The sequence below is a fragment of the Rhinatrema bivittatum genome, chromosome 1 (genome assembly GCF_901001135.1).
Source record: "Rhinatrema bivittatum chromosome 1, aRhiBiv1.1, whole genome shotgun sequence".
NCBI classification, from domain to species: Eukaryota; Metazoa; Chordata; class Amphibia; order Gymnophiona; family Rhinatrematidae; genus Rhinatrema; species Rhinatrema bivittatum.
Window position 1 is genome coordinate 202,681,492 of NC_042615.1, and position 72,089 is coordinate 202,753,580.

The following is a 72,089-nucleotide window of genomic DNA, read 5'->3' on the forward strand; positions in this document are numbered from 1 at the left end:
CTAATTACTTATATTTAGCTAAGTTAGACAAGCCATAGAGCAGGTCTAAACATAGCTGGTTATAACTTATACAGCTAAGCAGAGATATATATGCATATAATCAGCGGTTTAGCTGTGCCATGCTGCTGAATATATCTAGATGAATAAGTTATATCCAGTTAAATAATTCAAATGGCCAGCTTTGAATATGGGACCCAGCATGTTTCCAAGATTAATACTCAGCTAACAGAAAAATCAGAGAAGACATTCTCACTTGAAAAAAAATTTAAATCAGATCAATTTTTTTGTTGCCAAAAAAACTAAACAGACTTCCTGAATTGAGGGAATCACTAGGAAAAATTCCCTAGCAGACCAAAGGAAACTTGACAGAACAAAAGGTAACACTGTTTCCCTTAGATAACATGGACAGAAGATCATGCACTGCTTTAGAAACTACACATATGACTTTTAATTTGTATTTGAAAAGACATAGGAAGCCAGAGGAGAGCCTTCAGAAATAGGGACAGGGGCAATTTTATCATTAGGCAAGGTGAGATGGCCACCTCAGGTAGCAACATTTGGGGGCAACCACAAGTGCCCGTTAAAACTCCTCTGTGGTGGCCACCTCATCTTGCATCCAGAAGCAAAACGCCCATGGGAATCCAATACCGTGAGGGCAGAAAGAAGACACTAGTGGCGGCAATGATAACATGCCTGTGGGGATCCCAGGCCCTATAGGCAGGAAGAAAGTGACACTGCCAAATGATTTGGCATCCTCCACCTCATGGGCAGACAGAAGACACTAGCATCAATAGTGAAATACTGCAAAGTCCGCATCCTCTGGTTGATACCTGCTTCCTATTTCCCACTGAAGGATTCTGGGCTCAAAGCTCTGGAAAAACTCAGGAAAAATCCTCACAGTTCATTCTATATTAGTCGTTGAATAACTTCCAGTGTGTTTACAATGTTCTGTCAACTCTCAAAGCAACACATGTTAATAACCTCAAATTATTTGGGACTCTGGCCATTTTGCACAGGAACACCAGGCTGCCACTATGGTCCTTTGAGGCTGTATCAATTTTGCCTCTCTTAGGAATGGTCTTCCTGTGTTTTTGTGGCTACAGATTATAAGGGTTTCAAGAAGGTTTTAAAGGCTCAGCTATACAGCAAGGCTTTTGGTAGTTTGTTTTTTAATTAATTATGTTTCCTTACATTATGTGTACGATTAATTCAACTGTTCAATTATTATATTTTAAGAAATGTTTTAATAGTTTGTGAAGAATTGTTCTTAATGTGAATAAGGTAAAATTAAATAATAAAATATTTACCTGCCCTGGTGTCTGCCCTGGAATGTCCTGTGCTAGGTTGTTGTGGGGCCTTTGAGTATCCCCGAAGCTGTGCTGGTCCCTGGGAAGCTCGAGGAAACTGGCTAAAGGTTTTTTTTTGTTTTTTTTTAAATAACTTATTTTGAGGGCCTGAGAGAAGAAGAGCTGGAGTATGGAGGCATTGGCTTCGTGCCACAATTAAAAAAAAGAAGCGGCTGAGTGCCGCATCAAGGCAGAGAGGCGGGGGCTGGACATCAGGAACCTGGAAAGAGCAGCTGATCGGGTTACCACTGCTGCTCCAGGATTCCCTGGCATGTTGTCTGGGTCGGGTGTCCTGCCAGAGTACGGTAGGAGCCTGAGGAGTTCCCGGCAGCTGGAAGGCGGCAGGACCATAGAATTGGGACCTGAAGCAGGAGGCATTAGAGAGTGCCACGGCTGCTCTGGGGTACTGTTGTCAACTGGGGCCAAGTTAAAAAATAAATAAATACATTCATAAAATCTGTGACCCGCCACGCGGATGGCAGCACAACAGCAGCAGCCCTGGGAACGCTGCTGTTGTATTTGTTGGTAAGATAAGGTGCCAAGGCCTTAGGCAAGCCCTGGCGAGATCCTAAGGCAGAAGCCAACGGGCAGCCACCAAGCTCCCTGAAGGCAACTTTATCAGTAAAATACAGGGAAAATAGGCAATTTTGAAAATCAAAAACCTGGCGATTCAAGTGGCAAGCCTGAAGAGAGGCTGCCACCCAGGCGTGTATTAAAACACCTTAAATCTAAAAGAAATGCACAGTATGTTGGTGGTAGTTAGGTAAGGAGGGTGAGGAGGGTGGGATGTTCAGAATAAAGTGAAAATTGGGCCAGAAAAAGTGATTACTAAATAATTATTTTTCCTAGTGTGCCTGGAGCCCTTCTACATTATTAAAACTAAATTAATTGTCTCAGGAAAGGTGGGAAAGTTATTGAGATGATCAGATGGGAATCTGAAACTCCTTGTTTGATGATTTTTTATTTTTTTTTTAGAAAATATTACATTTTGGCACAGAAAGTGATCCCAAGTGATTTTTGGTGGCTTTTAGTGGCAAAGGGGACTTCCTGGGGATGTATGAGTGAGGTTGAGTGGATTTAGATTGATTGTTGGAATTTTGAGTGGAATCTATGCTTTATTTTATGGGGGTAATTCATTTTTATTTTGAATTTCAATACTGGCCATAGTTAAAAATAAGGTCCGTCAACTGGAGACAACTGAGCAGCTTTTAACTTGGGAAGCCGTTGCCAGGGAGACACAATAGTAGCAGAGCAGCTGAGTGAAGCTAAGATGTTAGCAATCCAGTGTAATACATCTGATAGGCAAAGCACTATTAATTGTATTTATTTGTTTGGATTGCAAGAATTGTAATGTTACCAAAAAAAGGCGGTGTTATTTCTGGCCCTGCCATCTAAAACATTATCACCTGCAGTGGTACCTGCAGAAATTTTTTTTTTACTTAGCACTAACCCTGCCTCTTTCCCTAATTTAAATATTACCATCGCGATGTAGTATTTATCATGTGCGTTAGGGCGTTATCGCATGTGATAATGCCCTAATGTACGCAGTAAGGCCACATTATGATTTGATGAATGACCCTCCCCCCCCCCCCCCAAGGGATTTGAAAGTTATTATTGAGACTTTACCTCAAGTAAATAAAAGGAAAGAAAATATATGATTCAATTTAGGAAAGTGTGAGTGTGTGTGTATGAATGAGCCCACATATTGTATTCTCTTTTGCATATTGAAGTGATTTAATACTTAACATTCACAATATATACATAAGAATATTGTCTACGTTTATATTATTCTCAGCTCTACTCAGACCTAAAGTTAGGGTTACTCGCGGAGGGGGGTGGAGCCAAGATGGCGACCAGAGCGGTAACGCTGTAATTTGCTCCGGAGAAGTTTCACTCTGAATCGTTTTTCATTTGAGCTGGAATGCCGTCAAAACGTAAGGGGAAGCTAAGGATTTACCCTTCTAATCCTTCCCAGCCCACCGGGCAAAAAACCATCGTGCAGTGTATCGCAGCAGCAGAAAAAAAGGGAGTGAGAGGTCCGGCTGTCGAGTCGCAGGGAGGAGAATGCGACCCGACCTCGGAGGAAATATCCCTCACCCCGCCCGACATTCGTTTACCTCCAGCTGAGCGGGGAACATCGACGCCGTGTTCAGCTCTGCCTCCCGGAGTGGAGCAGTTAGAGTTTCGAACAGAGGGGACTGCTGAGATGATGACCCCCGTTCCTCCTGAGAAAATCGGAGAGATGACACCAGGAGACGGTCGGAGCCAGGAGGAGAAGGAGGGGGTAAGCTCTGACACGCTCAGTTTGAGCGTTTTTGCTCCAAAACCAGCGGTGGTGACTTTAGACTCATTATGGAGTCTGACCTCGGCATTAGCAAAAACTGTTTCAGAGTGCTCTGTGAAAATAAACACCGTTTCACAACAGTTGGAAGCATTAAATAATAACTATGAAGGATATAGAAAAGAAACTTCAGAGAAAATAACAACGATAGAAAGGGATGTGAAAAAAATAAAAGAAGTGCAAGTAAATATAATACAAGATTATGGAGTAGTAAACAGGAAGATTGAAAACATTGAGAACTTTCTAAGACATTTGAATCTGAGGATTATAAACTTTCCTAGGGTGATCGGAGAGATACCTAAAATTACCTTGAACCGTTACCTGGTTGATATATTGGAAATAGCTCCAGAGAAAATCCCCCCTTTGAAAAAAGTTTATTTTTTGCCTGTGCGCAAAACTCAGTCAAATCAGCAAATGCCACAGAATGTCTTAGAGAATTTGACGGACTTTTTAGAATCTTCCAGTTATGAAATAGCTGAAAGAACTACGCTCTTAATATCTTTCTTCAATGAAGCTGATCAAGGAGTAATTATGAAGGCGTACTTCAAAAGGATTAAGGAAACCTTTATGGGATCCTGGATAAGGATTTTTCCGGATTTCACAAAAACAACCCAGACTAAGCGTAAAAACTTCTTAGCTCTGAAGCCAGAAGTAATAGCCATGGGGGCAACATATTTATTGAGGTTCCCGTGTAAATGCGTTGTGAAGTTTGAAAATAATAGTTATATTTTTTTTCACCCCGAGCAACTGAAAAATTTTGTTGATGCCAAGCGTATACTACCAACTTAAGGTAGTAGTTAGAATGTTATAAAGGATATAGCTGCTGAATCTGGTAACCAAAGCTTTTGAGTTATTAAGCAATTTCCTATTTTATCTCCTTAATGTGTAAGCAACACCCCCCCTCTCTAATGGTTTGGGGTCTAATTTGTTGTAGAGTGTTGGGGAATATACATATTACAGCAGAAGTGATGTTTAGAATATATATTAATTTTCTTTGTACCAACACGATACAAAATTTTCTGCAAAGTTTTTTATGCTTTGTAATATTGTTAAAATTTAATAAAGATTAAAATTAAAAAAAAAAAAAAAAAAAAAGTTAGGGTTACTCAATTAGCTTTTGTTTTACCAGTTAGCATATATGTTTAATACAATTTAGATGATGAGACACATTGAGGAACAAATATTAGCTGGCAGAAGATTTAAGGATTGAAGAAAAAGCTAGATAGTATCTCATTAATTGGGTAAAAATAGGGTAATAGGAAAAAGTATACAGAAAATGTGCTCAAGAGTTGGATAATCGACTAAGTCCTGTTTCTGCCTGCGCAAGCCAGCTGCACCAGCGAACCTCGAGAGCCAGCACCATAAACATCTCTACTGCAGAGGTGGTACTTTACCTACATGATCAAACCATGAACAAAAACTCGAGTCCAATTTTCAGTCATCAGAAATCCAAGAGATAGATGTGCACACAACAACAGACTGGATACACAAAACTTATGTTAATAAACTGCACTGTCATGGTACAGCGAGCTGCAGGCTATCGCCCGACCACCCCCTGATTCTCCTGCCCACCCCCCTGTAGCACAGGGTTCATCATTCCACACAGAATGATGAATCCTGGCCTTAGAATAGAAATAGGACATTTAAACATTTAACCATACTTACATTGTTGTTGAAATTCTAATTTTTGCAGTAATACCTAAAAGACATAAAGAAAATTTAAAGAAAGAGTAATACCATAACATAAAGAAAGGGAAAGACAGAATTAACAATACTTATCTGATTAAATTCTGCAAAGAAACTGGTTTCTAGATGTTATTTATCTGAAAAGATCATTTGATAAATGGTAAATGTTTCATCTGAAAGTAATATAACTTGTTATTCAGTCCATTTTTGCAATACTCTGATTGTGATTGAATATTTATTGACAAGCGTTTAATTTTGAAAATTATTTTATTGAGTAAAATACTAGCAGCTTAGAGAAAGAAAGAATATATCTCTTCTGGTCATAATATGTGGGAACTCTCTAACTTTAAACAAGATCTGTGAAACCCAAGAGCCTTAACTGTTGACCACTTCTGTGACCTTGCAAAGAAAAGATGAATTCCTGACCCGGAAGTTTACATGAATTATGTTGTAATCCACCTTGAACACTATATCTGTTTTTGGGAACCTTTTTTAAATGTTTATACGAGTTTAATTATAGAATGCTATTGTATTCATCTGCTGTTTTGAAATATTTCTTTTGTTTATTAGTATGGTTTTATATTTCTTGCTTTTAATGTTTGATGTTGTAAATGGGGAATGGTGATGTTTCATTGTTGCATTGTAAACAGAGTATGCCTTTTTGCCGTTTCAGTTTTTGTCATTTATGTTCACTTTATTTGAGAGTCTGCATATAGTCTGGTATGTGAAAGAGGTGAGGTATTCTGCTACTATGTAGGTTCTATGTAGGGATATATTGCAGCCTGGCTTGTCTGTTTTCTTAATAGAAGGTATATTGGTGTTTTAGGGCCTGGTGTAATATTTACAGTGTTGCTTTTTATAAGTGGGAATGTTACTCTTTGAGTGCTAGCAGTTAGTGCAGTTTTAAAATGGGAGTTTTACTATTTTGTGATTGCAATTCAGTTCATGCATGGCTTTCTGGAGTCAAGTACTGTATAATAGACCTAATATCATATTGCCCCAGGTGGCTTTTTTGCAGTTTCCTCATTGGCCCTAATAGCAGTGCATGAAAATATAATATACATGTTGCTGTAAATATTTTTACCTCAGAAGGCTATACTTTGAATGCCCTTTATCACGTAAAATCTATTATAAATGCATAAAAACTTATTGTGTTTGGTGAGGGCCAGGGGTGGGCGTGGAGGTAGGGGTTGACTGTAAGGTTCACCTAGGGTGTCTAATACCCTTGCACCAGCCCTGAGATAGTGTGCCACACACAGATCCTCACCATTTACCTATCTTCCACTTTCCCAGGATGCAAATGCCAAGGCACTTGATAGTTTTTAAAGGAATGTGGCAGGGTTGCCAGCTTCTGTTATTTCTCCAGGCACCCTGGCCTATGCTTCCCCCCTTCCACAGCATTTCAGATCAACAAAAGAGCCAGACTTCAAGGCAGATCCTATTCTCCTATCCATCTTGGTGATTTGACGTGAACCATGCCTTAGGGTAGAAGGGCGGAAGTGGCATCTCACCCCTCACCTCAGGCAGCAGATTGTTTTCAACTGTCCCTGTCCAGGAGAGATGTAATTGTGGAGCTGCAAACCAGAGGATGTGAGCACCTGTTTTCTGAACAAACTGCAATCTGTGCATCTGAACTTGACTCACACCTGCATAGAGTTAATTAATGTAATCCAGGTGAATGATAACAGTTGCCTTGATTACTGTGGCAAGACTGTCCTGAAAGAGATAAGAACGGAGATGCCGAGTCAATTATAATAGAAGAAAAACAAAATACAATGCTGGAGATCTAACTGTGAAATTACAATTCTCAATCTATAGTCACACCTAATATATAAACTTCCTTTTGGAAAGGCAGATCTTTCCTATCAGGGAAAGGAGAGGAAAGTAACCATGAACTTTGAATTTACATGGATTTACCTTCAATCAATATATTTCCATGCAATCTTTTCAAAAACCTTTTTCCATGTCTATTTTGCTTTTATTCCATCTGTTTTGTTATTCTGATGATCCTGAGTAATTCCCTTAATTTAAGGGTCTGAAAGTTAAATAATCAAGAAATGTTATTGTTAGCCAGATATTCAATGGCATTCATTTGGCTAAAAATGCCACTGAATAAATGGCTAAATCTGACTGCACAATATTTGTGCCATTATACTTAGAACTTCAGTTTGTTGGGATGGACTCATCTGCACAAGTTTAGCTTCCCAGCTAAATTTAAAACAACTATCTCTGTATTGCCCCAACCTGGGCCTCTTTATGTGTGGCTAAATTTTATATGCAAAGTTATTTTTCCACATAAATTTAGCTGGGTAAAGGAGCAATGATGAACCCTGCGCTACAGGGGGGTGGGGGCGAATCAAGGGGTGGTCGGACGATAGCCTGTAGCAAAGATTTACCTGACTAAAACCCACATTTAGCGAGGTAGATCTTTTAATATTTACCTTGAACAAATGCTATTTATTTACAAGATAATTTGATCTTCAATAACTAAGCACAGAATGGTGTTATTGAATCTATTAGGTAGAACAGACATGTATTTTTAGAATCTGATTTGCATAAGAAGTGCCATGCTGAGTCAGACCAGTGGCCCATTGAGCCCAGCATACTGTTTCCTTAGGAGGTGTAATTAAATGATATTAGCCATTTTCAGCTAATGCAAGGCTTGATATGAGTCATAAAGTCCCTGCTCCCCACCATATAAGTGAGAAGTCCCTGGAGAGCTTATCCCCACTTTACTCTCTGCCTGAAGTGAGGAGTTCTTGACAAGCTGACATCCCCTTTCTCCATCAAGTGGCTGATCAAGAGCCATCATGCCCTGATCCCCCCAGCCCTCCTCCCTTCCACTCTCAGGGCCTCACCAGCCTACCCTTTTAAAAGCTGGCTTGCAAATTAAGGGTAAACTCTGAGAGCTACATATATAGCTACCTGACTGTTACATTTTAACTCTGCTAAAATATTGCTTGTTTTTTCTTGCTAATAGATTCTGCCTAATAATCTGTGTTGCTTGAGTATTTTAAATCTTTTTTTCTATCTGTTTAGAACTTAAGAATCTTTAGTTAGACTTTTATTTTAACATTGCCAAAATATTGCTAGCTTTTCCTGGCTGATAGATTTTTTTTTTTATTTATTTATTTATTGAATTTTTCTTTTATTACATAGACAATTCTATAAAATTATCAATGAACCAGTCAGATCAGGAAATTACTCATTACTTAAAGTATACATAAACGTGTAACCATACATGACATTTCTCCACATCAAACTTTGGATTTGAAATCACATTTATGAAACAAAGAAAAAAAAAGGATAGGAAAACATATCACCTATCTAACCTGTAAAAGGAAATAAGGTACTTCACCGGATTCTATTTGAGCACTTTTTTTTGAAGTATAATAGTAAATAAGGTAATATGCGAACTATTATTTTGCATCTCCAGTTTTTGAGTTGGATCCTACATCCATTGGAGACCTTGCATTGATAAAGGATCTCAGTTGAATTGGATCAAAAAATATATACCTATTATTATTCAATTTAACAACACATTTGCTTGGGTACCTTACTATAAAATCTGCACCAAGATTTCTTACTTCTTGATACATTGCAAGGAATTTTTTCCTGCGTATCTGTGTTTCCCTGGCAATATCTGGATATACCCATATTTTCCCACCTAGGAAAGTTTTTAATCTGTTGCGAAAGAAATGTTTAAGAAATGAGTCTCTATCTGAGGGGAATAAAAAGGTGACGAGTAATGTCCCTCTAAATTCTATTTGAGTCTCCAAGGACTGCTCTAAAAAATCAGTTAGATTCCCATTCTCCAATTGATTTTGGTTACCATTACCTTGTGATGTTTCAGTATCCTTTTTTTTCAAATTCACAAAATATATTTTAGCAATTGGTGGTATTGCTTCACTAGGATACATTAGGATCTCAGTAACATATTTTTTAAAAATGTCTAGAGGAAGATGCAATTTCACACATGGAAAATTTACAATTCTTAAGTTTTTATATCTAACCTCATTCTCCAAGATTTCTATTTTCCTATTATTTGATGTTTCCGCTTGCATTATTTTTTCTTGAGTACTATGTAACTGTACTACCTGTTTTCCTAATACATCTATCTTATCTACATTTTCTTTCACAACCGGTTCCAATTGTGAAACATGGTTCCTAGTTCCAAGCATAGTGTTTGCTAACATTGAAATAGAAGATTCTAAGGATATCAATGCCTTCCATACCAATTCCAGGGTAATTTCTTTCCCCTCTACCCTTTGCAAGCCCAAAGGTTGGATCCCTAACTCAGATCCTTGAACAGGACCTCCCATGTTCAAGTCCCCTCTGTCCTTAGATGTTAATGCCTCCATATCAGGGTCCGGATTTTCACCACCCATTACTCCAGAAATCTGTTGTTCTGGGACTTGTGTTTTTCCAGTCTCTTCAGGAGGGATATTAGGTGGTCCTTTCCCATCCATCCCTTCTCCGATGGATATCTTTTCGGCCACCAATTTGGAAAGGCCTATTGTATCAGGGTTTGGATGTTGGACTCCACTAGGATTAGCGGGGGTAACTGGAGCTCCGGGGCTTAAAGATGTACAAATATCCAACATTGAAGACATGTGCTCTATGTCAGTCAGTGTAACGGGTTGCCTGATCGGAGTAGACATGTTCGCCGGTGAGAAGAAGCCTGTTATATTTGTCTGCAAGGGCACTGTTGGAGTAGTCGGAGTCTCCACTCGGACTTTACCCTTGCGCTTCGTATGAGGCATTGAGTTAAATTGCAACTTTTCAATAGAACAGACAGTTTCTTCTACTCAATTTACTCACGGTTTGTACCAATGGAGGAGAACATCGGAACTTATCACTCCAAACTCGAAAAGTCCTCGAAGTTATATCCAATCCATACGACTCCAAGCTAGACGAAGCCAAGCAGACAAAGCCATACGCCTTTGTCACGCACGGCTTCGTCCACGCGCCGGCGTCGACTACGCGCCACAGGAAGGTACTTTAAATACCTTCACAGCCGGAGGAAGTGACGTCAGCGTCTCAAAGGCAATGCGGGTAACAGTTCAGAATTAAGGGAAAAAAAACGCCGTCGAGGCCAGCTACCGCTAGACCTCCAGTAATGTAGGAAATTCTTTTTGTTCTCCTCAATTCAGTGAGTGCGGAAGGCACTTTAAATACCTTCACAGCTGGAGGAAGTGACGTCAGCGTCTCAAAGGCAATGCGGGTAACAGTTCAGAATTAAGGGAAAAAAAACGCCGTCGAGGCCAGCTACCGCTAGACCCCCGGTAATGTAGGAAATTCTCCTTGTTCTCCTCAATTCAGTGAGTGCGGAAGGCACTTTAAATACCTTCACAGCTGGAGGAAGTGACGTCAGCGTCTCAAAGGCAATGCGGGTAACAGTTCAGAATTAAGGGAAAAAAAAACGCCGTCGAGGCCAGCTACCGCTAGACCCCCGGTAATGTAGGAAATTCTCCTTGTTCTCCTCAATTCAGTGAGTGCGGAAGGCACTTTAAATACCTTCACAGCTGGAGGAAGTGACGTCAGCGACTCAAAGGCAATGCGGGTAACAGTTCAGAATTAAGGGAAAAAAAACGCCGTCGAGGCCAGCTACCGCTAGACCCCCAGTAATGTAGGAAATTCTCCTTGTTCTCCTCAATTCAGTGAGTGCAGAAGGCACTTTAAATACCTTCACAGCTGGAGGAAGTGACGTCAGCGTCTCAAAGGCAATGCGGGTAACAGTTCAGAATTAAGGGAAAAAAAAACGCCGTCGAGGCCAGCTACCGCTAGACCCCCGGTAATGTAGGAAATTCTCCTTGTTCTCCTCAATTCAGTGAGTGCGGAAGGCACTTTAAATACCTTCACAGCTGGAGGAAGTGACGTCAGCGTCTCAAAGGCAATGCGGGTAACAGTTCAGAATTAAGGGAAAAAAAACGCCGTCGAGGCCAGCTACCGCTAGACCCCCGGTAATGTAGGAAATTCTCCTTGTTCTCCTCAATTCAGTGAGTGCGGAAGGCACTTTAAATACCTTCACAGCTGGAGGAAGTGACGTCAGCGTCTCAAAGGCAATGCGGGTAACAGTTCAGAATTAAGGGAAAAAAAAACGCCGTCGAGGCCAGCTACCGCTAGACCCCCGGTAATGTAGGAAATTCTCCTTGTTCTCCTCAATTCAGTGAGTGCGGAAGGCACTTTAAATACCTTCACAGCTGGAGGAAGTGACGTCAGCGACTCAAAGGCAATGCGGGTAACAGTTCAGAATTAAGGGAAAAAAAACGCCGTCGAGGCCAGCTACCGCTAGACCCCCAGTAATGTAGGAAATTCTCCTTGTTCTCCTCAATTCAGTGAGTGCAGAAGGCACTTTAAATACCTTCACAGCTGGAGGAAGTGACGTCAGCGTCTCAAAGGCAATGCGGGTAACAGTTCAGAATTAAGGGAAAAAAAAACGCCGTCGAGGCCAGCTACCGCTAGACCCCCGGTAATGTAGGAAATTCTCCTTGTTCTCCTCAATTCAGTGAGTGCGGAAGGCACTTTAAATACCTTCACAGCTGGAGGAAGTGACGTCAGCGTCTCAAAGGCAATGCGGGTAACAGTTCAGAATTAAGGGAAAAAAAACGCCGTCGAGGCCAGCTACCGCTAGACCCCCGGTAATGTAGGAAATTCTCCTTGTTCTCCTCAATTCAGTGAGTGCGGAAGGCACTTTAAATACCTTCACAGCTGGAGGAAGTGACGTCAGCGTCTCAAAGGCAATGCGGGTAACAGTTCAGAATTAAGGGAAAAAAAATGCCGTCGAGGCCAGCTACCGCTAGACTCCCGGTAATGTAGGAAATTCTCCTTGTTCTCCTCCACTGATAGATTTTAATAATCTGTATTGCATAGGTTTTAGACATTTTTTCTCTTCATCTAGAATTTAAGAATCTTCAGCTAGTCTTTATTTTAAATTCTTGTATTTTTTAAAGGGAGCTAAAAAGGGGCTTATATCTATAGAAGTAGTATATACCTTCCTACCTTGCCCCTCCCCCACCTACCTCTAAAGTGTTTATTCATTAAATAGTTCTTCCAAGGATTTAGTTTAAGTAGATATTATAAGACCCAACTACCAATCTAGCAACTTCTATGTTAGTCAAGATAACACAATACAAGTCATCCTCACTGACTCCTATTAGCAGAATGTCTTTAAATCTGCATAACAACTGTGGTGCTTATGTTCCAAAGAATACAATTTGGAGATATAAGCATTCTCCAATTTGCCTTCAGCTATCTGCAATGAAAAGGAAAGAGAAATTGTCTAGGGTTAAAATAAAAAAAACTTCACCTACCTTACAGCATGCAAATTATCTCTCCTAACACCCACAGAATATTCAGAAACCCAGGAATAAATGAATTACAGTGGGATATGGTAAACAAGACCTTTGACCCTGAAACACCCAATTTCCCCAACTGCGCTCCATCTAAGATATTCCACAGAGGAGACAGAAATCCAGGAACAAATGGATTCCAGTGGGATCTGGTAGAATAAGGTCTGTGATGAAGGGATACCCACTCTACACAACAATATCCTGACATAATGCCTTTTCTGCATTGGAAAATGATGAAGCTCCAGCAATAGAAAATGAAGTATCTGAAAGGAAAGAAGTCACCCAATGTACCCAGAAACTCTTTAGCATTATAAAATGTCATAAAAGAATGCTTCTTCTTCTGGGAGGATCTGCCATCAGAAGAACTTATTTGGGAACTCATTTTGAGGGAGTCACAATATGTCTTCTAGGAACCTCAACTGGTAGAAATGCAAACCAGGTAGTCAATGCAATTATAGAACAATGCTATCAGCTATCTGGGAACCCATGACCTCGCTAGAAATAGTATACCAGCAGTACAGAAAGATTTCCAAAATCTAGGGAAGAATATAAGACACATAGCAATGACTATTGCCTTTTCTGAAATATTACCTGGGAAAGAACAGGTAAGCCATATAGATAAATTCAATACATTGCTCAAAACATGGTATAAAGGAAGTAGTTTTGGATATTTGAGACTGGGGCCATGTATGGAACAGTAAAAGGCTATAAGGTATGGATGGCCTAAATTTGTCCTTGGAAGGAAAGAAATTAAGATCATAAATTATCAATCATTTAAACTAGAGGGTGGGGGTGGCAGAAGTTGGCCAATGAAATTGAAATGTCACCCCTAAGGAATGCAGGAACTGGAAGGAGAAAATAAAATCAATCAACTGCATATGACCCACATCAGCAAAAGAGCAAAAAAAGTGACTACTAGGAAAAGCAGCAAGCCAAAGGGAAATGATCATAAATGCTTGAAGTCTGGACAATAAAATCCCAGATCGGAAGCCCCTAATGGTGGAGGTGGGTTGGACATTGTTGCTATTGCATTGACATGGTTCAGTGAGTCTGAAAAATTGGGATACAGCTATGCCAGGCTATAACCTGTTAAGGAAGGAGAACGAGGACAGAAAAGAGGGAGGTGTAACTTTTTATATCAAAATCAATATCCGAGCAACTGAAATGCCAGGGATATGGGGTATGAAAAAAGCTCTATTTTATCTTAAAAAGGAAGATTATGCTTCCATTTTACACTGGAGTGATCTGGAGGCCACCAGCTCAAACAGAAGAACTGGAAAGAGATCTGGTCAAAGACATTCAAAAGGTGTTGCTCTTTGGAGATTCTAATCTGCTGAGTATAGTTTGGAGTATCCCTATTGCAGAATCTGCAAGTAGAGAGATAGTGGATGCCCGTCACAAGTCTTTCCTCAAATAAATGATGATGGAACCCATGAGGGAGGTAGTGATACTCGATCTAGTGCTCACAAATGGGAATAATGTCTCTAAGTCTGGATAGGTGCTCATCTGAGCACCAGTGATCACCAGACAACATGGTTCAATATAGCAGCAAGGATAAGACAAAATCACATGAAGATCCAAGTTTTAGATTTCACAAATATGTTCCTTGGTAAAATGGCAATGTACTTTGAGAAGGTGCTAGAAGACTGGGAGAAGATGGGTGAAGTGTAACAATAGTGGGCCAAATTAAAAGGGGATATTACAAAAGCAACAAGTCTTTATGTAAGAAAAGTAAGCAAACAGAAAAGGAAAAACAAACCAATCTGGTTCTCAAAGGAGGTGGATGAATAATAGGGGCTGATGAGTAAAGATGGCCGGCGCCATCTTTAAAGATGGCGCCGGCCATCCAGTGCTCCTACCATGTGACAGGGGCCGGCCAATGGCACGGATACCCTGTCACATGGTAAGGGCAAAGGGGCATCGGCGTCATTTTCTTTTAGAACAGCTGATGCCTGGGAATGGGAAATCTCTCCCCGAGGCCCTCCTGGATCTCTCCTCTCCCCGAGGCCCCCCTTGATCTCTCCCCGAGGCCCCCCTGGACCACCAGGTAATTTTAAAAGGTTTTTGGGGGGGGTCGGGAGGGTCGGGAGGGTGGGGTCGATTTAAAGGGTCGGGTGAGTTTTATTTTTTTAGCGGTGTGGACCTCCCTAAAAAAAAAAATTAGCGATGTGAATTGGAATCGGAAACAATTCCAATTCACATATCTTAACGATCAAATCCCCCCCCCCCCCCAGCTGAATCTGATCTTTAAGATGATCTGGCACACGATTCACATCTCTAACAGAAGCTATGCGGGGAGATATGTTTCAGACCTTCAAATATCTGAAAGGTATTAATAATGCAGAAACATCAAACCTTTTCCATTGGAAAGGAAACTATACAGCTAGGGGTCAAGATATGAATCTCCAGGAAGGGATGACTCAGAACCAACATTAGGAAATATTTCTTCACAGAGAAGGTGGTAGATGCCTGGAATACTCTCTGGAGTTGATGGTGAAGAGGAGAACAGTGATGAAATTCAGTAGGGCATGGGATAAAACACTTCAGATCCCTAGAAGCTAAATCATAAAAATGGAGAAATGGGGTAACCTATGTTAACTTTAGGTGAAATATTTCTGCATGGGTGTAACCTGGAAGGAGCGAAAGTTACTACCCTTAACAGAAGGCATGGGTGTAACTCTAGCAACCATGACTGATGTGTCATCCCATCCATGTCCCTCCCACTCTCCAATCCCCTACCACACCCATCACCTCTGATTGACCTAGTGCCATACATGCATATATTCTTTAATGCAATGGAATAACAACAAATACAGATATTGGATAAAAAGATCACAGCTTTATTAACTATATACACACACACACACACACACACACACACACACACACACCTAGACAAACTGGTACCCAAGCCAGACCAGGCTATACCACCACCTCCTCTGCCTGCTGTAATAACCAATCAAGGCAGCATTGAACGCAGGCCCTTCACCTTGTCCCAAGAATGGGGGCCCCCGACCTGCACCATGTCCAAAATTCCCCTACTGGCCTGGGTAAATGCCTCCCCCATTCTGCTGTGACTTTAACCCTACAATTGCACATTTCACCATTGTGTGACAACCTAACACGTGCTGCTAGCTACCTTATTTGCTTACTATATCAGTAAACATGCCATGTTAGCTAAACATTTACAAGTAGTCAAATACCGAATAACCAAATATTCTTACAGCTATACCATTGACTAACATAAAATCTCTAACATTAATCAACCTGAAATTTCCTGTTTAACAAAGTAACTGAGGTAGGTGGGTGGGAACGCTGGCAAGGAACAAAGAGAACGGATGGGCCTCTATCGCAGCCCTTTAAATGGACCACAACTTCATCAGCCCGTGACCACTCCTACCCCCCTCACCCAGCTGCACCACTGTCACGTTGAGCTGGGCCAAGGAAGGAGGGGGAAGAGAAGCTGCACTGCAGCTCGGCTCGCCACAATGCTGGAGTCCCACTGGCCAGACATAACTGGGCCACCATGCTTGGCATGTGGTTACATGGTAGACTCCAGGCACGGGGCCGCGAGCCCACTTATTTACTCTAGCAGCAGCAACTATAGTGTTTTCCCGTCCAAGTCTCTCCCACTCCCCAATCCCCTACCTCCCCCATCTCCTCTGATGGACCCATAGCCATACATGCATACATTCTTTGATACAATGGAAAAACTTCATAAGAACATAAGAACATAAGAAAATACCATACTGAGTCAGACCAAGGGTCCATCAAGCCCAGCATCCTGTTTCCAACAGTGGCCAATCCAGGCCATAAGAACCTGGCAAGTACCCAAAAACTAGGTCTATTCCATGTAACCATTGCTAATGGCAGTGGCTATTCTCTAAGTGAACTTAATAGCAGGTAATGGACTTCTCCTCCAAGAACTTATCCAATCCTTTTTTAAAAACAGCTATACTAACTGCACGAACCACATTCTCTGGCAACAAATTCCAGAGTTTAATTGTGCGTTGAGTAAAAAAGAACTTTCTCCGATTAGTTTTAAATGTGCCCCATGCTAACTTCATGGAGTGTCCCCTAGTCTTTCTACTATCCGAAAGAGTAAATAACCAATTCACATCTACCCGTTCTAGACCTCTCATGATTTTAAACACCTCTATCATATCCCCCCTCAGTCGTCTCTTCTCCAAGCTGAAAAGTCCTAACCTCTTTAGTCTTTCCTCATAGGGGAGCTGTTCCATTCCCCTTATCATTTTGGTAGCCCTTCTCTGTACCTTCTCCATCGCAATTATATCTTTTTTGAGATGCGGCGACCAGAATTGTACACAGTATTCAAGGTGCGGTCTCACCATGGAGCGATACAGAGGCATTATGACATTTTCCGTTTTATTCATCATTCCTTTTCTAATAATTCCAACATTCTGTTTGCTTTTTTGACTGCCGCAGCACACTGAACCGACGATTTCAATGTGTTATCCACTATGACACCTAGATCTCTTTCTTGGGTTGCAGCACCTAATATGGAACCCAACATCGTGTAATTATAGCATGGGTTATTTTTCCCTATATGCATCACCTTGCACTTATCCACATTAAATTTCATCTGCCATTTGGATGCCCAATTTTCCAGTCTCACAAGGTCTTCCTGCAATTTATCAGAATCTGCTTGTGATTTAACTACTCTGAACAATTTTGTGTCATCTGCAAATTTGATTATCTCACTAGTCGTATTTCTTTCCAGATCATTTATAAATATATTGAACAGTAAGGGTCCCAATACAGATCCCTGAGGCACTCCACTGTCCACTCCCTTCCACTGAGAAAATTGCCCAGATATTGGATAAAAAGGACTTCAACTTTATTAACAATATATATATATAACCCCTTGTTCCCCACGGGTTGAGCCTTTGGGTAACGGGGGCTGGCTGGACTTAGGTGGACCTCTGTATGTAGTCAATGTAGAGATCAGGTTCAGCCAGAAACAGCAGGTGAAAGATGGCACAGTCTTCAACTGGACAAGGTAGTGTCCTGGAGACTCGGGCGCCAAAGAAACAGAGGCAGACAGAGGGCGCCCGAGCAAGAGCAGACCAAAACCTGAAAAGACCAAGTCCAGGGAGTAAGCTGGAGAGGCGTCGAGGAACAGGCTTGAGTCAGGGCTGGTGGCAATCCGGAGGCAGTGGCAAGCAAGGCTGAGGTCTGATCATGAAGAAAGTCAAGCGTAGTCAGGTAATGCAGAGGTCTGGGTCTGGAGATAGGCAACAGTGTAGTCAGGTGAAAAAGAAGTCTGGGACTGGAGAGAGGCAATGGTGTGGTCAGGCGAAACAGAGGTCCAGGCTTGGAGAGAGCCAATGGCGTAGTCAGGCGAAGCACAGTCAAGTCCATGTAGGCAATCCGAGGTATGGAGCAAGGCAGGAACAAGGAGACAGGAACCAGGAACAAAGAAGAATCAGGAACGCAGGAGTGAGATGAATCTCTAGGAGGCAACGAGTACTCAACCAGTGAGGAGACCTGTTGCAAAGGCAACGCTAGGGAGCAGAGCCTGCCCTTTACTATAGCTCTGTTGACATCATCATCCGGGGCTGCAGCTAGGTTCCTGCCCCAGTCCCTACTTAAACCTTGGTGATGTGCGCGTGTGTGCCTAGGGAGGGGTGCGGTGCCGAGTAGCAGTGTCTCTCCACGGGCCAAGCAGAGAGGCCTGACGAGAAGCAATGGACATAGTAGCTGGACTGGGAACGCCAGGAACTGCAGCTGGGCCAGAAGCACCGGGGGAGGCCCGAGGACGGAGCTGACGGCCCACTGCCACCAGTGAGGAGGAACCAGGAGCTGGAGTCACTATAGAAAAGTAAGGGGGCCGTGCTGCGGGTCTGCTGCGGACGGCATGCGTAACAAATCTTATATGATCAAATCTGAATTAATGACTGGAAGAGGGACAGTAAATAAATCCATGGCTCTAGCACTAACCTTTCAAAAGGGAAACTTTGATAAAATGAGAAAAATAGTTAAACAAAACCTGAAAGGTGCAGCTAGAAAGGTAAAAAGTGTTTAACAGGCCTGGATATTGTTAAAAGATACCATCAGAGAAGCACAGTCCATATGTTTTCCACACATTAAGAAAGGTGTGCAGAAGGTCAAACAATTGCCAGCATGGCTAAAAAGGGAGGAGAAAGAGGCTACTTTAGCCAAATGAAATTAATTCAAAAACTGGAAGAAGGATCCATCAGAAGAAAATAGGATAAAGCATAAGCACTGGCAAGTTAAATGTAAAACATTGATAAGACAGGCTAAGAGAAAATTTGAAAAGAAGTTGTCTGTAGAAGCAAAAACTCATAATAAAAACTTTAAATATATCTGAAGCAGGAAGTCTGTGAGGGAGTCAGATGGACCGTTAGATAATTGAGAGGTTAAAGGGACTCTTAGGTAAGATAAGGCCAAAGTAGACAGACTAAATGAATTCTTTCCTTCAGTGTATACTGAAGAGGATGTTGGGTAAGTACCTGTTCAGATGATTTCCAAGTCACAGTGAACTTGGAAGATGTATTAGGTCAGATTGACAAATTTAACAGTAGTAAATCACCTGGACCGGAAGGCATACACCCCAGGGTTCTGAAAGAAGAAAAAATGTAATTTCAGACCTATTTCAATTAATCTGTAACTGATCATTAAAATCATCCATTGTACCTGAAGACTGGAAGATGGCCAATGTAATCACAACATTTAAAAATGGCTCCAGGTGTGATCCTGGAAATTAAAGACCAGTGAGCATGACTTCAGTGTTCGGAAATATCATGGAAACTGTTATAAAGAATAAAATCACAAAATATTTAGATAGACATAGTTTAATGGGACACAGCCAGCATGGATTTACCAAAGGGAAGTCTTGCATCACAAATCTCCTATATTTTTTTGAAGGGGTGAATAAACATATGGACAAAGGTGAACCAGTAGATGTGGTCTATTGGATTTTCAGAAGGCATTTGACAAATTCCCGCATGAGAGCCTTCTAAGAAAACTAAAAAGTCATGGGATAGGAGATGATGTCCTTTTGTGGATTGCAAGCTGGTTAAAGGACAGGAAACTGAGAGCAGGATTAAACAGTCTGTTTTCACAGTGGAAAAAGATAAACAGTGGAGTTCCTCAGGATTCTCTACTTGGACCGGTGTTTTTCAATATATTTATAAATGATCTAGAAAGGGGTAGGATGAGTGAGGTGATCCAATGTGTGGATGACACAAATTATGCAGAGTAGTTAAATCCCAAGTGGATTATGATAAACTGCAGGAGGACCTTACTAGTCTTGAAGATTGGGCTTCCAAATGGCAGATGAAACTTAACATGGACAAGTGCAAGGTGATGCATAAGTGAAAAATAACCCTTGCTGTAGTTACACAATGTTACATTCTATCTTAGGAGTTACCACCCAGGAAAGAGATCTAGGCATCATAGTGGATAATACATTAAAATCATCAGCTCAGTGTGCTGTGGCGATCAAAAAAGCAAACAGAATGTTACAAATTATTTGGAAGGGAATGGCACATAAAATGGTGGATGGCATAATGCCTCTGTATCACTCCATGGTGAGTGCATCTTGAATGTGTGCAATTCTGGTCTCTGCATCTCAAAAAAGATATAGTTACACTGGAGAAAGTACAAAGAAGGGAGACTAAAATGATAAGTGGCATGGAACAGCTGCCCTATGAGGAAAGGCTAAAGACATTAGGGCTGTTCAGTTTGGAGAAGAGACAACTGAGGGGGAATATGATAGAGGTCTACAAAATCATGAAAGATCTTGAACAAGTTAATGTAAATCAGTTATTTACTCTCTCAGATAATAGAAGGACTAGGGGACACTCCATGAGTTAGCAAATAGCTCATTTAAAACAAACTGAAGAATTTTTTTTTTCTCCATGCATAGTTAAGCCCTGGAATTCATTGCCAGATGATGTGGTTACAGAGGTTTCTGTAACTGGGTTTAAAAAAAGATTGGATAAGTTCCTAGAGGAAAAATCCATAAACTCCTATTAATAAGCAATAGTGGCTTGAGATTTATTTAATGTTTTGATACTTCCTGGTACTTGTGACTTGGATTGGCTACTGTTAGAAGCAAGATTCTGGGCTTGATGGACCATTGGTCTGACTCACTATGGCATATCTTATGTTCTTATATTCTCTGCTGGAAAGTGGAGGCTCCTGCCATAGAGATACCCCATTAAAGTCAGCCAGACAGGATAGCCAAATGGCAATGTTGTGCATGGGTCGCAATATCCTAATGAAGTGATGAGGCCTGTGTGCACCTGCAATTGCCGTGGCCAGTCTTCTGAGGAAGATCCTTCCATGGGTTTCACTCTAACTGAGAAATTCAGGCTGCCTGTGATGGGTTGCAAATCTTGGAGAGTCACCTTCTTCGCAATTGCCGCTTCATTCAATCTATCCTGCAACTTTATCACTTTATCCTCCGTTAATCTGGATGTCATCTCCTCTGAGTCAAGCTCGATGCCCGAGAAATGGATACAGGTGTTGGGGCCTTTGATCTTCTTTTGTGCCAAAGGGACTCTGAAATCGGTTGCTATAGCCTAAAAATTGCGGAGGAGGCGTAAACAGAAGTTAGACTTGCTTGGGCCAATGAATACAAAGTTGTCCAGGTTTTGTATGATGTTATCAACCCCAGAATGTTGGACCTATGTCCAATGCCCAATGCAGAAAAAGAGCTGAACAGTTCAAAATAGGCAAGACACCAAGCAGCCCATAGGCAATTGAGCCCCTTTCATTCTACTTATTCCCATATTGTGCTTATTCACCTAAAGCTCTCACTACGTCCTCTTTATAGTCGAATTCTTGGCCCAAAACATGAAGGAAAGGCCACAAATTCAAATTAGTTTTTGAAGGCCTGCTACTCAGGTTAAAATTTCTTCTCTCAGAAGGTACCCCAACCACCAGTAACTGTTGCAACAACCTGGCTAGCCTCTAGAGAGTTTTAGCTTGCTGGGTGTCAATCTGACTTCTACTATATCTCCACTTTATTACAATTAAGAATCTTCTGTGCTTATCTCATATCCTCTTGAGGTCAGTTGCTGATTTAGCCTCTACCACTTGCTCCAGGAGAGTGCTTCATGAATCAATACCTTTTTCTTGAAACAATATTTTCTGATAATATTACTGCATCTACCATCTAGGAGCTTCACATCCTGTCCATCAGTTCCAGAACTTCCCCTTCGTTCAAAAGGTTCATTCATTGTGCACCATTATCATCCTCTTGGTATTTGAATGTCTCAACCACATTGTCCCTGAAAGCCACAGACCAACTCTGAATCCAATGCCAATGGTGAAACCACCGGAAAAGTGGCCTGTGTGAAACTGAAGGGCCCCCTGCAAAACCATGTATCACAGAACAATGTGTACTTCGTTCCGATCACAGCCGAGACACCACCAGCCTTGGTGAATAACCATCCACCGCAGACCATGGATGCTGGATGAGCATCAACCACCATCCACCCATTTGATACCCCCTTGTGTCAAGCACAAGATAACCCCAGGTTCCCACCCAGAACCCCCCACATCCATGTGCCCTCCATCACCCTCAGCCCCTCACATCTTGGAGGGCCAAGGTTGGCCAAACCCCCCCCCCCCCCCCCCCCCCCCCCCCCCCCCCCCCCCCCCCCCGTACTGCACAGCTATCCCAGCAATCTGAGAAGTCACCCTGAGCATTAAGGATGCATTTCCTCCACCCCTGAGGAGAACTCTCAGCCCCATCATGAACCCCACCATTGAAGAGGATAATCTATATGCACTCTTCCCCTGTACTGACTTCCCACCCACTCCCAGCCGCACAGCAAGCCCAGAGGTCTCCAGTGAAAAGGAATGAAAGTCTTTGGTGCGGAGGGTGAGGGTGAGTGGCCGGTGCTCTGGCCTGCTGGGCCACTGCCCAGTGCCCACATCTGCCAACCCAGATCGCGGGAAGGGCAACCAGCCACGGGACTCTCTAGCCCTGCCGCAGCATTGTCAGCTGCACAATACCCGGCCCCCGATCCGGCTCAGCAAACCAGAGTCAGTTTGCCCGGTGTTGAACAGCCCTACCTAGCCATCCAGTCGAGAGCACAACAAGAGAAGCTCCTCAACAGTCGAAGCTTTAATCCTGGATGTGCCTGTGTCAGCATCATTCCCCTTCCCCCCCCCCCCCCCACACACACACCTCAGCTGCACTTGGCACCGATTGTCTGCTCCTCACACCGATGGCCAAACTCAAGGTCAGCTCCTACATGGCCTCTGGCACCTCGAACGGCAGCAGCTGCAACCAGCAACATCCCACCGCTAGAGAGGCCCAGCACTTTTCCCAGATGGCACTGTCCTCAGGAACCCCAGCAAGAGACCTCGAGCACAAGCAGCACAAGCCCCTTCGGAGCTCAAGTTCAAGGGGGCCAAGTGGATCTGCCCAAGCTCCAGCCCCCCTCTGCCAGCGGCAGCTGCAAGCTCCTGAGCCAGTTAATCTGCCAGCTGTCCAAGGAGGGGCATGCCACCTCCCTCACCACAGTGCTCTAGATCGAAGAGGGCCTGGTTTCTCTGCTCAAGCCCGCTGGCCCTCCCCCACTGGCGGCAGCAAAAGCAGCAAGCTCCTGGGCCAGTTCAAATTCCAGCTGTGCAAGGAGGGGCATGCCGTACCCCCTCTCCCTGGTACAGCACTAGTACTCCTGGGCAGTATGCGTGGAGCACAGTGCAACAAGGTCCTCTACTGCTGGCCTTGGCCGAAGGAAGCTGGCTGGGGGGGGGGGGGGGTCTTATCTACAAACCAACAAAGGTCTGCGAGATCCCCCCAACCTGCCGCACGCCTCACAACCCCATCCAAACATTCAGATGCTGCAGCAATCCAATGCTTCCAGCAGCCCAAAACGAAAACACACATACATACACGTGAACAGCACAGCAAAGCAAAAGGAACCCGCCAACAGTCTGCAGGCAGCACAGGCCATCGGGAAAAGACCACCATACAAACCAGACCACCAGACCCACCAGTCCATGAGAAGCAGAAACCCATCCTGGAAGGGGCCAAAACCCAAACACCTCCCCAAAAAATCAAAGGTCCTCTCTCCTTCAAAAGTGGAGAAGCATGACCACCCCCACAGCCACTCAACCAACAAGCTCCACAGCAATGACAGCAAACACAAAAGAAACATGGTCCCATAAGGTCCAGATGCTGGAGAACCATGTATTAACCCCCCCCCCCCCCCCCCCGACCGCTGATCTGAGCCCCTCTTCCTACCTAACCTCCCAAAAAGGCTGCCGATGGAGCTGCCTGCCGCTGCCCAATCCCACCGCACCACGTCCAAGGTGAGCACACCTCCCAAGCGCCATGCAGGCACCCCACTCCTCTCCTCTTTTTTTTTCCTTACATCCTCGCTTTATTCATCTTGGGCCCTCCTCCAACGCGAACGCTGGCCACAAAGAGACCAGATGTGCCTTGGTGGCAGCCCTTTAAATGGGCCACAACTTCATCAGTCCGTGACCACTCCTTCTCCCCCCTCCCCTCACATGGCCGCATCGTCACATCAAGCCAGGCCAAGGAAGGAGGGGGAAGGGAAGGCCGCGTCGCGGCTCGGCGCGTTGCCTGAGTCCCACCGGCCGGAGGTAACTGGGCCGCCACGCTCAGCACGTGGTTACAAGACACGAAGCCGCAGGCCCCCACTTATTAACCTCCACAAGGGGGTAGTTACTCCATAAGCAACATACTGGGCAGACTGGATGCACCATTTGGTCTTTATCTGCCATCATTTACTATGATACTGTGAGAGAGAGAGACTGTATTCTGCCCTTATACTAGTTATTTAAAATATGTCTGTGACTGATCTTACACAATGTAAGAGTAGGAAGGCTTTTGTGGAGGGAGGAACACCAGGGTTTTTCATTTTTCTTTCTGGGTGAGGGGATGTGAACTCCTATTGTGTCTGTCACCAACTGACCAGCATTAACCTGTGTTTCATCCAGTATTCATTTCAAATTACGTTATGTCCTTTAATAATTTGTATTTAAAAGCAGTAAATTGGCCCTTTAGTTTGGTTTCCACCACTAAAATATGTTGGATTAGGTCTTTCTTACTTTTTGCCAAGCGAGAGATAGTTTCACCTTTTGACATTGCTTTAACAGTTTCTAACAATGATATGGAATCACTGGCATATTCTTAGCTATTGTATAAGAAGTTTTTCCAACAAATGCTGAAATTACCATTGGAAAACTTTATCTCAGCATTAAAGGGGGCTAGTCTCCAACAAAATGTTGTTTTTACTGGGTGTGTGTGTGTTTTTAGCTTGATCAGAGAGTACAGGAACACCAATTAAAATTGCTGGAGCCCTGTCAAGCAAAGAGTTAGAGATTAGAAAGCAGTCTATACAGATGACTGCATTTATTGGCATACGGAGTGTAAGGAAATTCCTTTTCCTATGGATGAAGAGTGCATGAGATGTCAAAATTAAACCACAATTGATTCTAAAATTGAAATGATTAATTTAAATAATCTCAACCTCAATCCCTCTCTCACTAATTCCTGCTGAATATTTATCATACTATTACCATTCACAACTGTCATATTTATTCATTTGATTACCTATGTACCGTTTCATAGTCTTATTTTTTCACTTGCTATTCTAATGTATCAATAGGCTGAAATGTAAATATTGTGTGGTTCAATTTCTCCCCTTCCATCCCAAGTTTATTTTCCTTGTTTTTTGTAACTTTCCCTCTCCCTTTTTCTGATTCACTGTATTTAAAGTTCAAGGTTCTTATTGAAAATATTGTTTTTTACGTTACGTTATGCTTTACACTCCTTGTTACTTGTAAACCGGGTTGATGTGATGCCTATCATGAAACTCGGTATAACAAAAACAATAAATAAATAAATAAATAAATAAATAAATAAATAAAAAGAGCATATTCATACATATTATGAGACATAGGAAGCCAATTTTTAAAGTACCCCACCCCTTTTTGAAAACTTTCGAGATGTGTGTGCTGGGCATTTATGTGCTTATCCAGGTGGCTTTTAAAATCCGCTCAGCGTGCACGAACCCGACATATTCAAGCATTCCCTAATTAATGCATGCATCTGGCTTTTAAAATTCACTTTTATGTGTTTGCTCTTTGTTGTTTGCTTCATGAGTGTACTCACTTTGTCCTGCAGCATTATTTCTGTAGACTGCCTAAGAACTAATGTACTATGGCTCATTGTGCAGTCAGGCTTACACACTAAATTCTAAAATACATTTATTCACCTACAAAAATCAATCATCTTATAGTTCATGAAATTATGAAAATAAGTTTTAATATATTAATACTCAGTTTAGTCTAAAAGTGTCAACATTTCCTTGGTCTGTTTGTTTGGCCAAGCTTGAAAGGTCATAAATTTGTTTATGCATAAATATTCAACTTTGCAAATACCAGTTTGCAATTCAATTACTGTTACAGGGGAAATCCCCATTCTACAATTTCTTTTAGCATACAGATTATTTTTCTTCCTTTTAGTCACGGGAAGTCAATTTTTAAAGTACCTGAGGTGGCTAACTGCCTTTGTTCCTTATACTTTGCATGTGCAAAGGGGCCGATGCAATATAAAGCGTGGAAAGTGGGCGCTGAAAAGTCAGCACCTGCTTTCCTAACACGTTCATGGAGCCCGCAAGGGGGGCGGCATGCAATAACCAAATTAGGGGGTCGCAGATGAACTCACTGAGCGCACTGTATTGCATCGGCCCCAAAGTTTGTTAGGTAATAGATGAATGGGAATTTCAAAATGAATGTACCATATTTTCTGGTGCATAATGTGCAGTATTTTTTGGTGATTTCAGTGACTGCAACTTATGCACCGGTGTGACCTATATACTGTCATATTCTCACCAGCAAAATTAAAAAAAAAAAAAAAAGCTCCCTACAGTCTCACGCCTGCCCACGTTTCCAAAAGCCAAGTGGCCTGAGACCCATGCCTGCACTCCTGGCCACAATGTCGAAGTAATTAATAAGGGAGGAGGGGATAAATCGCCACCCCTAGGCCTTTCAAAAGTTGTTGTTTACATTATCCAGCGGGTGGCTTCCAGCTGGCACTTTTAAACCCTACAACATGCGCCAGCTTAACGCTGCTCACTACCCCACCCACCCAAGTAAAAAGGAAGGAGCATTGTGATTAAATAAATATAAAGAAAAGCAGTGTCCCCTTGCAAGCTCTGCCCTCACCACTCGTTTTTTACCTTGGCCCAAGGCGTCTTCAGAGTTGCGATGTCCTGTGAGGTTAGTAAATGGAAGATGCTCGTATCTTCTGTATCTTCTGTAGAACATCACTTTATGGTGCTTAATAAAGTGAGTCTTCTTGGCGCCGACCGTACAGCATGGTCGGCGCCATTTTGCTGTACAGCATAATGATTCGAGTTTAGGAGGTCGTTCCCGGACCCCCGCTGGACTTTTGGCAAGTCTTGTGGGGGTCAGGAGGCCCCCCCAAGCTGGCCAAAAGTCCCTGGGGGTCCAGCGGGGGTCCGGGAGCGATCTCCTACGCTCCTGACGTCGGGGGACAAAAAAACAAAATGGCGCCGGCGCTACCTTTGCCCTGCTGTCATATGACAGGGCAAAGGTAGCGCCGGCGCCATTTCTACAACGCACCGGAGGTCAGAGAGTAAAAGATCACACCGGGACACTCCCTCTGGACCCCAGGTAATTTAAGGCATTTTGGGGGGGTTCGGGAGGGTGGGGGATTTATTTTAAAGGGTCGGGGTGGGTTTTAGGAATGTTTTAGTGTGCCGGTTTTCCCGCCCTCCCCCGATTTACGATTTACACGATATTTTAAAAAACAAAACCGCGACAATAAGATTCCCTCCCCCCCCAGCCGAAATCGATCGTTAAGACGATCGATCACACGATTCACATCTCTACTAGTTTATAATGTCTTACATAGAACAGGGTGATTTAACTTGGATAAAAACTAATAATGAACAGGGAGAGTAAATTTATATACATATGTCTTGTATATACATGGGTGGATTAAGAGAATGCTTGGTTGAACAGCCAAGTTTTGAGTCTTTTTTTTAAGGTTGGTATGTTTGATATGTAGGTGATCTGAGATTGTTTTGAATTAGCAGGAGGAAGATCTGGGAATGTTTGATATGTAGGTGATCTGAGATTGTTTTGAATTAGCAGGAGGAAGTATGGTTTGCTTGCAATTTTCTCTTCTCTCTCAGTCACACACAAGCTCTTTCTCTCTCTCTCTCTCACACTGGCTCTCAATAACACACATATACACATGCTCTCTTTCTCACTTACATAGGCTCTTAGTCACCCACATATGCACATGCTTTTTCTCTCTCACTTACATAGGCTCTTAATTACACATTTACACACATGCTGTTTGTCTTTTCATGCATATACACACACAGGCTTTCAATCACACACTTACATACTCGCTGTCTTTTTCTCTCACACACATAGATTTTAATTCACATACTTATATTCATGCTCTCTCTCTTTCTCTCACTTACACACAGGCTCTCAATCACATAATCACACAAGAATAAAGCCTTATCCAATGGAAAGAAATCTATAGAATTAGGGTCATGATGAAACTCTGAGGGAATAGGAACAGTGAAAGGAAATATTTCTCCAAAGGTGGTGGATGCATGAATTGCCTTCCTAGAAGAAGTGATGAAGTTTGAAAGGGTGTGGGATAAACATAGAGGATCCAGAGTAGAAAAAGGACCAAAATTTAAAAAAATAGATAACCTGCCCTAAAAAAAACTTGCTGGGCAAACTGGATGAACGACTTGGGTCTTTTTCTGCTGTCAGTTATTGTGCTAACCAGGTTTGAGAGGTGCACGGGGCCAAACAGTTGAATGGATGGAAGGAGGACTGCAGTTCAGTTTGTTCATCCATGGTCTAAGGCAGCGGTTCTCAACCGGTGTGTCGCAACAGACCAGTGTGTTGCCATACTTCCCGTTCCCATGCTGGCCCAGCTGTTCACCCTGCCCCAGTGAAATACGAACTTATCTTCCACCCGGGCTTAAAATAATGGTAGCTGGGTGGAACATTGCAGTAGAGCCATGGTCTCTTCTTCATGCCCCCTGTGGCCTGGAAGAGGAAGTGGTATGCAGCAGCTGCACATACAGGAATGAAGAGACTATGCCAGTGCGGGCAGCATCACCCAAAGAAGAGTGGTGCGACCTGAAGAATGAGCAGCGTGGCATGGAGCAAAAGAGGGGCAATGTCAGTCGACGCAGCTGATGGGACTCCTATCTCGAGGGGGGTCGATTTAAAGGGTCGGGTGGGTTTTTTGGGACCCCCCCCCCACTGGACCACCAGGTAACTTAACATTTTGTGGGGGTTCGGGAGGGTGGGGGAGGGTAAGGAATTGGTTTTAAAGGGTCAGGGTGGGTTTAGGGGTTGTTTTGGTGTGCCGGTTTTCCCACCCTCCCCCAAATAATTCCCGTGCCCTATTTAACGATACAATACAAATGCCCCTGACGATAAATCGGGGGCATTTGTATTGTATCGTGCACTCTAACGATTTAGGACGATTTTAAAATGATCTGACAATAATTTTAATCGTTCAAAAACGATTCACATCCCATTAAACTAGTCTTTATATTGTCATTATATTTGTTGAAATGTGAACCGAAGTGATTAGTAACTTTGTTACCTGAACTGCGGTATATAAAACTGTTAAATAAATAAATGTAGAGCAAAGCATTTTTTAATCCTTATTATTTTTCTTTATTGTGTCTTTGTATCTGCTATTTTGAAATATTTTATTGGTAACTAGAAAATTTTATATGAGTTTTTAATTATTGGATATTCCATTCATCAGCTGTTTCAAAATAATCTGTTCTTTTTATTTTTATGGTTTTACTGCTATTGATTTTATATTTCTTGATTTGTTTTATGAGGATTGGTGATGTTTCTCCTTTTCCTTTGTTATACTGCATACAGTCTCTCTGGCTTGTTATGGTTTCCAGTTCAGTTTTTGTCTGCATGCTTTATGGTCTTTTTATTCTTTACTAGGTGAGGGTCTGCCAATTGACTGAAATGAGGTTTTCTGCTGGCGTGTAGTTTCTGTGAAGGGCTCTATCTCAGCCTGTCTTGGCCCATTTACCTAATAGGAGGAATTTTGGAGTTTTAAGGCCTGGTGTAATATTTTCAGTGTTGCCTTATTATTATTAAGAACATAAGAACATGCCATACTGAGTTAGACCAAGGGTCCATCAAGCCCAGCATCCTGTTTCCAACAGTGGCCAATCCAGGCCATAAGAACCTGGCAAGTAACCAAAAACTAAATCTATTCCATGTTACCGTTGCTAATGGCAGTGGCTATTCTCTAAGTGAACTTAATAGCAAGTAATGGAATTATCCTCCAAGAACTTATCCAATCCTTTTTTAAACACAGCTAAACTAACTGCACTAACCAAATCCTCTGGCAACAAATTCCAGAGTTTAATTGTGCGTTGAGTAAAAAAGAACTTTCTCCGATTAGTTTTAAATGTGCCCCATGCTAACTTCATGGAGTGCCCCCTAGTCTTTCTATTAGGTAAGGTGGTTACTGTTTGAGTGCTGAAAATTGGTGCTGTTTTGGTATGGGATGTTTACTGTTCAGATAGAGTACTTATCTTTCCCTTGTGTCATTCTTAACAGTAAAAGTAATACTGGGCCTTTATTTTTTTATTTCCACCGTGAATTGTAATGAGCAGTGTGTCACACATGTGAGCGTGGTCTGTCAGGTGTGTCATCATGGGGAAAAGGTTGAGAACCACTGGTCTAGGGTGTGCTCTACTTCTTAGTTATTTAGGAAAAATGTGGCATCTACATTAGAGATATTTTGGCTGCAGATCATATGATGGACCTCTCATGGGTTGGTTTGCCATGCTTTTGGGAGCTGTTGAACATGTGCTGCACAGAAAGTGCACAAGCATATAACCTGTGGATCTATTTTGATATTTTCCTACAATCCACCCCTGCCCTTAAACTGAGATTACCAATGTTCTTTACAGTCCCAAATTCTCTAGGTATTTCAGAAATTCTTCATAGGCTTAATTCAGCAAGCCTGTAATGCTTTAGAGACTCTTGACTTTCATTTAATTCTCTCCAATGACATTAATACAGCTTGAATTCCCCCAGTAGTAACTGGAGATTCTTTGGTATGAATTCCAAATTTCAATTGCTCTTCTTCCCAAGCAGAATATGCCTTTTAAATAATATTCTATAGATATTCTGGTCAATTTTAAATTTAAAAGCTCTACACATGCCAAAGCTAGGAGATGCGCACATGACTTGGCCTGATGAGAGAGCACGGATTTTAAAAACTGCAGGGGTATGCGCATATTTCCCGATGTGGACATAACATTTTTTTTCAGAAAAAGGGGTGGGGAATGGGCATGGCCTGGGTAGGCATGGGTGTAGGCGGGACTTGGGCAGGCCGCGACTGCACCATGAAATCAGTGTGTAAGTAGTTACGTGCTGGGGTCCCCTACTATGTAACCTTAATTCTGTTTTGGATGGTGTGTAAGTGGTATAACAAAAAAAAAAAAAAAATGAGGCTAGTCAATGAGGTTTTAAAACTCGGGGCTAATAGGGTAAAAGGTAGGCAAGTTAGCTAGGGGATTTAGGAAGTCCTTTCCTTCACTGGGGTGAACTGGGAGACAACTGGGAAAAGGCCTATTGCATCGCCACACGTATATATTAAAATTCCCCCTCACTTATGTGCTTGAGACACCATTCACGCACACATGCATACATCAATATAAAATCGTGTACGCATCTACGTGGGGAGAGCCGATTTTATAACATGTGCGCATATGTTTAATAATCAGTGTGTCTATGTGCTCGCGATGGCAAATATGCACACATGTGCAGATCATAAATTTTAATTCTTTGTGGTGTGAAGGAGCCTTAAAATTGTGCCGTGGATCCCAGAGGCACTTTCTGACCACCCACCGCCATCAACTGTTACTCTGCCTATCTGAAGAGCCTTGAAGTGCCCATGATCTTTGCCTCCCTATTTCTCCTGAGCAAAATTGCCAGAAGTCCAACCCCCTCTGGTCTTGACATCAGTGGGGTGGAGGCACCTTAAACTCATACCATGGATGCCGGAGGGGCGTGCACCTTTTCATGCATGTGAACGGTGTGCTCAAGGGGGTGGCCCCTTTGGGCACCCCTTCACACACTCCTGATTCACCAAATTACCAAATTCCTGAAACCATACTCCTACCAGCTAACCTGTTTTAGTCCCCAGGAAAGAGATCTAGGCATCATAGCGGATAATACATTGAAATTGTCAGCTCAGTGTGCTCCTGAAGTCAAAAAAGTAAACAGAATGTTTGGAATTATTAGGAAGGGAATGGTGAATAAAATGGAAGATGTCATAATGCCTCTGATTAGCTCCATGTTAAGACCGCACCTTGAATTCTGTGCACAATTCTGGTTGCTGCATCTCAAAAAAGATATAGTTGCAGTGGAGAAAGTACAGAGAAGGGTGACCAAAATGATAAAGGAGATGGAATCGTTCCTCTACGAAGAAAGGTTGAAGAGGTTAGGGCTGTACAGCATGGAGAAGAGATGGCTGAGTGGGGATAAGATAAGGATCTACAAAATCATGAAAAGACTTGAATGGGTAAAAGTGAAGTGGTTATTTACAATTTAAGATAATACAAGGACTAGGGGTTCATTCCATGAAGTTAGCAAGTAGCTCATTTAAAACAAATCAGAGAAAATTCTTTTTCACTCAATACATAATTAAGCTCTTGAATTCATTGCCAGAGGATGTGGTTAGAGTAGTTAGTGTAACTGGGTTTAAAAATGGTTTGGATAAGTTCCTAGACCAGAAGTCCATAAACTGCTTTCAATCAATAAGGATTAGTAGCTTTCAATCAATTAGTAGCTTTCAATCAATAAGAATTAGTAGCTTGGGAGAATTTTTTTTTTTATAATTTCTTTATTGAGGGGCAATAGGCAATAACAATATAAAGAATAACATGATGTCAACATACAACGAAAGTTCGGTACAGTGCCACAGTAACTACACATCCAATGCCTACCTGTCCTCCACATTTTTTTTTAACCAGAACACTCATCCCCCCCTCCCCCCCTCCCTCCCTCCCATCCTGTACCTCGTTGAAAATTGTCAATCAGTTACCACTGCCCGGAAGTTGGTTGTCCAAGTCTGTCGCTAATCTTTTGCATTTGTGAAGTACCTAAGAGGCCATCAGCCGTTCTGCACCAATTCAAATTAGCTTCTTAGCATTATAGTCCAATCTAATAATACTCGTTATATGGTCTCTCGTGGATTGTGGAAGTGATTGCCAGTACGGCAACCAGATGTCTTCACATTGACCTTGAGCTTTCGTTGTTTTCTGTGTTGCCGTCATATATTCCATTTGGAGATGTGCAGTCATACGGTTTTGCCATAGGTTGATGTGAGGTGGCTCTTTTGAGATCCAGACAGACATGATAGTTTGAAGTCCCACAAGAAATGCTTTACCCAAAAATAGTAACATCTGGTCTGGCATCCCCTCCATCCTCCCTTCAAATAATCTAAATAGACATAACTTAGGTGTAATTGGGATCTCCCTTCCCGTGACATATAGCAGTTCAGCCCCTAACTCAATCCAAAACTTTTGTATCACAGTACATTCCCACAAACAATGATATAATGAACCAGGCAATATTCCACATTTCAAACATAAATTAGAGTCACAAAGTTTGGCTGCATACATCCAGGTTCTTGGCATATACATACATTGTAAAACCTTATAGCCCACTTCCCGTAGTAGTACATTTTCTGTATACACATAACAGTTCTCAAGAATGCGCCCAATTTCTGCTGAAGTCATGTTGAGAGCAGCTTGTTTCTCCCATTTCTTACTTATCTGTTGGATATTGTCTGTATTTGGTAACAGCTTAATCTGTTTCGAGAACGCCCTGCAGGTATTTGGTTTGGCCCCACCCAAAGTAAGAAATTCCTGTAGACCCCAGGACCTCTCCCACTCCGGGTATTTCATGCATTCCTGCATGAAGTAGTGTCTCACCTGAAGATATCCATAAAAGTCCTTGCTGCTAAGGCCAAACTGGGTCGTTAAGGTCGAGAAACTTTTAAGTTGTGCAGTCATGGGTTCCAAGCACTGTGAGAGCATATGTATACCTTTTTCCTCCCAGGTTTTAAAGATCGAGTAAGTCATTCTGGCAGGAAATTCCGGGTTTCCCAGCAGGGATAGAAAAGGGGATGTAATGCCCTTCATTCCCAGTTTAACTTTACACAAATAACGCCAAGCTATCCGACATGAACGTAGAACCCAGCTATTTTTGTAGGAACCTATCACCACCGCCCCCTGCGCCTGCAAGATGTTTTGTGGTCTATATGGATACAACCAGGCCTGTATGAAAGAAAACGGGGAGTAGACACTTGTCCCATTTATCCAATCGTAAATATGTCGTAGCAAGCAGGATAAATTATAATGTCTCCAGTTTGGACAATCAAGACCTCCCTGCACTCTAGAGTGCATCAACGATCCCAAAGGTAGTCGTGCTTTGTGTCCTCCCCATATATAGGATCTAATCAATTTGTTAATAATGGCCAGTTCTTTTTTTGTCAGCCATAACGGTAGTTGTTGTAGAACATATATCCATCTGGGGAGCTCCATCATTTTTAGCAAGTGTATTTTCCCCGTAATGGATAGGGGTAAGGTAGTCCAAAGTCGCAATTTTTTTTCCATATTCTTTAGTAAGATATCTACATTGACCTTGTGTAACATCGTGACCTCAGCCGTCAGCCTTATTCCTAGATATCGCATATCCCCAACCACCCATTTAAGTGGAAATAGCCCAGCCCACTGTTCTTTATGAAAGGGGCTCAGTGCCAACGCTTCGGACTTATCAATATTTATCTTCAACCCGGCAAAGAGGCCAAATTTTTCCTGGTGGTGTAAAACTCTAGTGAGAGAACTTTGCGGGTTTGTCAAGAAGACTAAGACATCATCCGCGAATGCAGATGTTTTAAACGTGTGGCCTTTCTGAATGAACCCATGAATCTGCGGGTCTTGCTCGATCTTACGTAATAAGGGATCTATCGATAAGATATATAATAGAGGCGACAGTGGACAACCTTGACGTGTGCCCCTATAGAGCTGGAAATCCCCTGATGTTTGCCCATTAGCCAGTATCGCCGACATCGGCCTGTGATATAACATGGAAATGCTATGGATGATTTCGCCTGTGAAACCATATCTCCTTAATACAGAGAAGAGGTAAGGCCAGGAGACTCTGTCAAACGCCTTCTCAGAGTCAAACGCTACCACCATAGCCCCTTGTGCTCTCGCTTTACATTCCTCCATAGCAATTATCAGTTTAGTCATGTTGACCGATATAGATCGTCCCCGGACAAAACCCACTTGTACAGATATTAGCGAAGGGAAGACCTCACTTAAACGATCGGCCAGAATTTTGGCAAAGAGCTTCGCCTCGCAATTAAGTAAGGATATGGGTCTGTATGAGGCCGGTGAGGCTAGATTTTTCCCAGGTTTTTCTAATACGGTTATAAACGCTTTGGTTATGCCATCAGGGAATTTCCCCTCCTTCTGGGCTGTTTGATAGAACCGTAGTAGTGCTCCAGAAGCCTGTGTTTGAAGAATTTTATAATATTCAGCACACAAGCCATCCGGGCCTGGAGCCTTGTGCAACTTACTACTTTTTATGACAGCTAGTAACTCCACAAGAGTAATTGGGGCATTCAGCATTTGTAATTGCTCCGCTGTAAGCTGGGGTAACGTCAGGTCTGCCATAAATTCCTCTTCATCCGTTGCACCACCTTGTCTATCTTCAGTATACAAGGTTTGATAGAACTTGCGAAATGTATCACATACCTCCGCCCCCTTTGTAATAGGTACTCCTTGGGCGTCTTTCAGCTTGTCAATAAAAGTTTTCCCCCGCTGTACACGTACCAGATTAGCTAGGAGTTTTCCGGCTCTATTTCCAAAACGATAGAGGTTATGTGAACCTCTTTGCATAGTTCTTTGAGCTCTAACATGTAATGCCGTATTTAAGGCTCTGAGACATTCATTCTACATGTTCAAGTGTTCTCTGGACTTGGAATCGGCTAATTGTCGTTTGGCCACTTGCAACTCTGCTTCTAGTGCAATGATCTGTTTGTGTAAAGCTTTCGATTGAGCAATCACATAAGATGTAATCTCCCCTCTCATCACCGCCTTACTCGTTTCCCAATATAAACAAGGGTCCGTCTCATGTGCTTGATTGTTCTGAGCATATTCTAGCCACTTTGCTCTCAGGAAGTCCTGGAACCGCATATCCCCCGCCAGGGCACTGGGAAATCTCCACAACTTAGTCCCCGCTATGACACTATCACCTAGTAAATCCACCCAAAGCATAGCGTGATCTGAGATGGCCACATCTCCTATGTGCGCTCGCTGTGTCTTAGCAAAAAGAATATTATCCAAAAGTATGTAGTCTATTCGGGACATGGTAGCATGAGCTCTCGAGACATGGGTGTAATCTCTCGCTGTGGGGTTGAGCGTTCTCCAAATGTCCATCACATTAAGCTCTGCACATATGTAAGAGAAGAGATCCCCTTGGAACGTGCTGACTGTGGTTCCGTAGTACCCTGTGATCTATCGACCGCAGAATCATGGACACAGTTGAAGTCTCCCAAGAGGAGCAATGGGCCACTTTGTACCGAGAGAATCGTTCCCACCAGCTGTTGGAAGAATTGATGGGAATACTGATTTGGAGCATATACGGAACAAATAGTAATGTCTTTGCCGTTCAATTTGCCTGTGATAATTAGACTTCTTCCACTGGGGTCTGCAACTTGCCGTTTACTTTCAAATCTAATATTTTTGTGAATTAAGACAGCTATTCCGGCTTTCTTTCCCAGTGCTGGCGCTGAAAAGCACTGTCCTACCCATCCTTTCTTTAATTTTTTGCTTTCCGTGTCTGTAAGGTGCGTTTCTTGGAGACCAATAAGATCTATTTTATGTCTGTTAATGGCACTTAAGATCTTCTGTCTTTTGATTGGGGAGCCCAGTCCCCCCACATTCCACGAACCAATTCGGAGATTACTCATCCATCCTTCCAAAGGAGGCCACGGTAGGACTTCCGCTCTGCTGCCGCCGGTAGGCCTCCCAGCTGAGCCTCCCGCGATAATACGCTCTTATACTCCGGCCCCGATGCAGTCTCCATCTGGCTATTGGCACTTTCGGCACTGTCCTTGAAACCATTTCGACATTTCCAACTTTCCATGGCAGTGTCTGGCAGTTCTAAGCGTTCCCGTTGATCCCCTTCCCCTGCATTTTCTAAACGAATATACATTAATCACCCACCCACCCCTATCCCAATGTTCCCCCTTGTCTAACTTTCCTTTAAATAGGAACTGGCCCCTCACGCCTTTTAAAAAAACGGGGCTGGAGATCCGTATAGATGCGTTCGGGTGTGGGCCCCCCCCTCTTCACTTCTCTATCAAAGTGGTAACTCACAGTCTGCTGGTTATCACCGACGTGCACTGGCAGGATAATCATCCTCCCATCTGATGTACGTCCACGAGTGGTCCACTGTGCTGACAGTGGTTTCACTCAAGTAAAGCAGTAGTCCATACCCGGTTCTCCAAACCTTAAAGTAGAAAGTCCAGCCTGCTCTCGGACATCCCTTGAGCCCTGCAATGGGAGATAGTGCACTGATGTTGAGAGAGAAAAAAAAATAGTGAAAGAGAAACCAAAGAAAAATCGACAGAAGAGACCCGGACAGTTCTGTCTCAGCATTTAGGCTGTGTCGCTGTTCATCCATGCCACTGCCTTTTCCGGCGTTTCAAAATTATGTGTTTTCCCATCCTTCCACACCCGGAGAGTGGCAGGGAATTGTAGGGCGAAACGTATATTTTTATTGAATAAGTCACTGCAAGTTGCAGAGAATAGCTTCCTTTTAGCTGCGACTGCCGCCGAAAAGTCGGGGAAGATAATAATCTTCTTGTCTTGATATTTAAGGTCCCTCATCTTTTTGAAAGCGGTATGCACCATGGACTTATGATGCCAGTCAAGAAATTTAGCTATAACTAGACGGGGTCTACTCTCTGACTCCCTTCTCGGGCCTAGCCTGTGCGCTCTTTCCACTATAAGTTTGCCTTTTAGCTCGTCAAGCCGTAGCGCATCTGGCAACCAGTTTTCCAGTAATGGCTTTAATTCCCCATCTGATATATTTTCAGGGAAACCCATAAATTTTAAGTTATTCCGTCTCGCTCGGTTTTCGAGGTCTTCAATTTTACTTACAGCTGATTTAACTTCCTGCTCCAACACTCCGATCCGCGTGGTTGCCGCCATGACATCCTCCTCCACGGCGGATATACGCCCCTCGGCGATATCAATACGATGTCCAATATCTCCCAATGCTTCTTTGATAGATGTACAATTGTCCTGTAGAGCAGCGAACTTGGGTTCCAAACCTCGGATCACCGCTTCAGTAAGCCGCTGTACTGTTGTTTCATCAAGCCCTATGCAGTCATTTTCCCCGCGGGGTTCCGCCATTTTAGGTGTTTTGTCAGCAGGTTTTGGTTTCTCTTTTCTCACTAAACGCGTGGTCATTCCAGCATAAAAATTACTCCACCAGCGAAATGTCTTCAATCTCTACGTAGAAAGCCGTGTCTTGATGCCAAAATATATTTTTTAAGGTCTATCTGTTAGCGTTTCGAGAGGCCCACACCCGGAGCAGGAGGACTTGCGACCGTCACCGATCACCGCATCACGTGGTCTCCAGCTTGGGAGAATTTTAATACGCCGGTGTGCACCAATACCAGCAGATATGTGCATGGCCAGATCGAGCACATTTTCAAAATAGCCCGGCCACACATGTATTTCCCAGTATGTACGGGAGAGCCAGAATTTTGAGAAGGGGCAAGCTGGAGGAAGGCTGGGGGTGAGATCTGGGCGGGATGGGGGCCAACCGGGAGAACACCATTAGGTGCTGACCCGGTGAAATGCACACCGGCAGTTGGCCAGCCCGCAGAACTTGCTCATGCTCCGTTGAGCAAGTAAGTTCTAAAACAAACAAAAAGAGTAGTTAGGATGGGTTTAGGGGTCGGCGTGGAGAGGGGAAAAGAGAGGAAGGTTAGTTAGGGGGATAAGGAAGTGCCCTCCCAGTCCACTTGTTTTCTGAAGTGGACTGGAAGGGAACTAGGCAAAGGCCCGATTGCATCACCATGCATTTTTTCCCCTTGCAGGCGTGAGTTGGATCCTACATGCAAATGTGGATTCTGATATAAAATGGGGCAGGCATGTGGGCACGGTTATCGGCTTTTATAACTTGCGCGCGGTGATGCGCGTATGTTATAAAACCGGCGCATCCATGTGTGCACCGGGAACCACGTAGACATGGACTCCCACGTGGTCCTTTTAGAATTTACCCCTTAATGTTCGGGTACCTGCCAGGTACTTTTGACTTGATTGGCCACTGATGGACACAGGATACTGGGCTTGATGGACCCTTTGTCTGACCCAGTATGACATAGCATATGTTTTATGTTCTTATCCAACCAGTAAAAGTCGGGAACTTAGCAACAATCCTGTCTATCATGCATGTAAATGTGCAATCCATTGTAAAATAAGGCTCACTTTCCATGACCTATTACAGTATAATAAACCAGACTGTATTTTTTTCAATGAGTAATGGGCCACTGATTCCGATATTGTTGCTCTAAACCATTGCTGACTGACTGAGTACACCTATGATTCTCAGCTATGGGAAAACAGTCGCAGAGGAAGTCTACTAATTATAGATAAAAAATCATTAGAAATAACCCAGTGAAATATATTCATTCAGCCTCCCTTTGAGGCCATGATCATGTCAGCAAAGTCATTTCATATATGCTTGATATACTATACTCTGACTGCCCTTCATCATAATAGCTCCCCTTTTAATAAATGTCTAACAACTGCTGACATAGACTGATCAAAGGTAATACTCTTAGGTGATTTCAATTTAAATATAGACCAGCTCCAGTTATCTACCTCTTGTGAAGACCTCCTAAACATACTCGATTCAGACAATCTTCAACAAATGGTCACTTCAGCAACCTAGAAAGCTGGCCACACCCTGGGTTTAATTTTCTTAATGGCAATAACCAAGGGGTAACAATATTGGACCATTTACCAAAATATTATTCTCCAAATACAACAAAAAAATGGTGTTTACAATTTTAATTATTTTATTACAAGGTACATCACATAACATTAAATATTAACCCCAACTTTGTGTCAGCTGATGCACGTACGTGTGTGCAGGCTGAAACTGTGCCGTTGAGAAAAAGTTTTGGCAGCCAGCATGTTGGACGGATTGTTGAAGTAACATCTTTGTGAACACCATATTGAAATTAAGACTCATGCGTTAGCATGTGAAGAATGAACCATGTTGGTGGTGATTACATTTTGAGCAAGCATTTCAAGACAGTGACCTTTTGGCCATGTGAAGGGGAATAAATATATGTGTTATCCATCAATGAGCGTTGTTTATGCATGTGTAGAATAGCATTAGATATTGTGTAAAATTGTATGTTATATATATATATATATATATATATATATATATATATATATATATATATATATATAAATGTGTAAATGTGTGGTGTGTGGTGTGTGGTTTTAATTGGGTGTCCCCTGAAGGAGACGAGTGGGGTCATCAAAACTAGGTCCTAGTTGGGCTTAATTTTTTTAAGCCATTCATTTTTTTTTCAATATCCTAGGAACCTTACCATTAAACTGGGCCCTTAGATTGACCACTACTTAATAATAACCACTGTATAACTTTCTGCCCCCTTTTCTTTACCACCAAAAGGATAGACAGTTTTCAGACAACCACATTTTGAAATGCAAGAACTCATTGATGAGCTAACCCCAGCTATGCCAGCCCTCCCAACAGACACTATTGATAATACAGCCGATGCCGAGAACCATAACATCTACACAGAAAACATAGTTCCCCTCCAATTTAAAAGCATAAAGTGCCCGAGAAATGCACCATGGTTCACAAAGTCACTTGCTGAATTAAAAAGATCACTATGGTGATCAGAAACTAAATGGCAGAAGTCTACCTCTGCTGAAGATCTCTGCAGTTACCGATCCATCTTAGACTTATATAGACTTTCAACAGTTCAGGCAAAATGGATCTATTATAGAAAGTAGATTCATTGAATTAGCAGTCAGCAAACCAAAGGAACTATTCTATGTAGTGTAATGCCTCACCATGTAAAGCTTCCACCTACACAAAGAACTATGTGAACTATTTGCAAACTGCTTTTAGAACAAAATTACAAGTCTTTCTGCTATGTTACCCCAGTCAGAAGGTATAGATACTTAGTCACCATGCTAAACCTAAAACCGCCCTATGATCTGAGTTTGAAGTTGTCTCTCACCCTGAAATATTACAGGCAAGTACTTCTTTGATTATGTCAAATTGTCCCTTCAAACCATGCTCCACAAGTCTTTTAAAGGTAATTTCTAGAGAACTTCTACCACACTTAACTACTATGACTAATTAATCTCTCCTCAGGGACACATTCTTCTGTCTTAAAAGCAGCATCAGTCTGACAGATACTAGAAAAAACAATGCTGATTCAACTGTCCTACAGAATGTTTGTGCAATCTCATCCCTGCCTTTCCTTTTTAAAGTAATCAAATCAGACATCCTCAAAAAACTCACACAATTTCTTGATGAGCACGCAGTATTAGATCAGTATCATTTTGGTTTCCAGAAATATCATCACATATAAACTTTGCTACTTTCCACTACTAACATTATATAAAGGGGCTGTGATTCTGGTATTTCTCTTCTTGTGATTTTCCTAGACATCAGTTCAACTTTCCATACCTTGAATCATAATATATTTCTCAACCGTCTCTGAGATTGGTATTTCTGGTACTGAACTGTCATGGTTTTCATCATATGTATTATACAGAACACAACAGGTGAAAATAGCCAAAATCACATCTTCTTAGTATTCAGTCACAATGGGTATTCCACAATGCTCTGCTCTATCTGATGTATTATTCCACATCTTTCTGGCTCCCCTTTGTTATCCTCATTCAACTCTGGTCCTTAAAACTGCATCTATACTGATGATACCCATTTTTTTCCCAATCATTTCATCCTGGTCACTAACCCATCAATTTGTTTTTCTCTGGCTTTCCACTGTAAGAGCTTGGCTCATTTATAATAGACTCTCTCTTTAAATCTTAGCAAAACTGAGATCATGGTATAAGGATGCTCCACCCCTTTTTTCATTCCATCCTCCTTGCAATTTGACTTTCAAATCATCTCCATTTCAAATATGGTATGATATCTCAGGGTCTACCTCGACCCTATGTTATCTATGCAGGCCTATGTAAATCTGTTATTCACTCATCATTTTACAAACTATATTTACTGTACCATATAAAGTTCTTACTAGACAGATAAAACTTGGACATTGTTTAAAAATACAATTCTAGAGGCGCAGTCCAGATGTATTCCATGCATTAAGAAAGGTGGAAGGAAGGCAAAACAATTACTGTCATGGTTAAAAGGTGAGGTGAAAGAGGCTATTTTAGCCAAAAAAAATATCCTTCAAAAATTGAAAGAAGGATCCATCTGAAGAAAATAGGATAAAACATATGCACTGTCAAGTTAAGTGTAAAAATTGATAAGACAGGCGAAGAGAGAATTTGAAATGAAGTTGGCCATAGAGGCAAAATCCCATAATAAAAACTTTTATAAATATATACAAAGCAAGAAACCTGTGAGGGAGTCTGTTAGACCATTAGATGACCACGGGGTTAAAGGGGCTCTTAGGGAAGATAAGGCCATTGCAGAAAGACTAAATTAATTCTTTGCTTCCATGTTTACTAATGAGGATGTTGGGGAGATACCAGTTCCGGAAATGGTTTTCAAGGGTGATGAATCAGATGAACTAAACCAAATCTCTGTGGACCGGAAAGATGTAGTAGGCCAGATTGACAAACTAAAGAGCAGCAAATCACCTGAACCAGAAGGTATGCATCCTAGGGTATTAAAGGAACTAAAAAATGAAATTTCTGATCTATTAGTTAAAATTTGTAACCTATCATTAAAATCTGAAGACTAGAGGGTGGCCAATGTAACCCCAATATTTAAAAAGGGCTCCAGGGGTGATCCGGGTAACTATAGACCAGTGAGCCTGACTTCAATGCTGGGAAAAATAGTGGAAACTATTCTAAAGATCAAAATCATAGAACATATAGAAAGACATGGTTTAATGGAACACAGTCAACATGGAAGTCTTGCCTAACAAATCTGCTTCATTTTTTTGAGGGGGTTAATAAACACGTGGATAAAGGTGAACCAGTAGATGTAGTGTATTTGGATTTTCAGAAGGCGTTTGACAAAGTCCCTCATGAAAGGCTTCTAAGAAAACTAAAAAGTCATGGGATAGGAGGTAGAGATGTGAATCGTGTCCTCGATCGTCTTAACGATCGATTTCGTCTGGGAGGGGGAGGGAATCGTATTGTTGCCGTTTTGGTGGGTAAAGTATCGTGAAAATCGTTAAAATCGTGAGCCGGCACACTAAAACCCCCTAAAACCCACCCCGACCCTTTAAATTAAATCCCCCACCCTCCCGAACCCCCCCCCCCCCAAATGCTTTAAATTACCTGGGGATCCAGCGGCGGTCCGGAACGGTGGCGGTCCGAAACGGCCTCCTGCTATTGAATCGTGTTGTCTTCAGCTGGCGCCATTTTGTAAAATGGCCACCGCAAAATGGCGGCGGCCATAGACCAACACGATTCGACTGCAGGAGGTCGTTCCAGACCCCCGCTGGACTTTTGGCAAGTCTTGTGGAGGTCAGGAGGCCCCCCCAAGCTGGCCAAAAGTTCCTGGGGGTCCAGCGGGGGTCTGGGAGCGATTTCCTGCCGCGAATCGTTTTCCGTACGGAAAATGGCGCCGGCAGGAGATCGACTGCAGGAGGTCGTTCAGCGAGGGTTCGGGACCCCCACTGAATGACCTCCTGCAGTCGATCTCCTGCCGGCGCCATTTTCCGTACGGAAAACGATTCACGGCACGAAATCGCTCCCAGACCCCCGCTGGACACCCAGGAACTTTGGGCCAGCTTGGGGGGGCCTCCTGACCCCCACAAGACTTGCCAAAAGTCCAGCGGGGGTCTGGAACGACCTCCTGCAGTCGAATCATGTTGGTCTATGGCCGCCGCCATTTTGCGGCGGCCATTTTGCAAAATGGCGCCGGCTGAAGACAACACGATTCAATAGCAGGAGGCCATTTCGGACCGCCGCTCTACCCAGGGTAATTTAAGGCATTGGGGGGGGGGGGGGTTCGGGGGGGGGGGGGATTTAATTTAAAGGGTCGGGGTGGGTTTTAGGGGGTTTTAGTGTGCCGGTTTTCCTGCCCTCCCCCTTCCCCCGATTTAGCTACGGACCGCCGCTGGACCCCAGGGTAATTTAAGGCATTTGGGGGGGGTTCGGGAGGGTGGGGGATTTAATTTAAAGGGTCGGGGGTGGGTTTTAGGGGGTTTTAGTATGCCGGTTTTCCTGCCCTCCCCCTTCCCCCGATTTACGATTTTTTGACCTTAAATCGGGGGAATTGGTATTGTATCGTGGCCCTAACGGTTTTTGACGATTTAAAATATATCGGACGATATTTTAAATCGTCAAAAAACGATTCACATCCCTAATAGGAGGTGATGTCCTTTCATGGATTACAAACTGGTTAAAAGACAGGAAACAGAGAGTAGGATTAAATGGTCAATTTTCTCATTGGAAAAGGGTAAATAGTGGAGTGCCTCAGGGATCTGTACTTGGACCGGTGCTTTTCAATATATATATAAATGATCTGGAAAGGAATATGATGAGTGAGGTTATCAAATTTGGGACGATACAAAATTATTCAGAGTAGTTAAATCACAAGCGGAAGACTGGAAGATTGGGCATCCAAATGGCAGATGAAATTTAATGCGGACAAGTGCAAGGTGATGCATATAGGGAAAAATAACCCATGCTATAGTTGCACAATATTAGGTTCCATGTTAGGAGCTACCACCCAAGAAAGAGATCTAGGCATCATAATGGATAACACATTGAAATCATCCGTTCTGTGTGCTGCGGTAGTCAAAAAAGCAAAGAGAATGTTGGGAATTATTAGAAAGGGAATGGTGAATAAAACGGAAAATGTCATAATGCCTCTGTATCGCTCCATAATTAGACTACACCTTGAATACTGTGTACAATTCTGGTTGCCTCATCTGAAAAAAGATATAGTTGCGATGGAGAAGGTAGAGAGAAGGGTGACCAAAATGATAAAGGGAATGGAACAGCTCCCCTATGAGGAAAGACTAAAGAGATTAGGACTTTGCAGTTTGGAGAAGAGATGGCTGAGGGGGGATATGATAGAGTTGTTTAAAATCATGAGAGGTCTATAACAGGTTAATGTGAATCAGTTATTTACTCTTTCAGATAATAGAAAGACTAGGGGGGACTCCATGAAGTTAGCATGTGGCACATTTAAGCTAATTGGAGAAAGTTCTTTTTCACTCAATGCACAATTAAATTCTGGAATTTGTTGCCAGAGGATGTGGTTACTGCAATTAGCATAGCTGTATTTAAAAAAGGATTGCATAAGTTCTTGGAGGAGAAGTCCATTACCTGCTATCAATTAAGTTGACTTAGAAAATTGTCACTGCTATTTTTAGCAACAGTAGTATGGAATAGACTTAGTTTTTTGTTACTTGCCAAGTTCTTATGGCGTGGATTGTCCACTGTTGGAAACAGGATGCTGGGCTTGATGGACCTTTGGTCTGACCCAGTATGGCATGTTCTTGTTTTCCTATGTTCTTACTTCAATCATTAATCCTAACTTCAATCGACTATTGAATGTACTATATTTTGGCTTTCCATATACCAATATCAAATCCCTTCAGCTAATCTTAACCTTGGTGGCAAGATTTTAGATAAACACAAGCAGATATGAACATATTACACCAACTTTACAATCCTTGCAAAGGCTCCTAGTCAAATACCGAATTTGATATAAACTAGCCCTCTTAGTACACAATTTACTATACCATGATAATTCCCCATAGATTAGCATCACTCTTAAAATGTATTTTCCCACCAGATCTCTCCATTTAGCATCCCAATCATTACTTGAAATTCCCTTCCTATGCTTAGTCAGATTATCCTCCACTCGTGAAAAAGCTTTTTCACTTGCAGCTCTGGTGTTTTGGAACTGTGTACCAGAACATATAAGATCCCTGTCAAACCAAAAAGACTTCAAAGCTGCAGTCTCCCTAACAACTTCAGGTAGCCAAGTGTTCCACAGTATGGCATATTTCCTACTCTAGCTGCCAGTCAGCTTTTCCTCTCTAATCTTATATTATCAAGAGGTGATAACATAATATCCATGAACATTTTATTATGATTTTATAATATTGTTATCTATATGTCATTTAGGCCTGGATTCACCATTCTATCACAGAATGGTGAATCCAGCGAAAATGGAGGGCGGGTCTGCGAAAGCCGGCAGCCATCGCACCACCGCAGTGTTATCACTGCCGGCTTTCACACCCAATAGCACCACTGTGAAAGGTGGTGATATTGGGTGCGCAACTGGCGACGATAACGTGGCTTACTTTATCACCACCAGTGAAGACATCGTGGAGTCTGCCCCGACGCCACCCTGACTCCTCCCCTCACCACCTCAACTCCGCCCCTAGCAAGCTATCGCTTATGAAAAGGGACGTTTCGCATGCGATAGAAGCTTATCGCACACGACAAGCTTTACAAAATGATCCCCTCCGTTTGTTAATTATGCATGTTGAAGTCTACTGTTTTATAGTGCCTGTAATATTGTTACCTGACCTGAACATTGGAGGGATGAAATACAAAAACTTAAATAAATACATTCAATCTTTTAAGGTCCAAATAGAACAAATATTAAGTAAATAATAGCTTTTATTCTTTCACATTCACATGTAATTTCACATTTAAAGTATTCCATTCAGTTCTCCGGTAGGAAAATAGTTTTTCAAAAACAAATTTCAGTCTCAGTAGCTGGATTCAAATACCAAGAAAAGAAAAAAAAATTACAATTTCCAAAAAGCTATGAGGTCAATATTCAGAAGCCATTTAGATGGATAACTGAAAATATCTGTATAAATGGCACCCTGGCTATATTCATAGATGAATGCATCCAAATTCTAGGTGCATAACAAGTTATGCGCTTAGGGGTAGATTTTTTAAATTTACGCGAGCGCGTACTTTTGTTCGTGCACCAGGCGCGAACAAAAGTACGCTGAATTTTATAAGATACGCGCGTAGCCGTGCGTATCTTATAAAATCCAGGGTCGGAGCACACAAGGGGTGCACATTTGTGCAACCTGCGCGCGCCGAGCTCGGCGCATGCTGCCTGTTCCCTCCGAGGCCGCTCCGAAATCGGAGCGGCCTCGGAGGGAACTATCCTTCCGCCTCCCCTCACCTTCCCCTCCCTTCCCCTACCTAACCCACCCCCTCAGCCCTATCTAACCCCCCTACCTTTGTTGGCAGATTTACGCCTGCCGAAAGCAGGTGTAAATATGCGCACGCCAGCGGGCTGCTGGCGCGCCATCACCCAACCCGGGGGCTGGTCCGGAGGCCTCGACCACGCCCCTGGGCCGGCGCCACGCCCCCGATCCCGCCCCGAACCGCCCCCTGACCCCGGATACGCCCCCGGACATGCCCCCTCCCCACCCCTTTTACAAAGCCCCAGGACTTACCCGCATCCCGGGGCTGTGCGCGTGCCCGCGGCCTATGCAAAATAGGCGCGCCGGCGCGCGAGTGCCCTGCGCACGTAAATTCGGCCGGATTTACGTGCGCAGGGCTTTTAAAATCCGGCCGCTAGAGTTTGGACACATAATTCGTAGGTATTCCAGGTGCAGGCAGGAGGTGTATCTGGGCAGAGTTAGCTGCTTAACCTATGCGGCTAACTCTGCCCAGCCCATAGGCCTGTCCTAAAGTTTGTCGGTTAGAGATAACAGGCTAACTTTAAGATAGCTGAGTATATTTATCCTGCTAACTAGCCAAGCCACATAGCAGTTGAAAATTGCCCTCTATAAGACTTTGTTCTTCAGGGCAAAACAGGACAGCTAGTGATTGTCCAATTTCTTTGGTATCTGTCCTTGTTAATTTGTTCCCAGTTGAGGTATGTCTATCTTCATTCCTTGGCAATCAAGTAATGTCTTTCAAACTAACCGTGAGTCTTCAGTCTCTCAAGCTCAACTGTTCTTTTCAATGTTTTACATCTCAACTAACTAGAACTTTGCATCTGTGTAGCTTCAAAGTTTTAGCTTGCCAATTAATGAAAACTCTGCTTCTATGTAGTTTAGCTATCTGGTTAGTCAAGAGTGTCGCCCCCATTGCAATTTAGTTGCATAACTTGCTAGTCAATGAGAGCTTTACTTCTGTGCAAATAAATGTAGGGATTGCCCATTAACAAAGGCTTTACTTCTCTGCAGCTGAAATCTGTAGTTTACCAATTAATAGGAGTTTTACTGCTGTGCAATTCAAATGCTTAGTTTGTCCATTAATGAGAGCTTTACTTCAGTGCAGTTTAAATGCTGAGCTTGCCAATTAACGACTCTAATTCTGTGCAGTTCCAGTTACTTCATATCTACTTCTATCTCTTTCGGGAACAGGATTATAACCTTTATACCAGCAATACTACTCTGGTGGTCTTCTTTAAAGAGAAATAAACAAAAATTCAACAAAGAAGCAAGGGGCTCAGCACTGCCTGATCCTGCTCTTTCTGTTTTTTCCCTGCTTGGCTTTCTCTAAGACTTCTGCATAGGGTTCTATTCATTCCCCCGAAGCTAAGTTTTTTCCTAACATTTTAAAAATTCTCTCTCTTGATATCTTAAAGACATTGATGTAAGTTTTATCTTGTCCATAGTTCAGGGTCTGGTCCTCTTCTTCTGAGGTCTCTTCTATTTCAGGTGAGCTACCAAGCTGTGCTTTCCTTTCTGTCTCTCCAACTCTCCCCAAGGCTCTTCATTTATATAGTTGATAGCCTATTTTGGTGGTCGTAGTGACTTCACCCTACCCCATCTCCTCCTTATTTAGATTCTGTCAACAGGTAGTCCATAGGGAAGTTGGAAAATGTCGACCATACAGAGAGGCCATCTTAATATTAGCTTTATTTGAACTAACTACTTCCTATGTTATAGATTAAAAGATATATCTTTTTGTGCAGGGACATCACAATATATATATACCTTTGATAGTAGGCCACCTCAGTGCCTGACATTTCCAACGTTACCTTCCACTAATTCAACACCCAAGCCTACACCCAGCCACAGTATATGTATACTTAAGGAACATACTTAACATATATATATATATATATATATATATATATATATATATACACACACACACACATACATATATACATATATATCACTATATATACATCTTTGATAGTAGGCCACCTCAGTGCCTGACATTTCCAACATTCCTTCCACTAGTTCAACATCCAAGCCTACACCCAGCCACAGTATATGTATACTTAAGGAACATACTTAACAAATATATGTGCGCATAGCCGCACGCATGTTATAAAATCCGAGGTTGGCGCGCACAAGGGGGTGCACACTTGTGCACCTAGCGTGTGCCGAGCCCTAGGGGAGCCCCGATGGCTTTCCCTGATCCCTCCGAGGCCGCTCTGAAATCAAAATGGCCTCAGAGGGAACTTTCCTTCCACCCCCCCCCCCCCCCCCCCACCTTTCCCTCCCTTCCCCTACCTAACCCGCCCCCCAGCCCTATCTAAACCCTCCCCCTGACCTTTGTTGGCGAAGTTGCGCCTGCCTCTGGGCAGGCGTAGGTTGCGTGCACTGTCCGAGTGCTGGCGAGCGAACCCCCGGCATGACCGCTGTGCTGGAGGCCTCGGTCCCGCCCCCGCCCCCACCCTGCCCCACCCCACCAACTCCCCGCCCATTTTTTCAAGCCCCGGAACAATCGCGAATCCCAGGGCTTGCACACATTGCCGGGCCTATGCAAAATAGGAGCAGGAGTGGGTTTTCGAGGTTACGCATGTAAACCCTTTGAAAATCCACCCCTAAGTGCGTAAATGTGTGCATGATTTAAAATTCCAATGTGTCCATTCGCGCGCTCATATGAACACTTGCTTTAAAGTTACCATCTCTGTTTATATTTGCTATATTTGTTCCATTGTATCCTTGCCTAACTTGTTAACTGCTAGGAGCATGTATTTTTCAGACTAGTGGGCTAGAAATGTTCAAAATAAAGAATGCATGCAGTTTTTTTTTATTCAAAAATGCATGCGTTGTTTTGGTTGCAAAAATTATTTGCAAAAAAAGTTGGTGCAAACTGCACAGGCACTTTTTTCTTGGTCAATTTTCAAAGGGAAAAAAACACATATACTTTATCTCTCAAAACGTGCAAAAGGCACAAATTAACCTACCCATAGACTTTTCCCCTCCCTATACACAGTTTCAAAAATTGCTCTCTTCATTAAAATATTTGTCAAATTCAAAGTGCAAAATAAAAGACAGAAGGGAATCAAATTAGAACTCAAATAACTTCAAGACATGATGTCCAGTTAGAATCCTAGATATCAAAAGGGAAAAGAATGAGTATCCTCTTGAAAAAATGTGGTCAAATGAATGACATAGAAATTGCAGCCTACACATTCAGTTTCACTTCTAAGCATATAAACACTACACAAATATCAAAACACTGAGGTATTAATTCTCAGCAGCACACTTAACTTCAGTGTTAGAGATGTAATTTCAGCTAAGCAAACAATCTGATTTTCAAGCACAAAACATATTTTATTTAAAATTATTTGGTAACCACCCTCTCCAAAGATTGTGGTAGTTTATAATGTTAAAACAAACATAAAAATAAATGTAATAAAACAAATATAACAATAAAATATATATACAACTGCTGTACTTCCACAATTCTATAACAAATCTTCATCATTACTGACTGCAAATCATAAACACCATATGATCTCTGCCTCTATTCTGTTCTCAAAAGCCTGCTTAAAGAGTCAGGTTTTCAATACATTATACAAGCACACGTTGATGTTGAAGACCATATTCTTCTGTGGATAAATATATGGACTATGACTTTACCTGTTGCAAACGAGGGGTATTGGGGAGTTATAATTATTTAGACATTTGATATTCAGCCTTTCACCAAGAATGGCCTGAAGGTAAATTACAACAAATTTAAGGCAGGCAATAACAATTGAGATAACACAGTGGGGAACGGTTTTATACTCTTAAATAATATACTATATGCATGTCAAGCATTGTAGAAATTCATTTTATACATAGACACTCTTAACACACAGAAACATTTCAAGGACTTCTTTTTTGTGTCTGGCGGTAAATTTAAGCTCGCGATGAATTTAGATGTGACATTTTTCAAGAGATTAGGGGGTTGTGAAGTGGCATTTCAGAAATGTGGGTGGGTGGGAAGGATGATTTCCCGCGGTTTTTACCCAAACTCGATACCGGAAACGAGTCCGGTACCGATTCACATCCCTAATAAATAGTTTACTTATATGAGAGCCATATATAGAGTCTCTTTCTCTCTCCCCCCTTCTCCTTGCAATGTGAAAGTATTGCAGGTTCTATACATTTAACACAGAGTGCAGTACCATGCCCCCCCCCCTTTTTTTTTTTATCATGGGCACTATCCAGCTGAAATTTATAGCAAAATGATAAATTTAGGTCATAGTGCTTTGCTGTTGTGTGGGAATTCTGTATTTTACTACAGTCTTCCATATCGACTCAACAGTGTTTTTGTTCAACATTAGAAGCATTCCATCTTTTCTAATCCTTTCAGATGCTGTCACACTGTGTCAATTTGCACAGGCTTTTAAATTTTTTTACATCGCACTGTCACTGCCACTGACCTAGAGGAAGGTTAGTCATTTTCATCTTCTCCCTTTGGGGAAGACAGGCTGATACCTGGCAGTGGCTGTGTTTTCAGTGATTTATTACATTTTAAAACTGTTTGTGTGTGAACCAGTATAATATCAATGCTACTAGCTGGGCCACAGTACCTAAGATAGAAGGGATGTTTTAACTTTTGGTTGAAGAGTCAGCGCATCCACAAAGAAAGCTGTTTATGCCAGTCACCACCACACGTAAAGCCAGCTACTTTGTGGCTTAATTTTATTCATTCATTTATTTATTTATTTATTAACTTTTCTATAATTTAATTTGTTACTGCATTTATTACTAGTGCACGGCTGTGCTACTACTCACATATTACAGCATTATACCATTCTTTGCTTCTTCTGTGTGTGTGTGTGTGTGTATGCAATGCTCTAGTCAGCAGAGCAAAATTCTAAAATAGTTCCACTGTAGTGTATTCTCTCTGTTTATTGTTCAACGTTCTACACAAAGGGATCACTGTAATCATACTAGGGTTAATGCATTACACATACATCCATTTTATTTTAAGAAATAAAATCAAAACATCTTTTGTCCAGCACTGCAGCAGATAAAATGTCATCATGTCAGGCAAAGGTACTAGAGGACGTGGGAAATCTGCAGTTGTTGGTAGGGAATTTGTAAGCAAGACAACAGTGAGTTCCCCAACAAAAATAAAGAGGGATTTTTTTTTTCAAATCTAAAACATAGGTAAGAGAAGCAGGCATGTCAAGCTGAAAAAAAATTGAAATTTGGGGAGGATAGGTCAGTTCCATCAGTGTCTCAGCCAGATCCTGTTGTGTCAGAGGAGAGGGAAAGGGAAGGCACTAGTAGCAGCCACACAGTACAACCACTAGTGCCTTTAGAAGTAGAGTTTAAGTGGTGAAACCTAAACAACCAGCAGCACAATCCCCTGTGCAGCAGAGGACATAAAAGCAGTTTTGTCATTCTCTTCCTCCAAAACAGAGCTTGAAAAATCTCACGTTAAAGGATTTCATGAAGCAGAGATAGGAGAGGCATTAGCTAAATACTCAATATTAGGAGGCTTCATCAGTACCATGCTAGCTTCCACTTCACTGAAAGAGGAGAGAAAGGCAGGAGCTGATGTTGATGAGGGAGAGCAGGCCACACCGACAGAGCAGGTAGGGAAAACGAGTGAATCATCTGCCCCAGTTTCTCAGCCTCCATTTGTCTCCACTGCCACTTCAATGCCAGCAGCAGCATCCACCCCCAAGGATACAGACAGAGGAAAGGGATCACACAGGAAATCTGTGATCTGGAGCATTTTCAAATCACTTTGCACACTGTAACTATTGGGCAAAAGACATCAGCCAAGGGAAGAGACTGGACCACTTAAGTAATTCTGGGATAAAGCATCACCTGAAAAAGCAGCATCTCCTTCAATATGCACCTAGAGATGGTAGAAGTGGTAGTTATTAGGGATGTGAATCGGGCTTCGGATGATTGAAAATATCATCGATATTTTCAAAATCGTCAGAAATCGGGGGCTCCCTGGATGGCTGGTGCCATCTTTAAAAATGGCGCCGGCCATCCAGTGCTCCCTCTATGTGACAGGGGCCGGCCAATGGCACGGATACCCTGTCACATGGTAAGGGCAAAGGCCATCAGCACCATTTTTATTAGTGGCAGCCGACGGCCCGAGAGCGGGAGATCGCTCCCAGGACCCCCACTGGACCACCAGGTACCTGTAAAAAGTTTTTTGGGGGGGTCAGGAGGGTGGGGGAAGCTAAGGGATTAGTTTTAAAGGGTCGGGGTGGGTTTTTTGTTTATCAGCTCGGGCGCAGCCGATAAACAAAACTGCGATCGGGCTGGACAAAAAAAACCAATTCCAGTTCCGATTCACATCTCTAGTAGTTAGTGGGCCCCTTCTGCAAGACAGAGGACACTAGCATTTGAAAAGGGGTGAGTGTTCCTCAATCTGCTTCCAAGATTTTGGCTTTTTCTACCAGTCAGGTAGTAGGCCAGAAGCAGCATTACCCAGCTATATCTATGAAGCAATAGCCCACAATGGAGGAATTGAGTAGTGTTTGGTGGCACTGACTCAGGGAAAGAAGCACGCAGAAACCAAAGTGGTGACTAGGACTATTTGTGAGATGATTGCTTTAGACAATAAGTTCATTCATGTCATGGAGAACATTGATCTCAGGTGTTTGCTGCAGCTCTTACCGCCATACTATAAAGTGCCCTATAAGACCACTTCCATCAGAAAGGTTATTCCCGATTTGTACAAGTATTTCCGTAGCCATCTGCAGGTGCTGCTGGTGAAGGCACAGGGGAGCAGTTTCCATTTCACATCTGGACATCCACAAATGCCTCATACTCCTTCCACCTTCTGATGGCACACTGGTGGGAGTGGCTGAGATAGTGGCAGGCGGTAGCTCCACAGGGACTGGAGCAACAGGAAGCAGGTGGGCTTTGCTGAAACCTCACCTGGAAGACAGTTTCCATAACTCTGCCAACATTTTAGCAGCTATTAGACAAATGCTAGAGGGCTGGCAGCTGGATCAGTGAGCCAGAATGTCACCGACAATGGTTCTAGTATGGTAAAGGCAGTATCCAATGGGGAATATCAGAGTGTACGATGCTTTGCTTACACCCTGCACCTGGCAGTGAAGTATGCTCTGGGGCTGAGGTCCACAAATCCAGAGCATGTGTACCTGTATGATTTACTTGAGAATTGTAGAAAAATAGCTGGGCACTTCCACTGAAGTAGGAAGGTGGGGGATCTTCTCTTTGAAAAGCAGCAGGAATTAGAGATTCCTCCCAAGTGTCTCATTATAGATGTGGGAACCCACTGGAATTTTATCTACATGATCCTGCAGAAGCTAGTGGAGCAGCAGACACTCCTGCATGATCTATCTCAGGAAATGGAGATAGATGTTCAGGCTCCCTAGATTATCATGATTGGTCAGTCATGAAACAGCTTGTGAAAATCCTGAATCCCTTTAAGGATGCCACAGAGTTGCTGAGTGCCATAGAGGAACTGAGTCTACAAGCACCACCATAGGGGATGTCATCCTTGTAGTAAACATCCTATTAGAAAAGTTGGAGGGCTTTCAACAGGAAGCAGGAATGAGAGGGAAGGAGGTGCGCTGTTTGGTGTCCTTGGAAAAGCAGGTGACAGAGAGACTAGGACCTAGTCTATCGACTAGAACACCAGAGGTTGAGGCAGAGGAGAAATGTAGCACAGGAGGAAACACCATTATTGCTCATGTCAGACAGTGGTGCAAATCAGAGCAGCACTCTGTCATTGCTACATCTCACTCTCTCCAGCACAGTAAAATGGAAATAATCCACACTTCTGTCCCAGGTGACCAGCAAATGAGACAGCAACTCAAAACTTAGTGACACGCTATCTTGCAGAGACCATCGAGGACATGGAGACAGATGTGCTGATGTTTTGGTCCCACAAGTCCAGTATCTGGTCATACCTAGCAAGAGTGGCTCTATCTCACTTGCCTCCCATGTGTCCCCAGCAAAATTGTGTTTCCCATGACAGGAGATATCAAAAGCACTCATTGCTCAAGGCTGTCATCACACTTGAAGGAAAAGCTAGTGTTCCTTAAAATTAATCTGGCTTTGCTTGGCTTTCCAGATTTGCCATGCAAGATGAAAGAAAGGAATTTGAAGGTCCTGTAGCTGGCTGCTCTGCCTGTCTGCATGTCTTGCCTCAATAACAGCAATGGGGCCTACATCCTGCAACATCCAGTGACTGTGACTGACTGCTGTGTCGCCAACATCATCGTTGGACCACACTACAACAACCACACTTTTGCTCCCTCTCCAGCCTGAAAAGCCAATCCAAGGGCAAAAACGCATCAATGTTGACTGCTGTGTCCCCAACACTGCCTTGTCCTTACCATCATCACAGGGGCTAATATGCTCTGACATAATCCACCTGCTTTGCCCTTATCAACATCACATGGGCTGACATGCATTGACTATCCACCAGCCTTGCCCTTACTGGACCAAAATCACAGGGACCAACATGCACTAACACAATGCGCCTGCCTTGTCCTGTTAGTGCCCACCATCACTAAGTTATCCACAGCGGGCCCTTCACTTTGGAACTCGCTCCCTCCAGACCTTCGTCTGGAACCATGCCACTCTACATTTAAAAAGAAACTTAAGACTTGGCTGTTCAAACAAGCTTTCCCCTAGAGCCAAGAACACGAAGAAAAGTCTTTTCAAGCCCACAACGATTTATTCAGATCTATTATTGTCTTCCTTATTTTCAATCAGAAATTTACACATGCTGACTACATACATACTACACACATATACTCATATTGACTTCATATTTTCCATGTTATTTATTGATTTATTAACTGCATGTTTATTAACGGTTCAATATCATACACTATTTGCTTACTTCGATTAATTTGTTCAATGTAAAAACTTGTTTACTTAGTTTTGTTCAATGTAAAAACTTCTTTTTTATTCTGTTCTATGTAAACCACTAAATGTAGCGATAGTTACTGTTCCTTGTGAACCGGGGTGATATGTATATTATACAGGAACCTCCGGTATATAAATTATTTTAAATAAATAAATAAATAAGTTTGACCATTCCTGCTACCTCCTGATTTGTGCCCATCCACAAAACTGGGGTCTGACTCAGCTTACTTTCTGATGACTTGACTGCACCCAGAAAACTTGGAGCTGACACAACATGCTACCTCATGGCTTGTCTCCATCCACAAACTTGGGGCCTGTCATACCCTACTACTTCCTGACTTGTCCCCATTCACAAAACTGGGATCTGATGCAGCTTACTTCCTCCTGACTTCTCTCCACCCAGAAAACCAGGATCTGCCACAATTGGCTACCTCATGACTTGCCCCATCCACAAAACTGTGGTCTGACTCAGTTTACTTCTCCTGACACTTTCCCAACAACAATACTAGGGTCTGACTCTGCTTACTTCCTCCTGACACATCCCCAACAACAACATTGGGGCTTTAATCTTCCTGATTCCTCCTGACACATCTCCTTCCACACCAATGGAGTCTGACTCAGCTCACTTCCTCCTGACATGTTTCCAACCACAAGACTGGGGCTTTAACCCTCCTGCCATGTTCTCAAACTGTTGTGCAAGTGGACACTTGGACTGAGGTGAGGTTGACACTACCCACAGAGAGAAGCCCTGCAGGTTCCCAGTATTGGCAAGCAGAGCTAGCTGGAGCAGAGGCCCAACAGAAACTTCATCAATACTAGCCCTCATTCCCCTTAGGTTGAGCCCTTGGGTGCCATGGCTGGCTGGACTTAGTCACAGGCCTCTGTGAACAGAAGAATCCATCGTAGAAGAGGTGAATTCAGTAGGAAGAAAGCAAAGTCAGTCCAAGCAGAGATTGGGGCAGGCAGCAGACAGCAGAGATGAGAGCAGACTGAGGTCAAGGTTAGGTGGAGTATGGCAAGATGAGGAGCAAGCAAAAGCCAAAAGACAGGCAGTAGGCAACATGGTCGAGAAGCAGTCCAAGGTGAAGTCAGGAATCCAAATGAAAACGAACTGGAGATCTGAACCTAGGCCAAGCCAAGAAGTCAATCCAAGGGGAAGGAGGCAGGGTAGAACAGCAGGAAGACACTGAGGAAGAACGAGGAACCATAAGACAGGAATGCAGGAACTCTGAAGACACAGGAAGGAACTAGGGACACAAAGACAAGGCACTGGAACAGAAGCAGAATCAGGAACCAGAAACAGCAAGGCAATCAAATACTCAGAATAGTTTGACCTATTGCCAAGGCATCTAAGGCCAGTCTGAGCAGGCCATAAATAGGGGAGAGCCTGTGATGTCATCTAAGGCGCTGTGGTGGTTTTCCCTCCATGGGCCCTTTAAATGGGGCTGAGTCGTGTGTCCCTAGTGTGGCATGTCAGGCCTGTGAGGCAGCCTGCCACGTTTTCGTTCAGGAGCCTGCCATAGCAACAACGGTCCCCCTCCAACTCGAGGCAGAAAGTAAGAGTGGCCAGTGGCAGGTTGGACATGCAACTGGCCAAACACAACACCAACAACAGTGGGATCTGACACTGTAGAGATCTGGCAGTTTATCCTGCAGCATCCTTACACTGCTATATACCTCACACAATCTCAGGGGTTTGATATATCCTTTGTCTGCTGCCATGTTCTCTGCCTCCTTTTACCCAAATGCAACCACTGAGTGATGATTCCACTGACTTCCCCTGCCTGCCTCGTTCCAAACATTTCTTGAGGAGAAGCAGATAGATGAAGACAGTGGAGTCATGCCTTAGTAGTGGTGTATGCAAAACACCACTGGGGCTTGATTCAACTGAGATCCTTTGCCTCTTCTTCAAACGCCACCACTGAAGACTAATTTATCCTCTTTCAGTCTGTGTTAATCCAACCCTAACCACTGTGGCCTGGTTCTTACAGCTTCAACATGCCACGTTCCAATCATTACCACTGAGGTCTGACACTTACAGATACAGCGTGCCATTTTCATATCCTAACCACTGAAACCTGACACTTACAGCTATAGCATGCCATTTCAAACCACAACACTGTGGCCTAACACAGCGGCAGTAAGCCATGTTCCAACCAATATCACTGAGTCCTGTCACTTACAGCTGCAGCATTCCATACTCCAACCATGACCATTGTGGCCTGACACTTTTAGCTGCAGAATTCCAAGCTCCACCATATCTACTCAGGCCTGACATATCCTACATAAGCCTGTCTTGCTCCAGCAATGAGCACTGAAGCCTGAAACCTCCAGCTGCAGCATCCCATGCTCCACCATATCCACTCAGGCCTGACATATCCTGCATAAGCCTAACTTCCCACAGCCATCACCTCCGTGGCCTGTCCCTTTCAGCTGCAGCATCCCATGCTCCACCATATGCATTCATTCTTGATATATATTACTTAAGCCTATTTTGCTTTAACCAGAACTCCTGAGACTTGACACTTCCAGCTTCAGCAGATCATCCTGCAATCTTATCAAAACAGTCTTAGCAAGGCTCAGGATCCTTAATAATTTCCAATACTAAGAAAGATACATTTCCTAACTGCAAATATATTTCCTAAATGCTACATGGACCTACAACTGACATCACATCTTTGGGGGGATTACAGCTACACTCCTCACTGTGTTGCTCTGCTCCTTCCATTCCAGTTGTTTAAAATTAACCAATACCATTTCTGCTGCTACTGCTCCAAGCCATTCTTGCCACACTATGCTGCTGGCTTGGCCTTGTACTGCTGCTCTGTGCATGTGCAAGAACTGGTAAATGTCTCTGGGGGTATTATACGGATACCCTTCTCGCCTCGTTGCACTGCTCCTACCATTCATGTTCTTAAGATATATCAGCACAACTGCTGCTGCTGCTGCCATTCCAAGCCAGTCTTGATATCTGAGGCTGCTTCCTACTACTCCAGCTGTGTTCAAGGTTATTGTCAAACAACACTCTGTCCACTTTTCATCATGTCCTAGCCATACATTACTTGCAAACTTACTGAAACACTCCTCAGTGCTTTAATATCATTCTTCATCTATGGTACTCACTTTCTTGCCACTCTTGCTCTTGCCACGGCTGTCCATTCTTTCACTCACTTGTGGAACCACTACATGAGCTGTCACTGATTTCATGACCCATTCGCAATTCCACTGTACCGCACACTTGGGTAGCTACCTAATTGCTACCTATGACTTGCATTGTTTACTCCGTGACAGAAATATATCTTACTGGACTGGTGGATCAGACAGGATTGAAGCATCTCCCTGTACGGTTGTCTGCATGCTCCAGTGGCATCTCCCATGCCACTCTGCCTTACTGCTGTGCTCTTCATCCTACACCATTTGATCCTTGTGCCACTTGGCCTTGCTGTTATGTGCAGATTTTACACCTTGGAATTCTTCCCTCATTTCTGCCACTGTACCTTCCTGCATACTCCAGTTCTTACATTTTGAGGTCTTCTTGTCGATCTGGGTGCTGCTGTCCACCTCTTCCACGCTTTTGAAATCTTGATATCACTCTTTCTATTTCTTGGTCCCTTTATCTGTACCTTGGGATTTTTTCTTCTCCATTTCCCTTTCATGCTGCCTTAGTGTCCTGATTCCACTTTTGGTGCAACTTTGCCTCTCATGATGCCATCAACTGTTCATGACACTAATCCTGAGCTACTCAAAAACCAACCACTAATTTCCCAGTCATCAGATCAATATATTGACGCTTACTAATTGACCATCATAATAGGCATCATTGTGTGCTGCTATACAGCTTTTTTTTTATCACTCTGCCTTACGTTTAATCATCGGTCAGTCCCAAAAAATTTTTTAATTATTTTTTTGTGTACTCTGTGAATACTTCATCCGTGAGATTAAAATTACCATCAATTTTCCTTTTCATTACAGTTCATAAATGTTAACTTATCTGGAAAGTTGTCCGTGTATTATTTCACATGAAGCTGTCAGCAACTTATTGTTTCCATGCCTGAATTTATCATGCTGTTAGCCAATTGTGGTCTCTCTGCCTGACATGGTACTGTGTTTTGGACCCTATAAATATCCTTTGTCAAGGGCTCCTTTTATGACAACGGCATGGCATATCTTGGTGTTTTTTCACAATTTGTACATGCATTCAATGATCCCAGACACATAGAGAGAGAGAGAGGTGTGAGAGAGAGAGAGAGAGAGAGAGAGAGGCCATAATAGCATGGCCCATAGGCAGGTATTTGTATCCCTAGGGTAGGCCCACCGAGTAACTCGAGGTGGGGATTAGGTAAGTGTGTAGGGGGTTAGGGGCCACTTTGACATGCTACGTGACACCTACGAACAGAACAGTGGTCTCTTGTGAAGATTTGCTCTCCACCTCTCCACCTCTCCACCTATCAAGATTTGCTCTCCACCTATCAAGCTAGCTTGATAGGTGGAGAGAACCTTGCCCAAATCTCATCTTGGAGTGAGTTTCCTCACTCCGAAGGCCAGCTAATCTTCACAAGAGACCACTGTTCTGTTCATAGGTGTCACATAGCATGTCAAAGTGGCCCCTAACCCCCTACACACTTACCTAATCCCCACCTCAAGTTACTAGGTGGGTCTACCCTAGGGATACAAATACCTGCCTATGGGCCATGCTATTATGGCCAGTCTCTCTCTCTCTCTCTCTCTCTCTCTCTCCCTCCCTCCCAGCCTTCAAATCGTCTGAAATAAGCTTTACGGGACACATCACAAATGGCGATGAAACCTCAGCGCATTATCACACCACCTAACGCATTTCAAAGAGGTGTAGTTAAAATCTGCAGACAGGCTAGCCCACTCCTCCTATTTTTAGAATTTGCATCGCACCATACAATATGGTGCGATCGCATGCGGTAAACACGTTTTCGCATGCGTTAAAGGCCTATCGCATGCAAAAACGGGGCTTTTTGCATGCGATAAGCCCTTAACGCATGCAAAAACGCCTTTCCGCATTTTGAAAAATGACCCCCTAAGTTACAAGGTATATTTAAGGCATAGGTATGCCGCTGAGTATCTCTGTAGAAGTCGCTACTTAGCCAGATATGTTATATACTTAGCAGGATACATTATATCCAGCTAAGTTAAACCTGCTCTTTGGCAGGTATAACATCCTAATAACTTAATTGGATAAGAGTGAATATCACTACTTATGCGATTAAGTTAACTGGATAAGTTGTGCTGCCCTGATCCACCCAAATCCCACCCACATTTTATTTGGTTATTCAGATCGCCAGGTAAGTCACTTATCCAGCTATCTAGTGGCTGCTGAACATAACCAGATATTAAGCACCATTGGAAGCCGGAAAAGTCATACTTAACACCAAAAAACAAACAGAAATGCCCCTTCTCCATTGCAGCTCTCATCATTTCCATGCCCCTTCATAGCATTTTGAAAAGAACATGAGTGATCCCTATTTAGTCCTTCTCACAGCTCCTCTTGTAAAATTGCACAGGTCAGCACCATACTGTTTTATTGCTTTTAAAGTATTATTATCATAAAGCTTCCTTTATGGCTATATTGCTTTACAATTGCAACAAGACATATTTACCAAAGAATAACAATGAAAAAATAGTCATCTAAGGGACCATCATATAAACCCCTCACTTTAATATCTTTTAGAGCCTTGCGTGTGCTCCATCGACGAATCAAAGGGGTACAGTTTTAATCATTGGTCCAAATTTTTTAGGACTTTTTTTAAAGCATTTTCACAAAAAATATTATTAAAAAAGTGCACTACTTCCCCATTAGTTGAAGTTAATTCATGCCCAACATGGTACCATGTTTCGCAAAACTGCTGCTTCAGGGGCTGGAATCAGCATCTCTCAAAATTCAAAGAGTTCTTTCTTTTCAGTCCCATTATTATTCTGCAAAATAATAAACACATGCTTTAATGTCTCAATAACATTAAATAAAGCTTGTAATGGAAAAGAAACTTACATTAATTGAAGCAGCTGGCCATTTCTTCACAGAGCATTTTCACCTGCCAGAAACTCGGCGTTTTAACTATGGGGACGAGCCAGGTTTTTTAAGTTTTCTACGTGATGACGTAGCTACGATAGCTTTGCTAGGGAGAATTTAAAGGGCTGCCAGAGATTACCTGAGAGAGAACTTACGTGGTGACGTAAGCATAGTGACTCCATTTCCAAGGGTATTAAAGAGGCTACACAGGATTACCTGAAAGAGAAATTACTGAGTCCAAAAAATCATTGAAAAACACTCAATGAACCTTTAAAGATGAACTAACAAGAAACTTTTAGCGAAACGCCATCCATTCGATCTCTTTATTGAGTCCTCGAGGAACCACAGTATGAAGCTTAAAAATCCCCTTTCATTGACACTACAGAAGGGATAAGAAGGTGGCAGGGACCACAAGAGTCATGGGAGCATTTTGTTTTTGCTTTTTTTGGCAGAGTATGCTAATTGTCAGTAGAGTATATAATTTCCCTAAATTAAAAACCAGAAAACTTTTAGCTTTTTTGAACCAGTTAGTTATTCAGTTAATTTGAAATGAACTGAGCTACAATTTTATTTCAAATGAATGCACATCCCTATTGGTATAACTAGTGTATATATTTGCCAGCTAATTTATGCACAATGTTACAAAATTACCCTTCCTCCACACATACCCATGTGTAACAGGCAGAAACAAGGTCCAATATGTGACCAGGTGGAAGAAGAGGTGCCTCATCCACTTAATAAATGCTCCATGTCTAATTAACACAGTTTCCAGTATATATTGATTATTGAGCTATTGACTTTTAGTAATATTAACCAATAAAAATCCCTTGGATTGAAAGCAGTTATTATGGATTATTTGTTATAATTATGTAAGAGATGTAACTGTTTATTTTCAATTGCCTGTAATTTTTCTAAAAAAAAAATTTAAATTAAAATTTAATAAAGTATAAATTAAAAAAAATCCTTTGGATACAAATTAACTTCATTCTCCCTTGGATTTATTAAGATATACCCATAACTGGTATATCAAATGGACTCCATTTTCAGCTGCTTAGCATCTGACAAGGTTAGCCAGATATTCAACAGCATGAGCATGCTGCTGAATATACCTGGTTATTTTAAAGTTTGTCAGATACATTTATCTAGCTAGTTTTAGGACTGTTCTTCAGGTGACTAAAAAGTGGGTCGCAATGGGAGCAGTTAAGGTGTAGAACATACAGGCCGATACAGTAAAAATCGTGGGAGAGCAGGTGAGCGCCCGCTCTCCCGGCGCACGCACAGGCCACTCTCTTGTGTGTGCGATTCAGTAAATAAAATTATTCAAATTAGGGCCCGCGGTAAAAAGAGGCGCGTCCCTAGTGCCTCTTTTTTGACAGGAGCGGCGGCTGTCAGCGAGTTTGACAGCCAACGCTCAATTTTGCCGGCGTTGGTTCTCAAACCCGCTGACAGTCATGGGTTCGGAAACCGTACGCCAGCAAAATTGAGCGTCCGGTTTTCAACCCACAAGCCGTGGGCCGATTTAAAATTTTTTTTTTTAAATTATTTTTAACTTTTGGGACCTCTGACTTAATATCGCCATGATATTAAGTCAGAGGGAGTACAGAAAAGCAGTGCATGCACTTTCCTGGTGCCGAGAGAAATTAACGCCTACCTTTGGGCAGGCGCTAAATTCTGAAAGTAAAATGTGCAGCTTGGCTGCACATTTTACTCTCTGTATCGCACGGGAATAACTAATAGGGCCATCAACATGCATTTGCATTTTGCGGGCACTATTAGTTTCGGGGGGGGGGGGGGGGGGTTTGCACAGATTTTTAGCACGAGGCACTTGAGTTTGGTTTCTACATCCAGGCAAATTAATTGCAAGTCAAAATTTAGACTCCAGGGGCCTGATATGCAAATCTGCATGGATATGTAACTTAGCCATATATGAATTATCTGGCTAAATTACAAGGGATAATCAGCGGCATGGCTTTGCCGCTGAATATCTATGTTTATGCCGCTACTCAGTTATTTCCAGCCAAGTTAAACCTGCACTTTGGCATACCTAACTAGTCAAATAAATTATCCAGCTAAGGCTGAATATTGCCAGTTAGCTGGTTAACTTATCTGACTAAGAAGCTCTGTCCCAATCCGCCCATTGCCCATCCACAAATAGACCAGCTCATAAATAGCTGGATAAATTACTTATCTGGCTATCTAGTGGCAGCTGAATAAAGCCAGATATTTAGCAAACCGCTAGATAGCTAGATAAGTCCTATTTATCCAGCTTTTGAGCACTGAATGCACTTTGAATATTGGGCCCCTGAATTTTAGGCATCTAAATTTTGATGAAAAAGCTGAAAATTTAGGCCTTTGGCTGAAAATCTTCCTATTTTTAAATATAGGAACACAACTTAGGCACCGAACATTTTTTGAACATTGCTTGCTTAGGTCAGTTTTTATCAAATATATGTATGATTTGCAAATCATTCATTCAGTTGAAACTTCTCTCTTTTTCATTTACTGGGATCAATTCTATAACATGATAAGGTACAATATTCTTTTCCCTTTGGCAATTCAGCAGCTGAAAATGAATCAGCAGTATCAGCAATTTATATCACCATTGCAAAAGCCTACAAAATATTTCCTCTATGTTCAATATTGTAAGATCCTGGCATTGTGCATATTATATATCAATTAGGAGTATCAATATAGAAGATAAGGACAAGGAAAAATTATTACTGAATTAATAAGTACCTGGGGAGGTCTTCTTAATTATATATAGAAATATGCAGGTAAAAGAATGTGGTCTCTTATTTTTATGTATTCTTTTTTTTAGTCACTTGCATGTCATAATCTGAAGGCTGTTCAGTGACCTATAGGAAAGAGTTTCAATCCTGTTGTCTATGGATAAGTATCCAGACCTCTAAAATTTCAACATTCCTTGTTGGCAGCCTTGGAAAAGAAATGGCACTGGTTGAAGATTGGAACAATGTAACTGCATTGGGCCTTTCTGCTGCTAAGGGAGCTCTGCGCAGGGTGACTGGTAGTGAAAGATTCCGATGCTCCCTGCATCACTTCTGTGGGGCTTAAAAAAAAAAAAAAGATGGTTTTGCTGCGCCATAACAGAAACAACAGTGGGGTGCTGAAATTTCCCCCATTCCATGGGCAGAAGAGCTGAGTTGCAAGCAGATTTTCTATTTGCTTGGCAAAAAAAAGAACAGGGAGTGGATGGCTGAAAACTTGGGATAGGAGCAGCCAGGTGAGGGAGGACATTTTCATTTTATCACAAAATATGGGGTGGGGAGGCATGCTTGAAAGAGACAGTAGCATCCAGGTGAGAGATGAACATTTTTTTTGTAGCCAGGTGTGGTGTTGCGCTGGAGGTTGACCCTTGGGCCGAGGTGGGGTTGACGCAACCCGTAGGAAGGTTCCTACGGGTCCCCACCGTCGGCAGGCAGAGTGGGCTGATGGACGGAGGACAGCTGGCGCTTCACCAATACCAGCCCTTGTTCCCTGTGGGTTGAGCCTTTGGGTGCCAGGCCGGCTGGACTTAGGTGTGCCTCTGTATGTTGTTGTCGATGGATGGATCGAGGTCAGCCCAGAGACAGTAGCAGAGCAGAGGGATGGTTTAGTCTTGGTTTAGTCTTTGGCACCTGGAGACCCGGGTGCCAAAGGAACAAAGTCGGACAGGGGGTGACCGACCAAGAGCAGGCCGAAGCCTGAATAGGCCAAGTCCAGGACATAGGCTGAAGAGGCGTCGTATAGCAAGCTTGAGTCAGGGCTGGTGGCAATCTGGAAATAATGGCAAGCAAGGCTGAGGTCTGAGTGCGGAGATAGTCAAACGTAGTCAGGCAATGCAGAGGTCTGGGTATGGAAAGAGGCAACGGAGTAGTCAGGCCATGCAGAGGTCCAGGCTTGAAGAGAGTCAACGACGTGGTCAGGCAAAGCAGAGTAAAAGTCCATGAAGGCAATCTGAGGAAGGGTTGAAGAGCAGGAATGCAGGAACAAGGAAATCAAGAACAGGAATCAATGAGGAACAGGAACACAGGAATGAGACAAATCTCTCAGGAGGCAACGAGTACTCAAATAGCGAGGAGACCTGTTGTAAAGGCAAAGCTAGAGAGCGGAGCCTGGGCTTAAATACCAGTGCTCCGCTGATGTGATCATCCAGGGCCGTGGCTCGGTTCCCGCTGCGGGCCCTACTTAAGCTACAGTAATGTTGCGCACGTGCCTAGGGAGGGGCGCGGCACCGAGTAATAGCGTCTCTCCGCGGGCCATGCGGAGAGGCCCGACGTGGAACAGCAGGAGCGGTAGCTGGACTGGAGATACCAGGGTCTGTAGCTGAGTTGGAGGCACCAGGGGTGGCCCGAGGACTGAGCCGGCGGCCTACCACCGCCAGAGACGAGGGACCAGGTGCTGGAGTCACTGGAGAGAGGTGAGAGAGCCGTGCCGTGGGTCTGCTGTGCATGGTATGCATAACATGTGGGGTATTATTATGAATTTTTTTGCCACAAAATGTATGTGCACGTGTTTGTGTGCATGGATAGAAGGGGGTCCTCTAGTATTGCCTTGGGCCCAAAAATCTCTTAAACAGTATTGCAAAGAAATCATATATTTCACAGACATGGAGACTGTATTGTCCTTTCATCCTAAAAAATGTTCCCTCCATAACTAATTTGAGGCACATTGGTAAAGCAAAATAGGGAAGCTTGTACTGCTTCCTCTCACGCTAGATCTGCTCCATGAATGCATGGAGGACCTTAATTACCAGTGCAGTTAATCTGTCACTTTTCATACGAACAAAATTTAGCAGAAAAATCCAAACATTATAAATAATATGAAAAAAAAAAACACTCAATGGTCTTTATATATTTTTCAGGTTTCATATTTAATGCTCTTTCATGTTATTTCAGATTGTAATGTGTGCAAATACTGTATGGTCTTGACAAATGTAACAAATCCCTAGAGTGTATAACTTTCAAATCCACTAAAATAAGAGTGGCACATCTGTTTTAGTGGTGTCTAAGGTCACTGAAGCTTTTTAAAGTATGCCCCCTTCAAGGGCTATAGATGCTGCTTCATAATTGTGTTTGCATACTGCACATTTCTCCAAGTACAAATGCAGAGTTAAATCAACTGAAAACAAATAATCTTTGAAAGTCTTTAATTTGAATTATTTTACCTACTATACTGTAAAAAATATGCTCTCCAGTGCAAATGTTTCACAGGGCAGTTTCTCAAATTAATGCACTTTAACTATTACATTAACTTAATGGTTATTTTCCCCTGCTTTAACCACATTAAATGTGCCAGCGATAATGAGCTTCTAATGCTGTCTCTTAAGTCTCTGAGGCATCTTTAGAGCTCTGCTTATCTCCTGGATCATAAACCTGCACAATTTAGTATTCAAACAATTCATTTAAAACTGAAACATTTTAAGTTACAGTAAAACTAATCAGGAGAAAGATATCTCACCATTTCAATTTAGTCCTATTTAGCAAAATTTCACATTTAAGTAAGATGCATTAAACTACATCTAATCTCTTATTACCTTCATGAAGCTTAGTAAGAATAATGTTCAGATATAAACCATATTTTTGTTATGAAAACTAGGCAATGTCTGTCTAATTCTAATACTCTAATTTTATTGCTTCTACAGCTTAGGTGGTAATAATACTTTAAATTACCAACTGATAATTCTTCATGAATTCAAGTGATTAAGCAATGAATTAACATGGAGCATTATGTGAACACATGTGACAATCCAATGACTTCTTAAGGAAGTGCTCATTCACTTGCATAGAATTACAGCTTCACAAGCTCTAAATTTACAAATGTTGTTTTATTTGGATTTTTAGGTGTCTTTGCTCAACAAGAAGCCCCACAAATGTTTTGTCATTTTTTTAAACACTTTCTGCAAAATGTGAATGACTTATCTTACTGAAAAACAAAAGACAGAGGCAATAAGGGAAGGGCTACCAAACCTTTACAGAGACTGCAAAAGCACCAGCCCTATACAGAAAGATCAGTGGTGCTTCATATGTTGTCCCTGCAAGAAAGAAGGAAAATTGAATAAGATAAAGTTATTCAAAATTCTGTCAGGCTTCTAAAGGTACATGGTGGAGGCATAATATAGGCAGCCATGATTCCCCTGGCTTTTGCTTCTTATTCGCTCACTCTCTACGTTAGAGAAACACATGACCAATGACACTAACACGCTTTTATGGAAATGCAAGGCCACATCTTAAGCATCTCATAAAATAATTCCTAAGCCAAAACATTATCTGTCCTCTTTTTGAAAAAGCATGGTATGTCTTATGTTCTTATGTTCCTTGCACGGTACAGAATTTGAGGGCTTACCTAGCTATAAGGTCATAAAGTGACAATTTTTAGCTCTCCAGGTTTCAACTGTGCTAACTAGGTATCAGTTTAAAGAAATTTTCCAAAGGTACTTGAGGGCTGTGGATAATGATCAGAGCTGCTTCAATTCTCATTACTTTAGGACTGCTCTTGACACCAGATCAGTGACTGTGGGTCTCCGGTTGATATCATGCAGAGGATCAAGCAATGGAGATCCTCAGCATGTACATCTTATGTGAGAGCAGAAAAGGTATCTAGGCTTTCCACAATCTAAACTCTGCTTGATGTTTAGACTAGGGATGTGAATCGTTTTTTGACGATTTAAAATATTGTCCGATATATTTTAAATCGTCAAAAATCGTTAGAGCCGCGATACAATAACAATTCCCCTGATTTATCATTAAAAAATCGTAAATCGGGGGAAGGGGGAGGGGAAGGGGGAGGGCAAGAAAACCGGCACACTAAAACAACCCTAAAACCCACCCCGACCCTTTAAAATAAATCCCCCACCCTCCCGAACCCCCCCAAAATGCCTTAAATTACCTGGGGTCCAGACGAAGGGTCCCGGTGTGATCTTTTACTCTCGGACCTCCGGTGCTTGTAGAAATGGCGCCGGCGCTACCTTTGGTTTTTCCGTATGGAAAAATGATTCGCGGCAGGAGATCGCTCCCGGACCCCCGCTGGACCCCCAGGGACTTTTGGCCAGCTTGGAGGGGCCTCCTGACCCCCACAAGACTTGCCAAAAGTCCAGCGGGGGTCCGGAACGACCTCCTGCAGTCGAATCGTGTTGTCTACGGCCGGCGCCATTTTGCGCAAAATGGCGGTTCAAAATGGCGCCGGCCATAGACAACACGATTCGACTGCAGGAGGTCGTTCCGGACCCCCGCTGGACTTTTGGCAAATCTTGTGGGGGTCAGGAGGCCCCCCCAAGCTGGCCAAAAGTCCCTGGCGGTCCAGCGGGGGTCCGGGAGCAATCTCCTGCCGCGAATCGTTTTTCCGTACGGAAAAACGATTCGCATGCAGGAAGTCGTTCCCGGACCCCCGCTGGACTTTTGGCAAGTCTTGTGGGGGTCAGGAGGCCCCCCCCCCCAAGCTGGCCAAAAGTTCCTGGGGGTCCAGCGGGGGTCCGGGAGCAATCTCCTACGCTCCTGACCTTGGGGGACAAAAAACAAAATGGCGCCGGCGCTACCTTTGACCTGTCATATGACAAGGCAAAGGTAGTGCCGGCGCCATTTCTACAAGCACCGGAGGTCCGAGAGTAAAAGATCACACCGGGACCCTTCCTCTGGACCCCAGGTAATTTAAGGCATTTTGGGGGGTTCGGGAGGGTGGGGGATTTATTTTAAAGGGTCGGGGTGGGTTTTAGGGTTGTTTTAGTGTGCTGGTTTTCCCGCCCTCCCCCCCACTGGACCCCAGGTAATTTAAGGCATTTGGGGGGGGGGGGGGTTCGGGAGGGTGGGGGATTTATTTTAAAGGGTCGGGGTGGGTTTTAGGGATGTTTTAGTGTGCCGGTTTTCGATTTACACGATTTTCACGATATTTAAAAAACCCAAACGGCGACGATCCGATTCCCTCCCCCTCCCAGCCGAAATCGATTGTTAAGACGATCGATCACACGATTCACATCTCTAGTTTAGACCCTCCATGGTACTGAAAAATAATGTGGTGCATGGGACGTTCTTTTATAATATGGGTGGGCAAAATAGTACATGCAAGCAATATGGAAATCAACTAGGTTTAGTAGCTAAAAGTTTCCAAGTTAATTAGATTGGAAAAAAATATGTGTGAGAGCTCATCTTTCTTCTCCAGCTTAAATGGACATGATGAAATGATCCAATGCAATAGTCAGCTAACTTTATCTTGCTAACTTTAGGATAGATCTATGGCCCAGATTTTGCCAGCTAATGCAATTATTAAATTGCGTTAGGGCCTTATCACACGCGATAGTATCATAACACACGCAATAAGGCCCTAATGCACACAATAATTACTGCATCACAAAATGTGTATGCAAATTAAAAATTACTATTCAAGCGGGAGGAGTTTGGGTGGAAAAATGGAAATGAGGGTCTGCTAGCATGGCACGTGATAGAGTATTGCACACTATCATGGGATTTAACACTGGAAATAACTATACCTTTTTTTTGCGGTACAGTGAAAAAAATATTTATCACACCCAATATTATGGATCACGGGTATTATCGCTGCGATTATCATGCACGATAAAAAGAGGAATGATAACGGACACACCTACCAGGCCTTTCGGCCCTAATAAAAACACCTGTTCTTACCTGGCCTAGTTTCCTAAAGCCATAATGTTTGTGGCAAGATAATTGTTGGGGGGTATGGATGCTTCGGGAGGCTCGCCACAGATGACAACTAGGGGAACAACAACAACCACAGGAACAGGCAAGGCCAGTTCAAAGCCCTTCTAGGGAAGTACCTGCACTGGAGGCAGAAGCACAGGCCTCACAATGTCAGGGCCCAGGGCAGCATCTGGCACACAGATGGCCATGACGGAGGAGATATTGGGACTGCATCTTTCAGTTCATTTTTTTTTTCATTTAATAAAATTTATTAATCGCTTAACACAAAAGGCCTAAGCGATATACATAAATACATACATAAAATTAAATCAATACAATCACAAAGTTTCACAGAAACTAAATATCAAAAAACAAATAAAATAAACTTGTTGATAACAAATTATATCAATAAAAATGAACATCATAATGAAACTGAGGAAAAAAGGAACAAAAAAACAAACAACTGAAACATCTATCATAATATCAGGCATCTTCACTTCACTGCATTACATATTAAATGCACGGGCAAGCAGAAATTCTTTATAAGATGTTTTAAATTTCTTGACATCTTTCTTGACATCTTTCCTCCATGAACATCCTTGTTGGGCATGCCAGAGAACTATGTGGTTTGCAGGTATAGCCTCAGCTCTAGGGCTATCCTGGAATTATATGAAGCAATACAAGGGAATTTGGGTCTTGTCACACAAAGGTCCAATCCTGGCCTTACCAAACTGTTGGCCACCATGCATTTCATGGCAAATGGCTCCTTCCAAAAAACAGTAGGGGTTGTGGGGGGAAATGTCCAAACCACTTTTTTCCGCTGTCTGGACCAGGTAATCACAGCAGTCTCTGACCGCATTAATCGCTACATAGCATTCCTCGGGACAGGCAGGACTTGCTGGACTTGAAGAGAGGTTTTTATGCCTTTGAAAACTTTCCAAATGTTCTAGGAGCTATTGACTGCACTCACATGGCCATCATTCCATGCCATGACAGGGAGGAGATGTACTACAACAGAAAGATCTTCCACTCCATCAACATGCAAGTGGTCTGTGATACTAGAATGTGCACCCTCGATGTGGTGGCCAGGTACCTGGGAGCCATGCACAATTCTTTTATACTTAGCCACTTGAGCCACTGAAAATTTTGAGGATGGCCTATACGGTGGCAGTTGGCTCATAGGTAAGAGACACACTTCTTTCTATATTCTATCTCTGACTATGTGTTTGTGGAAAATTGCATGGAAATGGGTGTGGCTGGGGGGGGGGGGGTGAGAAAAGCATCATTGCCATGACAAGTGG